Here is a 72089-nt window from a genome sequence, read left to right as displayed (position 1 = left end):
GTGAAGAGAGCCATCAGAACATACCTACACTTCCAATACACATTTTCCGAGAGAGAACCACCTACACTTGTGTTGAGGTCAAGATATTCCATTCCAACCATATGAATCTTGATCTCTAGCCTTCCCCAAGTTGCTTTCCACTCAAATCTTCTTTCCACCAAATCCAAATCCTGTGAGAGAGAGTTGAGTGTTGGGGAGACTATCATTTGAAGCACAAGAGCAAGGAGTTCATCATCAACACACCATTTGTTACTTCTTGGAGAGTGGTGTCTCCTAGATTGGATAGGTGTCACTTGGGAGCCTCCAACAAGATTGTGGAGTTGAACCAAGGAGTTTGTAAGGGCAAGGAGATCGCCTACTTCGTGAAGATCTACCGCTAGTGAGGCAAGTCCTTCGTGGGCGACGGCCGTGATGGAATATACAAGGCTTCTTCTTCGTGGACCCTTCGTGGGTGGAGCCCTCCGTGGACTCGCGCAACCATTACCCTCCGTGGGTTGAAGTCTCCATCAACATGGATGTACGATAGCACCACCTATCGAAACCAGGACAAAAACATCCGTGTCTCAAATTGCGTTTGAATACTCCAAACCCTTCTCTTTACATTCTTGCAAGTTGCATGCTTTACTTTCTGCTGCTTATATACTCATTGCATGCTTGCTTGATATGTATTGTGTTTGTTAAACTTATGCTTAAACTCCAGTTAAACTTAAGAATATTAAAAACTGCAACTTTTGGCACTTAGTGTCTAATCACCCCCCCTCTAGACACCTCTTCTCGATCCTTTCAATTGGTATCAGAGCTTTGGTCTCCATTGCCTTGGTTTAAACACCATTGGAGGAAGATGGATGTGTCTACTTTGGGGAGTCTTAGACATAGAGTGCCTATTCTTGATGGAGAATATTTTCATGAGTGGAAAAATGAAATGCTTGAGATTTTCAATGAATATCATTTGAACAAGTACATTACTAGCCCTTGTGCACCGCATGTTGATCCTTCGCACCCTACCCTAGATGAACATATTGACATGATTTGCAATCTTAGAACTGTTGATCTTATCACTAGAGGCTTGCCTAGAAACGTGATTAGATGTTTGCCTACCCTCAAGTGTGCCTACACCATATGGAAATTTCTTGAGGAACTCTTTCCTAATTACTCCTTGAAAGATCTAGATGAAATCCTCCATAAGTCTATTGCTTTGATTAAGATGAGTTCCAATGATCCCAAATTTGGTGACTGCTTATTTGAGCTTACTAATCTTACGAGTGCCAAAGGAGATGTTGGAATCATTAGCAATATCATTTCCAGAGCTATTAGAATTCATAAAGATAACTATAGAAATGATCATTTATCTAATGAATTGCCCTCTCTAGGAATTGATCAATCACAAGATGATGTTGAACATGAATACTCGGATGAGGATGAGGATGATGATGATAGTGACTATGATCTCGATGATGCGATGAGGACACTTTGGTCTTATGGCAAATCTTCACGGCTACATGGCTGGAGGAAAGGAATGGGTCCTTGATAGTGGATGTACTGATCATATGACCGGAGATAAAGATATGTTCCGTGAGCTTGCTGAAAACGACGGCCCTCAAAATATGTCACTTTTGGTGATAATTCAAAGGGTAAGGTGGTTGGCCTTGGTAAGGTGGCCATCTCACATGATAGCTCCATACAAAATGTCATGCTCGTTGAATCCCTTGGATACAATTTACTTTCAGTTCTAGACTTGCGGATTTCGGTTTCAATGTCTTATTCACTGAAGTAGATTGCCAAGTGTTTCGTAGAGACAATCATAAAATGGTCTTTACCGGTATACGTAGAGGAGATCTTTACATTGTTGATTTCACTAAAAAGGCTCAACCTAAAACTTGTTTAATTATCAAATCTTCTACAGACTGGTTGTGGCATAGAAGACTAGGTCATGTTGGTATGCGAAATCTTGATAAGCTTATTAAAGGTGATCATATCCTTGGAATAAAAGATGTCATATTTGACAAGGATAGACTTTGTAGTGCTTGTCAAGCAGGGAAACAAGTTGGAGGAAGTCACCGCGCGAAGAACATCATGACCACAAGAAGACCACTCGAGCTACTTCACATGGATCTCTTTGGTCCAAATGCCTACAAGAGTCTCGGTGGTAACTCATTTGGTCTAGTCATAGTTGATGATATTTCAAGATTTACGTGGGTGTTCTTTCTTGATGACAAATCGCAGGTCCAAAAGATCTTCAAAAACTTCGCTAGGAAGGCCCAAAATCAGTTTGACGTGAAGATCAAGAAGGTTCGGAGCGACAACGGAACAGAGTTCAAGAACGCAAATGTGGACACCTTTCTTGACGAAGAAGGGATTTCACACGAGTTCTCGGCTACGTACACACCTCAACAAAATGGAGTTGTTGAAAGGAAGAACCGGACTCTTATCGAGATGGCAAGAACGATGCTTGATGAGTACAAAACGCCAAAGCACTTTTGGGCGGAAGCGGTTGAGACAGCTTATCATGCAACAAATCGCTTGTATCTTCACAAGCTACTCGGCAAGACGGCATACGAGCTCCTCACCGGTAACAAACCCCAAGTTGGATACTTTCGAGTATTCGGCTCAAAGTGCTACATTCTTGATAAGCATCGTCGTTCTAAATTTGCTCCTAAATCTCATGAAGGTTTCCTACTTGGTTATGGCTCAAACTCTCACACTTACCGTGTCTACAACAATTTCACCCGAAAGGTTGAAGAGACGGTAGATGTGAAGTTTGATGAATCTAACGGCTCGCAAGTAGAGCAATTACCAAATGATGTAGGAGACAAAGAACCTTCGGAAGCAATTCAAGACTTGTCCATTGGCAAGATTCGTCCAACGGAAGTGAAGGAGAGTACCTCGTCCGTCCAAGTGGAAGCTTCTACCTCACGACAAGGTGAACCAAGAGTTGATACGGAAGCATCCACAAGTGGGACACGCCAAGATGAAGAAAACGAGGAAGCACACCAAGATGAACATCAACAACCTCCTTCTCCACCATGACAAGAGAACGACAATGTCAACAATGAAGAAGGCCAAGAAGAAGGCCAAGAAGAAGCACAAGATGAAGAGGATGTTCCACCCCGACCCAAGCAAAAGCTTTCATGAGTTCGAGCAAGAATTGCTAAGGATCATCCCGTCGAGCAAATCTACAATGATATCCAAACCGGGAGAATCACTCGCTCTAAAACTCGTTTAGCTAACTTTTGTGAACATTACTCATTCATCTCTAGCATTGAACCTATGAAGGTTGAAGAAGCATTGGAGGATCCGGACTGGATAAATGCTATGCATGAAGAGCTACACAACTTTGAGAGAAATCAAGTGTGGACATTGGTCGAGAAGCCCGGCAACAACCACAACATCATTGGTACCAAATGGGTGTTTCGCAACAAGCAAGATGAAGATGGACAAGTGGTTCGCAACAAAGCACGTCTCGTCGCCCAAGGCTACACACAAGTTGAAGGTATGGACTATGGTGAGACATATGCTCCCGTTGCTAGACTTGAGTCCATTCGCATCTTACTTGCTTATGCTAATCACCATGATATCACCTTGTACCAAATGGACATTAAAAGTGCTTTTCTAAATGGCAAAATTGAGGAATAAGTTTATGTTAAGCAACCTCCCGGCTTCGTCAATCCTAAGAAACCTAATCATGTTTACAAACTTCACAAAGCCCTTTATGGTCTTAAACAAGCTCCTAGAGCATGGTATAAATGCTTGACCAAGTTCCTTATTGAAAAAGGCTTTGAAATTGGTAAAATTGATTCTACTCTTTTTACTAAAAGAGTTAATGGAGAACTATTTGTGTGCCAAATTTATGTTGATGATATCATATTTGGTTCAACTAACCCTCATTTTAGTGAGAAGTTTGGAAAGCTAATGTCGAAGAAGTTTGAGATGTCTATGATGAGTGAACTCAAATTCTTTCTCGGTTTGCAAATCAAGCAAACTAAGGAAGGTACCTTTGTCTCTCAAACGAAGTACACCAAGGACTTATTCAAGAAGTTCAATATGCAAGAATGCAAAGGTATGACTACACCCATGCCTACTAGTGGACATCTTGATTTGACCAAAGATGGTGAACCGGTTGATCAAAAGGTTTATCGCTCTATGATTGGTTCATTGTTATATATATATGCCTCTTGTCCCGATATTATGCTAAGTGTGTGCATGTGTGCACAATATCAAGCTGCTCCTAAAGAGTGTCATCTTAAGGCTGTGAAAAGGATAGTGATATACCTAATCCATACACCAAATTTTGGCATTTGGTATCCTAAGAGGTCCTCTTTTGATCTTGTTGGCTACTCCGATTCGGACTATGCTGGAGACAAGGTTGATAGAAAATCCACTTCGGGTACTTGTCAATTCCTTGGTAGATCTCTTGTGTCTTGGTCTTCCAAGAAACAAAACTCGATATCCTTATCCACCGCCGAAGCGGAATACATTGCCACTGGTTCATGTTGTGCTCAATTACTTTGGATGACCCAAACTCTTAAAGATTATGGGATATATGTGAAACATGTTCCATTGCTATGTGACAATGAAAGTGCTATTAAGATTGCTCACAATCCCGTGCAACATTCTCAAACTAAGAATATTGAAGTTCGTCATCATTTCATTCGAGATCATGTTGCAAAAGGGGACATTAACCTTAAGCATGTTCGCACCGATAAGCAATTGGCGGATATATTCACTAAACCACTTGATGAGAAAGTGTTTTGCAGGTTGAGAGGTGAATTGAACATCATTGATCCTTCAAACTTGGAGTAGGAACTCCATTTGATACATGCGGGGCATGAGCCTATGACTAATCCTCGATATTTCTCTTATGATGCTATTCGTATGTCTTGGATATATTTGTACCTTGCATGTTATCTAACCCGTGTAGGTACTTGGTTGAATCTAAATCTATGAGATTGCAACTCACTCACATCTTGAGCAATCTCTACATCACCAAGTCTCTACACAATGGTGGTTGAAGACAAGGAAGCACGAGACCATTCAAACATATCCTTTGGCAAATTCTATGTTGAGTCTCATGATTGTCATTTTGAATACACAAGTTCTCTTCCTTGCAAAGCTAACCCATGTAGGTAGATGAACTCAAACTCCAAGTGGTGCTCCCAACTCTTGATGAACTACATCAACCTTGAGCAACCCACACAAGTTCAACTACATGATCAAGATCAACACCACCACCCAAGGTATCTTATTCCATCTTAGAGAAGCTTTACTCCAAGTCATGAGTCAAAGCAACTCGACAAGATGTGAATACATCAAAAGGCTTAAACGAAAAATGGTAACCCCATTTTGAACTTAAACGATGAGTATGACCTATGAACAAGTGCTCTCACTTGACTCCTAAGTCAATATACTCTAATATAGGTGACTTTGTCACCGACCATTTCTAGATGAAGTTCTCTAGTGTTTCTCCGTGTTTTTGCATTTGCATATTTCTTTTCCCTTCCAAAAAAAACTTCATCTAGAACTTTTAGTTTCTTTTCTTTCCTTTTTGTTCTGCATTTTCTGCATCCAATTCATTGCAGATCTTTCAGTAAATTCCTTGCATATCCTTGTGAGATCTTACTTGTCTAGTGAGCTGAGGTGAAAAGTGGTTTCACTATGATGAACTCGGTCACACCGGTATTGTTCTCTTCGGCCCAACCGAAATCTTTTGGTGCAACCGAAGCACACAACTCGGAGTCATCGATTCCATCACAGGAAAACCAACTTGCCACTTATTCCTGATTTCTGTTTGCTCCAGCTCCACTCAATGATTCTTGTCCTCTACCAGCATCATATTAGACATGCTGCTTTGCTCTGTGACTCGAGGACCAACCCATTTGTATCACATGTCCAGAACCCTTCTTGGAAATTGATGTCAAAGGGGGAGAGAGAGAGATCACATCAAAGCTTAATCCTTCCTATAGGGGGAGAAAGAGAGAATACTCAGGGGGAGAGAGTTTCTCAACTAGGAGAAAGTTAAATCATCAAAGACCCCAGATGCTTGGTGTTCAAGAGGAGAGATGTCACATGTCTTTAAGAGGGGAAAGACATGTTTGGTTGCTTGCTTTAGCTCAAGCTCTGTTGTTTCCTTTTTGTTGCTCTGATTTTCTGTTCCCTATCTTCTCCCAATATCCCATGCAGATTCAGGGGGAGCAAGACATCTAAGGGAAGGAAATCTCTGATTTTATTGCATATCTTTACCTTTGGGGACATGTCTATATCCAATGTGGTGCTTAGTACTCACTCTACGTGTCATCCCAGTCTTGGTTCTCTTGTGGTTTCTCTTGCTTGCTCTGGTCAGTAGGTGTATCTGTGTTATTTAACCTTGTTTGCGCAGGTTCATCCCATCCTATGCCAACTCAAGACCACAAGGTAAGTATATGCATCACAGTCATGTGAATGAGAAGTTCTTGCTGATGTACATACTGTTTGCAAGAAGGACTCATGAGCATGAAGGCACATTTCTCACATTCACATCATTTGCTCTGATGCATATAGCCAAGATACATGTAACACATTGCTCACTCTGTCATGTTTACGCATTCACATGCTCCTACATTCAATATTCACATGATTGCATACATGTAGGGGGAGCCTATGCATGTTACATGTCTTTCCAAAGCTTTACTTGCTATTCTCTATATCTTTATCTAAAGCGTTGATGTATGTTGTCATCAATTACCAAAAAGGGGGAGATTGAAAGCACAAGTGCTCCCTGGGTGGTTTTGGTAATTAATGTCAACATATCTCTTGTTGGACTAACACTTTTAACTAGTATGTTTCAGATAAGTTCAAAAATGGAGTGGCATGGCCTAGAGGATGTGGAACCCTTTCAAGATGCTAAGGACAAAGGATTGGCTCAAGCTTCAAGATCAAGACTCTACATTTTCTATTTTAGTGATCCAAGATCACATTGAGTCTATAGGAAAAGCCAATACTATCAAGAGGGGATGAGGTGTTGCTTAATGGCTTGCTTGCTCAAAGTGTTTAGTGATATGCTCCAAAACCCTCAACTACCTTCCCACATCCACATATGACCTAAACCAAAAGTCAAACTCGGCCCCACCGATTCTTTCTATCCGGCGCCACCGAGTTTCAAATGTCATGGCCACTGCCACAAACCCTAGGCAAATCGGTCTCACCGATAGGGATCTCGGTCTCACCGAGATGGGATTGTAATCTCTCTGTTTCCCTTCGTAACGTTTCGGTCTTACTGAGATGAGCGATCGGTCCCATCGAGATTGCAATGTAAACTCTCTGTTTCCCTTTTGTAACATTTCGGTCTCACCGAGATGAGCGAATCGGTCCCACCGAGTTTACCTGACCAACTCTCTGGTTAGCTTATTACCAAAATCGGTCCCATCGAGTTTGTGTAATCGGTCACACCGAGATTACGTTATGCCCTAACCCTAACCATATCGGTCCTACCGAGTTGCATCTCAGTCCCACCGAAAATCCTAACGGTCACTAGGTTTTCTGAATCGGTCTGACCGAGTTTAACCATTCGGTCCCATCGAGTTTGGCAAATTGTGTGTAACGGTTAGATTTTGTGTGGAGGCTATATATACCCCTCCACCCACTGTTCATTCGTGAAGAGAGCCATCAGAACATACCTACACTTCCAATACACATTTTCTGAGAGAGAACCACCTACACTTGTGTTGAGGTCAAGATATTCCATTCCAACCATATGAATCTTGATCTCTAGCCTTCCCCAAGTTGCTTTCCACTCAAATCTTCTTTCCACCAAATCCAAATCCTATGAGAGAGAGTTGAGTGTTGGGGAGACTATCATTTGAAGCACAAGAGCGAGGAGTTCATCATAAACACACCATTTGTTACTTCTTGGAGAGTGGTGTCTCCTAGATTGGCTAGGTGTCACTTGGGAGCCTCCAACAAGATTGTGGAGTTGAACCAAGGAGTTTGTAAGGGCAAGGAGATCGCCTACTTCGTGAAGATCTACCGCTAGTGAGGCAAGTCCTTCGTGGGCGACGGCCGTGATGGAATAGACAAGGTTGCTTCTTCGTGGAACCTTCGTGGGTGGAGCCCTCCGTGGACTCGCGCAACCGTTACCCTCCGTGGGTTGAAGTCTCCATCAACGTGGATGTACGATAGCACCACCTATCGGAACCACGACAAAAACATCCGTGTCTCAAATTGCGTTTGAATACTCCAAACCCTTCTCTTTACATTCTTGCAAGTTGCATGCTTTACTTTCCGCTGCTCATATACTCATTGCATGCTTGCTTGATATGTATTGTGTTTGTTAAACTTGTGCTTAAACTCCACTTAAACTTAAGAATATTAAAAACTGCAACTTTTGGCACTTAGTGTCTAATCACCCCCCCTCTAGACACCTCTTCTTGATCCTTTCAATATGTTGTAACATTGTACCCTACTCATTATATATATGTGATAGGCCACCCCTAGAGGGTTGTGTCGGTTCCCCCAAACCTATTGTCTTACAAATGCACATTTCAACAAATTCCATATCAATAAAGCAATAGAGCATTTGAAAAGCAAATGGTCTATGCTCTCATCTTGTCCACAGACAACACACTGTTTACTACTGATACGTCTCCAATGTATCTATAATTTTTGATTGTTCCATGCTATTATATTATCAACCTTGGATGTTTCATATGCATTTATATGCTATTTTATATGATTTTTGGGACTAACCTATTAACCTAGAGCCCAGTGCCAGTTTCTATTTTTACCTTGTTTTAGAGTATCGCAGAAAAGGAAAATCAAACGGAGTCCAATTGACCTGAAACTTCACGAAACTTATTTTTGGACCAAAAGAAGCCCATGAAGTATCAGAGATGGACTAGGAGAGTCCCGGGCTGCCCACGAGGGTGGGGGGCGCGCCCACCCCCCTGGGTGCACCCCCCTGCCTCGTGGACGGCCCGGAGGTCCACCGACGTATTTCTTCCTCCCATATATACCCATATACCCTAAAAACTTTGGGGAGCACAATAGAACGGGAGTTCCGCCACCAAAAGCCTCCGTAGCCACCGAAAACCAATCTAGACCCGTTCCGGCACCCTGCTAGAGGGGGAAACCCTCACCGGCGGCCATCTTATCATCCCGACGCTCTCCATGACGAGGAGGGAGTAGTTCACCCTCGGGGCTGAGGGTATGTACCAGTAGCTATGTGTTTGATCTCTCTCTCTCTCGTGTTCTTGAGGTGAAACGATCTTGATGTATCGCAAGCTTTGCTATTATAGTTGGATCTTATGATGTTTCTCCCCCTCTACTCTCTTGTAATGGATTGAGTTTTCCCTTTGAAGTTATCTTATAGGATTGAGTCTTTAAGGATTTGAGAACACTTGATGTATGTCTTGCGTGGGATACCCGTGGTTACAATGGGGTATTCTATTGATTCACTTGATGTATGTTTTCGTAATCAACTTGCGGTTTCCGCCCATGAACCTATGCATAGGGGTTGGCACACGTTTTCGTCTTGACTCTCCATTAGAAACTTTGGGGCACTCTTTGAGGTCCTATGTGTTGGTTGAATAGATGAATCTGAGATTGTGTGATGCATACCGTATAATCATACCCACAAATACTTGAGGTGACATTGGAGTATCTAGGTGACATTAGGGTTTTGGTTGATTTGTGTCTTAAGGTGTTATTCTTGTACAAACTCTAGGGCTGTTTGTGACGCTTATAGGAATAGCCCGACAGATTGATTGGAAAGAATAATTTTGAGGTGGTTTTGTACCCTACCATAATCTCTTCGTTTGTTCTCCGCTATTAGTGACTTTGCAGTGACTCTTTGTTGCATGTTGGGGGATAGTTATGTGATCCAATTATGTTATTATTGTTGAGAGGACTTGCACTAGTGAAAGTATGAACCCTAGGTCTTGTTTCAACGCATTGCAATACCGTTTGTGCTCACTTTTATCATTAGTTACCTTGCTGTTTTTATATTTTCGGATTACAAAAACCTTTATCTACTATCCATATTGCACTTGTATCACCATCTCTTCGCCGAACTAGTGCACCTATACAATTTACCATTGTATTGGGTGTGTTGGGGACACAAGAGACTCTTTGTTATTTGGTTGCAGGGTTGCTTGAGAGAGACCATCTTCATCCTACGCCTCCTACAGATTGATAAACCTTAGGCCATCCACTTGAGGGAAATTTGCTACTGTCCTACAAACCTCTGCACTTGGAGGTCCAACAACGTCTACAAAAAGAAAGTTGTGTAGTAGACATCAAGCTCTTTTCTGGCGCCGTTGCCGGGGAGGTTAGCGCTTGAAGGTACATCTTTAGATCTTGCAATCGAATCTTTTTGTTTCTTGTTTAAGCAAAAGTTTAGTTTATAAAAGAAAACTACAAAAAAATGGAATTGAGTTTGCCTCATACGCTTCATCTTTTTAATATCTTTCGTGAGTATGATGGAAAGGAAAATTGTGCCAAGGTATTAGAAGAAGAATGCATTAAAAATTTTGGCACTAAATCTTTGAATGATGAGCATGATTGCAATGTTGTTAATATGAACTCTTTAAATATCCATGGTACTAATGATGATTGCACTAGTTATGATGAAAATGTCTCCTATAAACATGTCAATTTTTGTGGAGTGCATTGGGTTTGCAAGTACACACCAATTAGGGAAGATAGATTTTGGAAGAGGCATAAGTACTTAGAAACTAAATTGTTGCAAGAAAGGCTAGATGTTTGTGCTGAAAATTTAAATTTTCTTGGCCATACTTGTGAGCTTTGCAATGAACGTGGTCATTTAACCATCCGATGCAAATTGTTTCATGATCTAATCATTTCCAAAAATTGTGATGACTTGATTTCTCTTACACATCATAATGAACTTAGTTTGCTTATGGATTACGAAGAAATGAAACGTATAACTAACTATCTTCCAGTATTTGCCTGTGATAAACTTCTTGGCTTTGATCTAGAGTAAATTTATATGTATTGTGCGGTGAATTGTATTGAAAATCCTTATATTGCCAACTACATAAAGAAAAGAAAACAAATAGAAGATGAAGAGAATACTAATGAAAGGGAAGAGACTTCCCAATACCCTCATATTATTTCTGATGATGAATCAGGTAACGAGGAGGAGCCTCCTATTCAACCAATCTCATTAATAAGGAGCTCCAAAAAGAGGATTGAACCCACACATGATGTGGTGAAGAAGAAGAAAAGAAAAAGGAAGAGAGGTAAAAAGATATTTCCCCCAAATAATTCTGCTCCTATTACTATTGTGCCTCATGAAAATATAATTGTGGAAGATAATGATACTTCTTATGATCTTGAAAATCTTTTTGGCACTTGCTTGGAAGAATATGATAATTGCTATACTATTGGTGCTATCCATACTATTAATGATGAGAGTGATTATGCTTATGATATGAAAAGGCCCAAGCTTGGGGATGCTATGTTTGATGAAGATGATGTTTTTGATAATATGTTTGCTGCAATTAATGTTTGTCCCAAGCTTGGGGATGCTACATTTAATGAAGATGATATTTTTAGTCTCCCAAGTTTTGATATGCAAATTTATAATGATGATAGCATGCCTCCTACTTATAATGATTATTGTGATGATACTTATGCTTTAAAAAGTAGTGATTATATTTATAAAACTTGTCATGATTATTGAGGGAGTCCTGGATTAGGGGGTCTCCGGACAGTCGGACTATCTCCATTGGCCGGACTGTTAGACTATGAAGATACAAGATTGAAGACTTCGTCTCGTGTCCGGATGGGACTCTACTTAGCGTGGAAGGCAAGCTAGGCAATACGTATATGGATATATCCTCCTTTGTAACCGACCTTGTGTAACCCTAAACCTCTCCGGTGTCTATATAAACCAAAGGGTTTTAGTCCATAGGACAACAACCATAACATACAATCATACTATAGGCTAGCTTTTAGGGTTTAGCCTCTCTGATCTCGTGGTAGATCTACTCTTGTACTACCCATATCATCAATATTAATCAAGCAGAACGTAGGGTTTTACCTCCATCAAGAGGGCCCGAACCTAGGTAAAACATCGTGTCCCCTGCCTCCTATTACCATCCGGCCTAGACGCACAGTTCGGGACCCCCTACCCGAGATCCGCCGGTTTTGACACCGACATTGGTGCTTTCATTGGGAGTTCCTCTGTGTCGTCGCCGTTAGGATTGATGGCTCCTACTATCATCAATAGCGATGCGGTCCAGGGTGAGACTTTTCTCCCCGGACAGATCTTCGTATTCGGCGACTTTGCACTACGGGCTAATTCGCTTGGCCATCTGGAGCAGATTGAAAGCTACGCCCCTGGCCATCAGGTCAGATTTGGAAGTTTGAACTACACGGCCGACATCCGCGGAGACTTGATCTTCGACGGATTTGAGCCACAGCCGGGCGCGCCGCACTGTCGCGTTGGGTATGACCTAGCTCTGCCGCCGAACAGTACCCCAGAGGCCGCGCCCGCATCAGCTCCGACCCTTAGTTCGGAGCCAACTACACCAATCGAGGACGGGTGGATAGACACCGCCTCAGGGGCTGCAGTCTCAACAGTGATCGAGCCGAACACCTGCCTAACCCTCTGCGCAGCCCGTGGCTCCAAGGTGCCGGACTCTTCCCCGGACTCCGAACCATCCGCGCCTCTGCCAATCGAATCCGATTGGGCGCCGATCATGGAATTCACCGCCGCGGATATCTTTCAGCACTCGCCCTTCGGCGACATTCTGAATTCACTAAGGCCTCTCTCTTTGTCAGGAGAGCCCTGGCCGGATTATGGCCAACAGGATTGGGATGCGGACGACGAAGAAATTCGACGCCCACCCACCACCCACTTAATAGGCACTGTCGATGACTCAACCGACATGCTCGACTTCGACTCCGAAGACATCGACGGTATGGACGACGATGCGGGAGGCGAAGAGGAACCACCACCCACAGGGCGCTGGACGTCCACTTCATCATATGACGTATACATGGTGGACACACCAAAAGAAGACGACGACGAGGAACGGAAGGACGCACCGAAGGCTTGTTCCCTCGAGAAGCAGTCAAAGTGGCAGCGCAAGCGCCGCCCCAAATCCCGCCTCGGCAGAAATAACGATCATACAGACCCAGCGTTGGAGCAGGGCGAACCACTGCCAGACCACGGCAATACGGGGAATCAAACCGAACAAACCAATTCTGTCAAAGATAATAGTCCAGACGACATAACACCGGACAGGCACCCGGAGCAGCAGAATGCCCGTCAAAGGCTTGTTGCCACCACGAGGAGTCTGAAAAGCAGAAGCAAAGGCTCAAGGCTGCGCAGGACACACTCCAAATCAGATGGAGTAAAGTACTCAACACAACAGCGAAGTACGGCTACAATCGCCCCACCAAGAGCTACCCAACGCGGAAGTTGCTACCTGAATTCGATGAGGAAGCCTCAGACCCCCCACAACCAAAAATCAAAACAGCCACCTGGCCGGATAGATGACCTCACAGCCAACATAGAGTGACAAACAATGCCACTCACAAGACAATACGCGATCCACGCGAGGGCTCGCACCAAAAGGACGGCGCAACCAGATCCATCTATGGACCACGCAAGCACGCCCCAGCATACAATGTAACACAACGAACATCCGAACAACGCGGTACACCCAGATACAGGGGTGCCGCACACCCCCTATGTTTCACCGATGAGGTGCTGGACCATGAATTTCCAGAGGGATTCAAACCCGTAAACATAGAGGCATACGACGGAACAACATACCCTGGGGTCTGGATTGAGGACTATATCCTCCATATCCATATGGCTCGAGGAGATGATCTCCACGCCATCAATTACTTACCCCTCAAGCTCAAAGGGCCAGCTCGTCACTGGCTCAAAAGCCTCCCCGAAAACTCCATTGGAAGCTGGGAAGAGCTCGAAGACGCGTTTCGGGCAAATTTTCAAGGGACTTATGTCCGACCTCCGGACGCGGACGATTTGAGTCATATAACTCAACAGCCTGGAGAGTCAGCCCGAAAACTTTGGAACATGTTTCTTACTAAAAAGAACCAAATTGTCGACTGTCCGGACGCCGAAGCCTTGGCAGCTTTTAAGCATAGCGTCCGTGACAAATGGCTTGCCAGACACCTCGGCCAAGAAAAGCCGAGAACAATGGCAGCATTAACAAGCCTCATGACCTGCTTTTGCGCGGATGAGGACAGATGGCTAGCCAGATGTAGCACCAGCGACCCCAACACATCTGAAGTTAGAGATGGAAATGGAAAATCACAACGCAACAGCAATAACAAACGCCGAAATAAAGAAGACAGCACGAAGAGCACGACAGTAAACGCCGGATTCAAAAGCTCTCGGCCAGGTCAGCAAAAGCCGCCCTCTAAAGGCGCCAGAGACGAACTGTCCAGCCTAAACAAAATTCTGGACCAAATAGGTCAGATCCATAGCACCCCTGGTAAACCTGCTAATCATACCCACAGTGAATGTTGGGTTTTCAAACAGTCCGGTAAGCTCAACGCCGTACACAAGGGGGAGGATACACCAAGCGAAGACGAGGATGAGCCTCTCAAGCAAGACACTGGGGAACAAAAGAAATTTCCACCAGAAGTCAAAACAGTAAACGTGTTACACGTGATCAAGGAAAGAAACAAAACGGCACTCCCAGAAAAATATGCCTAAGGGCCTATCACCGCGGAGTCCTGCCACTAGTCGTCTCAACCGATCAGTTTCGACCATCGTGATTACTCAGCAAGTATCCGGCGTGCAGGATGGGCTGCCCTGGTATTAGACCCAATAATTGACGGATACCACTTCACACGAGTCCTGATGGACGGTGGCAGCAGTCTAAACCTGATATATCAGGATACAATCCGCGAAATGGGGATAGACCCAACAAAAATTTGCCATAGCAATACTATCTTTAAAGGAGTAACGCCAGGCCCAGGGGCTCATTGCACGGGCTCCCTGCTACTAAAAGTTATATTCGGCTCTCCCGATAACTTCCGTACCGAACATTTAACCTTCCACATCGCTTCGTTCCAAAGTGGCTATCAAGCACTACTCGGATGCGAAGCTTTAGCTCGCTTTAATGCAATACCGCACTACACTTCCCTCACACTCAAGATGCCCGACCTACGTGGCATCATTACAGTAAACGGAAGTATTAAGCGATCTTTGCGCGCCGAAGAGAGTGCGGCTGCCTTGGCAGCCGCACACTAAAAACAGCCTCACCAACTAAAGCATTTAACAGGTCGTCAAGACCTCGGACACGGTTAGTCGAGTCCGGCGCCGCTATATGTAATTTATACCGGATCAATGGTCACACCCCTATTACAAATACAAGGGCCTCAACGCACGCAGACAAGTGGCAATTTTTACTCATCTTGAATTATATATGGTTTCTTTAAAAACTATCTTTTCGCACGACAATTTTTTCACCTAAGTTCCTCTCTTTTACAGATGATCATCGTGCTACACCCGTCCAGGATACGGCACAACAGAGACACAGGCGCAGACGTGCAGCAGGGACCCGCTCCAAGGATTCTTTTTAGATTAAGACCCTGCGTAAACCTTTTTTATTGTCTCTTGTTGATACATATCCACCAAATTCTCAGCACAGTTGAGAAGGATGCTGACGTCTTGGCATGTGGCCATGTCAGAATAATGCACGTACCTGGACACAAGGGGCTTCTTACGAAGGGCACTATTTAGGCCCGGTCAAAGACCGAATACCTTAGGGAGTGTTCGGCGTCACGAGTTTGGCCTTATATGCATCAGCTCCGAATCATTGTCTTTGGTCAAATGTTGGGTTTGCCCGGCTCCTGTGTTTTGGTGCCTTACATTCCTCTTTACCGGCTAAGGTAGCACCAGGAGAACTACTGCGATTGTGCCCTGGTTCATCCGGACGAGCACCTTAGTAGAGAAAGCCGAAAACTGACTGTCATGATATATTGTGAGACTGGTCAACCACTCGATGACCTATCGGAATATTAGTATTCCTCCGCCTTAACGAAGGGCCGTTTTCCGGCCAGGCATGTACGCACCCAGCGACCGGGAGAGTGCGGAGCCACCAGGGGCTATCTAGTAGCCCCACTGTCAAACTCCTATGGCTAAGTGAAAGTGTTAAAGCATTATAGTCCGGTTGCCTCGCTCGCTACGCTATCACCTCCTTAATAGGACCAAGACGTTGGGTTAAGTGTGAACATGCGTTTTTTGTGAGCACCTCCGCATTATATGCGTGGGGGTTGAAGCCGACGGCTGCAATCTTTCAGGTTAGACACATGTACACATAAACGGCCGCCCAGGAGGCATCATACTACTTTCAAGCAAAAGTATAAACATAGCCTTATAAAAACTTCATAAAAGCATTGTGTTTACAACGAGAATACATATCACTCAAACATAATACTCTTCGAGCACTGGGCCTCTATCAAACAAGCACCCTCGAGAACCTCCTCGAAATAATGCTCGGCAGCCACTCGGCCTATGGCCGAACCCTGCGCCGCAACAGTGGTAGCGTCCATCTCCGCCTAGTATGCTTTAACACGGGCAAGGGCCATCCGCGAGCCTTCTATGCACGCCGACCTCTTCATCGCATTAATGCCCGACACCACACCAAGGAACTGCTGCACTAAGCTGAAATAGATGTTCGGCTTTGGCTTTTCCGCCATAGCTGATCTACAATAGACCTCATGGCGAGTCCGGACAACCTATTCAGTTCGGCCCATTCGGCTAGCTGGTCAGTCAATGAAAGTGGACGCTCTGGAACGTGGAATTGCGACCAGAACAGCTTGTCCACTTCATGACCTGTCTGACCTTGGAAGTACTTGGCCGCATCGGCAGCGCTCGCCGCCAAATCCATATATGCATCTGCCGAACTCCACAGCCGATCCTGAGGGGCATATCGTGGATCCCCGAACTTCCTCCGTAACATGAAGGGTTTCCCAGCCACAATATCCCCGGCTTCCCGCAGCTCCTCCTTCTTCGCTCTCATAGCAGAACGGGTGTCTTTGTCCGCCGCCGTGGACTTCTCAAGGTCCGTTACCTTCGCCCGGTTTTCTTTTTCAAGGACCCGGCAACGGTTGGCAGTGTCTTTTAATTCTACGGCCATCTTGGCCATCTTCTCTTGGCTCTCGCAATGTGCGGCCTTCTCGGCTTTCAACTCTTCGGCCGCCTTCAAAGCAGCGGCATTACTAATCCTTGCTTGTTCCTTGGCTCGGGCAAGTTCTGCCCGCAAGGTTTCCACGGTGGCAGATCCATCCGCAGTCACAACATATTAAAGATACTAGCATCATGCTGCTCTTACTATGTGGCGTTCACCAGATAATAACACTTACCCTGTGCCTCGTCAAGCCTCTTGTTAACAAGCTCGATGTTGGTGTCTGCCGCATCCAGTTGTCGTTTTAATTTGGCAAACTCACTAGTCCAGCTAGCCACCGGAGCTTCCACCACCTGCACATAGGGGCAGTCTGGTTATTGCCTGGGAATATGATCCTCTGTTCGCCGCCGTTCTCGATGACAACCAGAGTCTCAGGGGCTACTATCTACACAGGGCACACCTAACATGTGCAGTACTATCATATATTATCTCACGTACCTCAAAGCCTGTCAGTAGACTCATAAAGGCTTCATGTAATCTGCTTTCAGCGGATGAGATTCTCTCCATCACCGTACCCATCAGCATACGGTGTTCTTCTGAGATGGCCGCTCGCCCCACCAACTCCCCCAGAACGTCCGACCGCACACCAGACGGTGTCAGACTCTTTTGTCTGCCCTCTTCGGGAGCCGGACGCTCGGGACTTCGGGGGTCTATGGGATTATCTTCTGGCCTCACCGGATCCGGAGAGGCCCTCCGCGACGACACTTCGGGGTTGCCCGCTTCTTGAGCGGAGGAGTCCGGGGGAGGCGTTTCGCTCTCCATCATCTCTGGAAGAAGATCCCCCGAAGACGAGCTCATCTGAGAGGGGCTAAGGCCCGAACTGCAAGATATATGCGGTGGTTATTTTCTCAGAAAAAAGATAGCATACCTTTACTATTAAAGTATTTTGGATCACTTACGACTCATTGGAGGGATGATCCCCCCGGAGACTTTGTGCGGCAAAAGCACCCCCCGAGGCAGGACCCTCTGTGGGAGACTTCTTCTCCCGTTTGGAGGCTTCGGCTTCTGGATCCTCGGAAGCAGTCCTTTTCCTCCCCCAGTTGTCCTCCTTCGTGGAGACGCTCATTCCCTCGGTTGGAACGGGCAGTGATGGGGGCCCGCGTCCGCCTGTACTATCCCCGGGTATCTTCCTTTGAGGGCTCCGGGCAAGGTGCGACCTCGAGCATCTTTTCCAATACCGGATTTTCCAAACCCTCAGGGAGGGGGGCCAAACACCGAATCATCTTCGCCTTTGTTAACCAGTCCTGGTCAAAAAGCAAACTCTCAGAAATAACTTCGTGACGAATAAAAGACGGTGTGTTCGGCCAGAGGGTTTCTTACTTGTTCGGCGACGCGGTTACTGCTCAGGCCCACGTCCTCGGTAATATCCGGACACTCTACTTGAGGTCCAAAGAATGACTTGTACATCTCCTCATGCGTCAGGCCGAGGAAACTTTGAATGGCACGCGGTCCCTCTGGGTTGAACTCCCACAAGCGAAGGGGCCGGAGTTTGCAAGGCTGGACTTGACGAACCAGCATAACTTGTATTACCATAGCCAAATTAAAATCTCCCTCGAAGAGATCTCGGATGCGGCTTTGCAGTATAGGCACGTCCTTGGCTGGACCCCAGCTCAGACCTCTGCTAATCCATGACATCAGTTGTGGTGGGGGGCCTGAGTGGAAAGCGGGGGCAGCCGCCCACTTGGCACTTTTGGGAGCCGTGACGTAAAACCACTCCCGTTGCCATAATTCGGACACCTCTGGAAAGGAACCTTTCGGCCATGGAGCTCCTGCCATCTTGCCTATTGATGCACCTCCGCACGCTGCATGTTGCCCCTCGATCATCTTTGGTTTTACTTCAAAGGTCTTGAGCCACAGGCCGAAGTGAGGGGTAACGCGGAGGAAGGCCTCACACATGACAATAAATGTCGAGATGTGGAGAAAGGAGTCCGGAGCTAGATCGTGGAAATCTAGCCCGTAATAGAACATCAAACCCCTGACGAAGGGATCCAGAGTGAGGCCTAGACCTCGGAGGAAGTGGGAGACGAACACCGACGTTCTCGTTGGGTTCGGGAGTAGGGATGATCTGCCCTTGAGCAGGCAGCCGATGCGAAACCTCGACGGTCAGATATCTGGCCTCCCTTAACTTCTTGATGTCCTCTTCCGTAATGGAGGAGGGCATCCATCGGCCTTGAAGGCTGGATCCGGACATGATTGAAGAATCGGAGCACCTAACCTGGGCTTTGGGTGCTAGAACTCGAGGCGGGGGAAGGGTTCGATTGAGCACGAGAGGGAAAAAGTGAAAACCTTGTCCCCTTATAAAGAGGGTGAATATCAAGCGTCCTCTCCGTAGCCGTTTGGGACTTGCATATAATCTAGGAGTCCTAGACACGGTTGGGTTACCCATGATGGCATTAATGAGAATCCCTTAATTGGGGGAACACGATCTTCGCTTCGACAAGACGTGTCAAGAAACCGCCTCGTGTTATGTGTGGAGCTGGTTAAAAGAAACGGTTCGAATAATCACCGGGCCATGACATAACGTCGTGCTGCCAAAACAAGCCAGCAAATTAGATATGCGAAAATATTATTCTCTCTGCGGTGGAATGTGGAACTTATTTTGTAGGGTCGGACACTATCCTCGTATTCAAATTCTTCTGTGATGTATTCGGATAAGGAACCCGCCTTGCAATGCCGAAGACAATACTGCGCGCCGGACTCATCGTCATTAAAGCCTAGTTTAGGGGCTACTGAGGGAGTCCTGGATTAGGGGGTCTCCGGACAGCCGGACGATCTCCATTGGCCGGACTGTTAGACTATGAAGATACAAGATTGAAGACTTCGTCTCGTGTCCGGATGGGACTCTACTTGGCGTGGAAGGCAAGCTAGGCAATACGTATTTGGATATCTCCTCCTTTGTAACCGACCTTGTGTAACCCTAACCCTCTCCGGTGTCTATATAAACCGAAGGGTTTTAGTCCGTAGGACAACAACCATAACATACAATCATACCATAGGCTAGCTTCTAGGGTTTAGCCTCTCTGATCTCATGGTAGATCTACTCTTGTACTACCCATATCATCAATATTAATCAAGGAGGACATAGGGTTTTACCTCCATCAAGAGGGCCCGGACCTGGGTAAAACATCGTGTCCCCTGCCTCCTGTTACCATCCGGCCTAGACGCACAGTTCGGGACCCCCTACCCGAGATCCGCCGGTTTTGACACTGAGAATTATGATTACCCCTTTTCTGAACATTACTCTTTTAATGTGGAAACAATTTATACTATTCGAGTCTCTTATGATACTCCCACTATTCCGAATGAGAAGAATTTTGCCTATGTGGAGAGTAATAAAAATTCTATGCTTATGCATCATGAAAATAATGCTTTATGTGCTGGTTATATTGTTGAATTCACTCATGATGCAAATGAAAATTATTATGAGTAAGGAATATATGCTTGTAGGAATTGCAATAATATCAACTTTCCTCTCTATGTGCTTAAAGTTTTAAAGTTATGCTTGCTTTACCTTCCTATGCAAGTTGATTCTTGTTCCCATAAGTTGTTTGCTCACAAAATCTCTATGCATAGGAAGTGGGTTAGGCTTAAATGTGCTAGTCATATTCTTCATGATGCCCTCTTTATGTTTCAATTCTTATCTTCTATATGAGCATCATTGAAATCATCATGCCTAGCTAGGGGCGTTCAACGATAGCGCTTGTTGGGAGGCAAACCAACTTTATTTTTGTTCCTTACTTTTTGCTCCTGTTTAGTAATAAATAATTTATCTAGCCTCTATTATGATTGAGGTTTTATGCTTTTAATTAGTGTTTGTGCCAAGTAGAACCGTTGGGAAGACTTGGGGAAAGTCTTGTTGATCTTACTGTAAAAATCAGAAACTTTAGTGCTCACGAGAATTGCCGCCATTTTTATTGGAGAGTTCTATTTAGTTAATTCTTTTTGAATATGATTAATAGATAAATTCCTCACGTCCAGAAATTTATTTTAGAATTTTTGGGGTTCCAGATGTTAGCGTTAGTTACATATTACTACAAACCATTCTGTTTTTGACAGATACTGTTTTTCATGTGTTGTTTACTTATTTTGATGAGTCTATGGCTAGTAAAAGAGTTTATAAACCATAGAGAAGTTGGAATACAGTAGGTTTAACACCAATATAAATAAAGAATGAGTTCATTACAGTACATTGAAGTGGTGTTTTGCTTTCTTTCGCTAACGGAGCTCACGAGTTTTCTGTTAAGTTTTGTGTTGTGAAGTTTTCAATTTTTGGGTAAAGATTCTATGGACTATGGAATAAGGAGTGGCAAGAGCCTAAGCTTGGGGATGCCCCGGAAGGCATCCCCTCTTTCGTCTTCGTTCATCGCTAACTTTACTTGGAGCTATATTTTTATTTACCACATGATATGTGTTTTTCTTGGAGCGTCGATTTATTTTGTTAGGATTTGCTTGCTGTTTGAATAAAATACCAAGATATGAAATTCTTTAATGTTAGAGAGTCTTCATATAGTTGCATAATTATTCGACTACTCATTGATCTTCACTTATATCTTTCGGAGTAGTTTGTTGTTGCTCTAGTGCTTCACTTATATCTTTTTAGAGCACAGTAGTGGTTTTATTTTGAAGAACTAGATGAACTCTCATGCTTCACATATATCATTTTGAGAGTCACTAAACAGCATGGTAATTTGCTTTGGTTATGAATTTAGTCCAATACAATGGGCATCCAAGAGGGATATAATTAAAACTTTCATATAAAGTGCTTTGAATACTATGAGAAGTTTGATACTTGATAATTGTTTTGAGATACGAAGATGGTGATATTAGAGTCATGCTAGTTGAGTAGTTGTGAATTTGAGAGATACTTGTGTTGAAGTTTGTGATTCTCGTAGCATGCACATATGGTGAACCGTTATGTGACGAAGTCGGAGCATGATTTATTTATTGATTGTCTTCCTTATGAGTGGCGGTCGGGGACGAGCGATGGTCTTTTCCTACCAATATATCCCCCTAGGAGCATGCGTGTAGTACTTTGTTTCGATAACTAATAGATTTTTGCAATAAGTATGTCAGTTCTTTATGACTAATGTTGAGTCCATGGATTATACGCACTCTCACCCTTCCACCATTGCTAGCCTCTCTAATACCGCGCACCTTTTGCCAGTATCATATACCCACCATATACCTTCCTCAAAACAGCCACCATACCCACCTATTATGGCATTCCCATAGCCATTCTGAGATATATTGCCATGCAACTTTCCACCGTTCCATTTATTATGACACGTTTCATCATTGTCATATTGCTTTGCATGATCATGTAGTTGACATTGTATTTGTGGCAAAGCCACCGTTCATAATTCTTTCATACATGTCACTCTTGATTCATTGCACATCCCGGTACACCGCCAGAGGCATTCATATAGAGTCATACTTTGTTCTAGTATCGAGTTGTAATCTTTGAGTTGTAAATAAATAGATGTGTGATGATCATCATTAATAGAGCATTGTCCAAAAAAGGGGGGAAGGCCAAAAAAGAAAAGAAAGGCAAAATAAAAAATAAAAAATAAAAAGGGGCAATGCTACTATCCTTTTACCACACTTGTGCTTCAAAGTAGCACCATGATCTTCATGATAGAGATTCTCTTATGTTATCACTTTCATATACTAGTGAGAATTTTTCATTATAGAACTTGTCTTGTATATTCCAACAATGGGCTTCCTCAAATGCCCTAGGTCTTTGTGAGCAAGCAAGTTGGATGCACACCCACTTAGTTTCTTTTGTTGAGCTTTCATGCATTTATAGCTCTAGTGCATCCGTTGCATAGCAATCCCTACTCACTCACATTGATATCTATTAATGGGCATCTCCATAGCCCGTTGATACGCCTAGTTGATGTGAGACTATCTTCTCCTTTTTGTCTTCTCCATAACCACCATTCTATTCCACCTATAGTGCTATGTCCATGGCTCACGCTCATGTATTGCATAAAGATTGAAAAAGTTTGAGAACATCAAAAGTATGAAACAATTGCTTGGCTTGTCATCGGGGTTGTGCATGATTTAAATATTTTGTGTGGTGAAGATAGAGCATAGCCAGACTATATGATTTTGTAGGGATAGCTTTCTTTGGCCATGTTATTTTGAGAAGACATGATTACTTGGTTAGTATGCTTGAAGTATTATTATTTTTATGTCAATATTAAACTTTTGTCTTGAATCTTATGGATCTGAATATTCTTGCCACAATAAAGAGAACTACATGGATAAATATGTTAGGTAGCATTCCACATCAAAAATTCTATTTTTATCATTCACCTACTCGAGGATGAGCAGGAATTAAGCTTGGGGATGCTGATACGTCTCCAACGTATCTATAATTGTTTATTGTTCCATGCTATTATATTATCAACCTTGGATGTTTTATATGCATTTATATGCTATTTTATATGATTTTGGGACTAACCTATTAACCTAGAGCCCAGTGCCAGTTTCTGTTTTTTCCTTGTTTTAGAGTATCGCAGAAAAGGAAAATCAAACGGAGTCCAATTGACCTGAAACTTCATGGAACTTATTTTTCGACCAGAAGAAGCCCACGGAATATCGGAGATCGACCAGGAGAGTCCCGGGATGCCCACGAGGGTGGGGGCGCGCCCCCTGCCTCGTGGACAGCCCGGAGGTCCACCGATGTACTTCTTCCTCCCATATATACCCATATACCCTAAAAACTTCGGGGAGCACAATAGATCGAGAGTTCCGCCGCCAGAAGCCTCCGTAGCCACCGAAAACCAATCTAGACCTGTTTCGGCACCCTGCCGGAGGGGGAAACCCTCACCGGTGGCCATCTTCATCATCCTGGCGCTCTCCATGACGAGGAGGGAGTAGTTCACCCTCGGGGTTGAGCATATGTACCAGTAGCTATGTGTTTGATCTCTCTCTCTCTCTCTCTCTCTCTCTCTCTCTCGTGTTTTTGAGGTAAAACGATCTTGATGTATTGCGAGCTTTGCTATTATAGTTGGATCTTATGATGTTTCTCCCCCTCTACTCTCTTGTAATGGATTGAGTTTTCCCTTTGAAGTTATCTTATCGGATTGAGTCTTTAAGGATTTGAGAACACTTGATGTATGTCTTGCGTGGGATACCCGTGGTGACAATGGGGCAATCTATTGATCCACTTGATGTATGTTTTGGTGATCAACTTGCGGGTTCCGCCCATGAACCTATGCATAGGGGTTGGCACACGTTTTCGTCTTGACTCTCCAGTAAAAACTTTGGGGCACTCTTTGAGGTCCTATGTGTTGGTCGAATAGATGAATCTGAGATTGTGTGATGCATATCGTATAATAATACCCATGGATACCTGAGGTGACATTGGAGTATCTAGGTGACATTAGGGTTTTTGTTGATTTGTGCCTTAAGGTGTTATTCTAGTACGGACTCTAGGGCTGTTTGTGACGCTTATAGGAATATCCCAACGCATTGACTAGAAAGAATAACTTTGAGGTGGTTCCGTACCCTACCATAATCTCTTCGTTTGTTCTCCGCTATTAGCGACTTTGGAGTGACTCTTTGTTGCATGTTGAGGGATAGTTATGTGATCCAACTATGTTATTATTGTTGAGAGGACTTGCACTAGTGAAAGTATGAACCCTAGGCCTTCTTTCAACGCATTGCAATACCGTTTGTGCTCACTTTTATCATTAGTTACCTTGCTGTTTTTATATTTCCAGATTACAAAAACCTTTATCTACTATCCATATTGCACTTGTATCACCATCTCTTCGCCGAACTACTGCACCTATTCAATTTACCATTGTATTGGGTGTGTTAGGGACACAAGAGACTCTTTGTTATTTGGTTGCAGGGTTGCTTGAGAGAGACCATCTTCATCCCATGCCTCCTACGGATTGATAAACCTTAGGTCATCCACTTGAGGGAAATTTGCTACTGTCCTACAAACCTCTGCACTTGGAGGTCCAACAATGTCTACAAGAAGAAGGTTGTGTAGTAGACATCAAGCTCTTTTCTGGCGCCGTTGCCGGGGAGGTTAGCACTTGAAGGTATATCTTTAGATCTTGCAATCGAATCTTTTTGTTTCTTGTTTAAGCACTAGTTTAGTTTATAAAAAGAAAACTACAAAAAAATGGAATTGAGTTTGCCTCATACGCTTCATCTTTTTAATATCTTTCGTGAGTATGATGGAAAGGAAAATTATGCCAAAGTATTAGAAGAAGAATGCATTAAAATGTTTGGCACTAAATCTTTGAATGATGAGCATGATTGCAATGTTGTTAATATGAACTCTTTAAATATCCATGGTACTAATGATGATTGCACTAGTTATGATGAAAATGTCTGCTATAAACATGTCAATTTTTGTGGAGTGCATTGGGTTTGCAAGTACACACCAATTAGGGAAGATAAATTTTGCAAGAGGCATAAGTACTTAAAAACTAAGTTGTGTAGTAGACATCAACTACCCTTCGAGCCCCTCTTGAGTAAATTATCTTTTGTTAAACCAAAGAAGCACTTTGATTTTAGCCGGGACCTTGACCTTCCACAAGATTCTTTTTAGGAAAGTTGCAATCATTTTCTATCATCTTCCTATATAAAGATTTTACACAGAATTGTTTATCAGTTGTCAGGACCCATTCTACTTGATCTTTGTCAGTCCCCATTCCTACCTTTCACATCTCATCCTAAGATTATCCACAAATCCAAGGTTTCTCCATGCAAGGTTCTACGAAATTTGAAACCTTGCTAACCTTTTATAAGTGCCTCAACAACAAGAATGTTATGATCAAAACTAAGTAGATAAATTCTGGGGTAGGCATCTTTCAAGGGTTTATCATCTACCCACGCGTCCTCCAAAAATCTAGTATTCTTGCCATTTCCCAATTTCTTTTTACAAAATTTGTAAAATATTTCTTCAACTTTCAGAATACTGGTCCAAAGCTGAGATTCACAAACTTTAGGTTTAGCTCTAGACAAACATCCATCTATCACATACTTATTAAAAAACCATTTCCATAGTCCTTTCTCATTTTCTAGCTTCCAAAACCATTTGGCTAACAAAGCAGTATTCATAATTTGTAAATTCAAAATCCCCAACACCCCTAGATCTCTAGGTTTGTAGCAGGTTTTCCAGATGACTAAATGGTTTTTTTTCTTATCCACATCTTCTTGCCATACCAGTCTAGCCCTATAGAAATAAGACTTTTTAAGCACACCAACATGAATAGGGTAAAAAGACATCATGAAAAGGGGGATATTAGTAAAACAAGACTCCACAAGAGTGTTTCTCCTAGCAACTGATCCCATGAGTTTTCCTTATTCAAACTCATAACTATTACATGTATATTGATTTAATCTAAAATCCAAGAAAAGACAAAGTAATATGTATGACTAAGGTTTACATCCAATAGAGCACCCTAAAATGGTAGAGAGAGATTTCACCTCAATATCACAAACATCGATTGAGATCAAGTTGGACTTCTGGTAATTCACCTACAACCCAGAAGCCCTATACAATTTGTAAGTGAGGACTTTGAGCTGAGCTAGCTAGGCAGAACAAGCTGGAACAATGATCAAAGTGTCATCAACATATTGCATAATAGAAAAGGTAGGGTTGAGTTAAATTTGATGGATGGCTCAATACAATCCCTTTCTATGGCATCATTCAAAATAGTTTGCAAAGCTCAGCCACCAGGAAAAACAAAAGGGGTGAAAGAGCATCTCTCTATCTAACACCTCTTATGCATTTGAAATTGGACCCAAATACATTGTTTTAAAGGACAACATAAGTAGCCGAAGATAAGATTTGAGATATCTAGGAACGACACTTAACCCCCAAACATTTATGTTTTAAAATTGTTAATATCATTCCATTCTCAATTCTGTCAAAATCCTTTTCAATGTCTATCTTTGAAGCCACAGTGGGTTTTCTCCTCTTGTGAGATTGGAAGAGATACTCGTAAGCCCAAACTATGCAATCATGAGTGGTTCTGGATCTGGATTTCCTAAAGTCATATTGGTTAATATGCATTAGTTCCAGGATGATGGACAATAGTCTATTAGCGAACAATTTGGTGAGAAGCTTGATGTTTCAACTCAGTAGAGATATGAGCCTATAGCCATTCAAATGAGAAGCACCAACCTTTTTAGGAATCAGAGTGATGAGATAATTATGGATACTCTGCAAACATAAATCTCCTTTGTAAAATTGATCACACAAGTCATAGATTTTTTTACAAATGATAGGCCAACACTTCTTAATGAAGTTTGTGTTTAAACCATCTGGTCCAGGTGATTTATTTGTGAGAAGGTCTTTGATGATAGTGCCAATTTACTCCTCAAAAAATTGCTCTTCCAAAATACCAGCATGTGGTTCCAAAATATTCAACAAATTAAATCTGGTGGAATATCAAAAGCCTTAGTCTGACCCAGTCTTTCCATAAATGCAGAGTGTAGTTGAGTGATTTTTTCATCATGTTTAGTAACAATGCTTTCATTTGCCTTTACCAAAGAGGCAATACTATTATTCCTCTTGTGGACTGTTGTCATAGATTGGAAAACTTTGGACTTCTCACTTGCCAAAGTAACCCATTTGATTTTGTCTCTTTGCTGTTAATAGGGCTTGTGTTGTTCTAATAGTGATGTCAGGTGCTTTTTGATATGTATTCTCAATGCAGATTATGTACTACTCGGAGGCTTGAAATTTTCAAGTGCACTCAACATAGAAAAGAGTATTGTATCATGAAACAAGATTTCTATGAGATCTAATAGCCGTAGTAAAAAACGAACATGTGCATCAACAACACATTTGTATAGTCTGTTCCATCCAACATGATCAGGTACTCTCAAGAGATCATAAGAGAAAATTAAATTGAAATCGTGCACAAAAGACTTGTATGTGCATATGAAGTTGATTGATGTATAATAATCCCGATGAAACCTAGTTCGTCTATCAGCTTAGGTATAGCATGTTTCGGCAATTTCTTTTACAGAAAAGAACTGTAAGAACGTAACAATTATATATGTTGTAAGAGAATTATGTTGAAAACATAAAATTGAATAGAAACCTTACCAGGAGTATGTTCTTAATGTTGGACTTCGTAAAAGTGTGCAGGAGTGGCGCGTATGAATGATCACTCGATCCAATTTTGTAATTCTCCAACAACTAGTCAATACGATTAATAAAGTTAATTTCACGGACAATGTCATCCTATTTTTTGTTGCGCCATATGTAGTACCAATGCTCCTCACATTTCGTTTGTGCGTATTATTTAGTTTGAAATAAGCTACTATGATAATGTATATAGGGAAAATTAGTTACAAGTAGGGCCAAGTTGCAAGTTGAGAGGAACTAGTAATGAATGTCAAATTAGTACAAGTGGTAAGTAATACTTATATTATGTGAACATGGATGTAATATCAGCAATGATTATATAAAGTTCTGTTTTAAAAAAGCATACATGGATGAGTGACTGGATCATTGGCAGTTGCACAGAGATGGCACGACTATGGTTTCTAGCTAAAGTGAGGAGTAATTCGCAGGCCGTACGGTTTGATGAATTGGGTCCAATTATTGCTGGTGAAAGAGGTTCACTTCTTGTATGTCCTGACAATGACGCCGAAAAAAGGCTTCTTTTGTCTCAAGGAAAGTTGTAACTTCAATATTGTCAGATTTTGTAATGCCAACCTTCTCTAAGAAATCAATTTTGCAAAGCAAGGGATGACTTAACCAAAATGGAAGCAAATAAAGAAGTGTTCTTACAAAGTAATACAACCTCATTGTTTTTACAGCAGGTATACTGGTCTATCAGTGGGATTACGATCTTTACAAAGTATGTTTGAGATTATGGTCTTTAGAATTTGGTAGATATGATTACGTAATTGGTATGAAGAATATGCCTTATGTATCATTAGGTACTGATGTAACAACATGTAAACCATGGGTTGTGGGGTGTAGGTTGAAATCTATATGAAATGAGTATATATTGAAAGATGTTCAATGTGACAAAGCAGTACATTGAGCATATCGATTAATGAGTAGTTTACAAAAGAAAGACTAATGAGAATATTCTGTAGTCAAGAGGAAATAATCAAAAGCACTTGAGTGAATGCTTCACGTGAACTGAATTTCACATAAGTTGGATCCACATCTTATTTGGTGAATAAGGGACCACACAATTACGAAAAAACTATAATGAACTAACAAGCAAATTAGACATCTCATGATCAAGATTCGAATTATTATTTGAAACTTGTCATTCTTTCTCTGTAGTGTTCTGGAAGGAAGAAGGAGAAGCACTTGTTCTTCACAATGTTCTGATTGCCGCAGAAGCCTCTGAGATTGTAACAAATTGCATAGTAAAAATTACCAATAGTCCATTTAGTACAAAAGAAGCATTCAACCCTGATTTGAGGGAGACATGATAATTTACCTCCATTTCATGCACTGCATTAAGCTGCATTGTGGTTTTCTCGCTCAGGACGAGTTGAGATGGCAATAGAAGAAGAACACCGGCAGTAGCTGCGGAGGGCGCCAACAGTTTTAGACGCCGACTTTCAGTGACCGACAGCGACAATGTTCGGTAGTAGTGAGAACAAAATAGATCTGGATGGTGACACTGAAAAGGAAGAAGATGAGGTAAAAAGAGCAGGGACAATGAAGTTGATGCGTCAGCGGATTAGGCACCGCAAAAATAATGTTTGGTAACTTGGTGTAACGACATCTGTTGGATACGCGCAGAAAAATGAAAATTAGGAATTTAAGTACAGAACAACAAAACTGACGGAGAAGAACTATGGTAGTAAGTTTCACAGAGGAAATTTGGTGTGTACATATGTTTGTGTAACGCAAGTTCTGACATACAGAACTTACGGTGACAGGCCTAAGTTAAAAGAGAACCAACAAGGAAGCTTCGTAGAACATAACTTGAGAGAACAAGATCCACGAGGTTAGGAGTAACAATAAATCAAATAGCAGAAGAATCATCCCGCTTGGAAGAATGAAATTGTTATGGTATCTGTGAAGAAAAAACATGAACCAAGGAAGGAATATGTCGAACGCGACATAATGTGTTGTACAAAAATAATTACTTTGCATAAAAATGCATACATTTGTGATGGGAAGAAGGATGACATGAACTTGCGATGCGATAGAACAGGATGAACTAATCAATTGACATTTTTCCTTTCAAAAAGAGTGATCAATTGACCTGAGCAAAAGGAAAATAGTTCCATAGACGTAAAATGAACAGAGAAACAACACGATCAAATGATTGAAAAGAAGAACACACATGATGCGAAAGACAATACAAAATTTTCCTTTGTAGGAAAAATCATCAATAACTACAATACTAATAATATAATATGAAAATATATTTTATAGTGCATCTAGTAATATTAATTTGATACTGAAATTCTTGATAGTTTTTCCTTTAAACTCGGTCAACTTTGATATAAACTTAATCAACTTTGGATCATTTCACTTGCAAAAAAAAATTGGATCATTTAATTTCGTACAAAATTTACAGGCCTTCTTTTGAGAGGCGAAGGGAGTATTACGTTTCCATTTCCAACACAGCTTGGAGAAGGGAACGACAAGTCAAAATGTTATGCACGATGGAGCAAGGATAAGCACTGCGAAATGGCCCTTGACCTAATACGTACAATTAGTCTCCGTGTTTTCTCGGAGTGATAGCTCCATATCCGTACATAGGAACGGAAAATTTCAGTAAAAAAGTGTCACTTGTTGGCACATGGGTCGTATAGCCGATTGTGACCAACGTCACAAGCATTACATTAATAATGCTACACCTACTACTGATTTAATCCAATCAAAAATTGCCCCCTTACCCCTTACGTTAATAACCTAGGATTCCCTACGTAAGTGTAGCATCTCTCTTTTGACAAGGGGTTTGGGTGGATTTGTGGGTGCGTGCGCGTGCCCGGGGTGACGTGGTGGGCAGTGACTGTGAATAACTATTTTGAAATCACTGCTCGTCCACGGTGGATCTAGTGATGGCCTTGCTTGTGGGTGCAGCAGGGAGGAAGGGTGTGGCGGGTCATGGGGCGGCCCGGAGCGCGAGGGATTTGGGCACCGATGCCCAAATCTGACGGTCGCATTGGCGGTCAGTTGTGCTCGTAGGGACGGTAGCCGGCCATTGTGGCGGTGGGCACTCGCCGAGCCCGGAATTGGGGTGGCAGCTCCGACGGGTGGTCTCGTGGCGCGTTGGCCTTTAGGCGGCTTGGCATTTGGTGGATCTAGGCCTCGACATCTAGCTCTTTTGATGTCATTGGTGTTTGCCGGAAGCATGGTGCTGGCAGGTTTCAGGCGAGCTATTGTGGCGGTAGTTGGTAGGGTGTGGCCAGTGGGTGTTGGGCTGGGTATGGGGTGGCTACCAATGAAAGACTGGCTAGACATTGGTCGGCCCTGGTGACGGTAACGATCACAAGCACCATCACCTTCCTGAAGGTGTCAACAAGGGAAATTCTAAATTCCCTCTCGGATGCTCAAAGGGGGGGGGGGGCCTTGGTCCGTTTGCTACCGAATCGGATGATGGCCGACACTCTGTGTCATGTGCCTCTTGAGATCCTTGTCTTGTAGCAGGATCGAATGGTGGGGATTAGAAGATTTGGCGGTGGCGTGGCTGCTCTGCTTCTTCTATGTTGGTGTTATCCTTGATATGGTTTGGATGTACCGGAGTTTTCCTTCTGCATGCGGTCATGGTGTGCATGGTAAAGCAATCTAGGTGTGGACTATGGCTACTTGATGCCCTTTGATTTGTCCTGTCATGCCGCTGTTGTGTCGTAGCGTCTGATGCTTGTGGCTCTTGCCGTTGTGGACTCAGCTACCCATTGCCCTTTGGTTTGCCAATACTTTCGAAGCATCATGGTTTGGTCTCAGCTGATTGGAGCACTTCGTCTATAGTGGCGGTGTTCTAGTGCAACCTCTCATTGATGAGGACAATGAAAGAGGATGGCCCTCCTCTTTCCTTCTTCTTTCTTGCCATGTTGTTGTCTCAACACAACTCCTCTCATGCTGTGATACATGACTAATCCCATGTTCATGTATTCTCTACTCTCATTAATGAAATGAATAACGGTGTTGTTGTCTTTCATCAATCTAACACTATTGAGAACAGATTGACTAGACAATTACAAAAGGATAGAAATTTTTGATTTTGGGAGGCTATGGATAGTTGACTGAAAAATAGTCACCTATTTCACCTATTTTTCGTGAAAAAGGCATTTTTATGTGAAGTGTTTGTGTGTTCTGTCTTCCACTATTTTACACTCACTATAAGCAAAATTAGGGGTTTGTGGTTAACCTCGCCTACCATGCTAGTCTTTGGACGATGTGTCATTTGGCACGGTAATGGGTTCCAACGAGTCATCCTATTCATAGTCATGAACATATCCAAAACCCATACACACTTTGACCACAACCTAGTTGTGGTGATAGCACTAGGGGTATATCTTGATCTTTCGATGAAAATTTCTCCGTTGGTTTGGGTGAAGACAACTTTGACGATCTAAGTACGCTGTGCACTTATGATGCATCTTAGCAACCACTAAACTAACTCCAAGAAGTCATAGATCACGTCGGAACACGATCAACTTGACTATGAAGATCTAATTCCTACATGCAATGGAGAACAAGCAAGAACTACGAAAATCACAATTTGTACGATACCGATAATTATGATGTAATAATGAAAAAATGTGCTCCGAAAGCAACTGTGGCTTGGTCGTTCCATACAAAAAAAAAGTACACGAGTTCTAGCTATGAAGCGTAAAGTCATGTCTAAGTAACATTTGAGTGGTTATATTTAAGGAGGAAAGGAGATTTCGTCCAAGCAAGGGAGGGGCGACCAAATTTATCTCTTGGCCAGTTTCTCCCCTAAATATCAACTCAAAAAATTGTCTCGTTGTTTTAGCCCGATATTACATGTCCTATGGGTTTACCCAATAATAAGGTTCCGTGGCACCTATAGATAGCATCTACATATAGATATGGAGCCACCTACGATTTAGTCCATATCTTGATGCATCGCTATACGGTTGTTTCAAAGTCTTGAAATCTTTGGTTTAGGCTACGTCTTCATTTCTTGTGTGCTTGCTTCCATCTTTATGTTTGAGCACGCTTCATTGTTTGTATCTCTTGTCCGTGCTAGATAGACAACATCATATTCTCACAAGCATTAAAAATAGTTTCTACAAATAATACTATCTAATATAATTGAGTTGACGTGTACAAGTTCTAGTGACTAGTCTCTATGATTCTCGATCTTGAACATATTATCTAGGAGAGGAATACTAGGATGTTTAACAGGGATTTGTCCAAAATAGTTGTAAAGCCTAGAAACACTCATTAATGGGGATTAGATAACTACATTGATTGATGAAGGAAATCAAAAGGACCATGACTAACATGGTTGCCCAATAGTCCGGACCAAAGAAACTAAGAAAGATGATCAAAGTAGAATCGACACCAGTGCATCACCTAGCTAGTCGTCTGGAAAGTCCGGTGGGCAGGATCTTTTTATGATGGCATCTACCCAGTTGAAGTTTACGGCCAGGAATATTTTCTTCCATCATTGATAGCGGTGTAACATTTGAATAAGAACTCCATCTTAGGCTCGCTTTGTTTTTCTATTTTGTGTAGAAAGATGTCACTCTATTTGCTCATTGCGGTTGTATCAACTCCATATAACGAATGAATGAAAATATCCTTTATTGAGAAAAAAAAGTTGGTCGACTGTGAGTGCGCCAGCAACTAGTAGCAGGGAATTCCATCACAACGACCTCAAGGCGTTCACTCCCCACCATCATACGCACCCTCCTCGTATTCCAGCTTCTGCAAGTTACCAGTGGATCCATGCTGCAAACTAAAACCCAAAAAAGAACCATTATCTTTGTCAAGTTCTTCCACCGAAAATGGTGCACGTATGAATTTCCACAATGGATATTACGCACGTGGTCACCCTGTATAAACAAACAGTTAGTGGGGCTGTGAGAAATAATCAGCCGATCATACGTAAGCTAGCAATGTTAGTAGCAGTATCGTGGATGCCTACTCAAACTACACGGTGATATTAGTGACCGATTATAATTGTTGCTAGTGTACCATGTTGTTGGTAGAGCATGCAGCTAGCCCACTACTCCCCGGCCACCTTTATGCCTGTATAAATAGGCACCCCGATACGTGCTTCCAGCGTACAATTACCAAGCTCAACACACTAGCTTAATTACCCTGACAGACATTGTTAGGTCTTGTCAGGGAAGCTAGCTAGGTAAGAAAAACCATGGCGGCTTCCCGTGCCTTGGCTGCACTGCTTGCTGTGGTGGTACTCGTGGTCTGCTCTCCGGCGCCTCGTGTTCTCGCCACTGACCCCACCCAGCTCCAGGACTTCTGCGTTGCTGATATAATGAATCCTGGTATATAGATATATTCATCTTCTGATTGATTACATGCTTAATTACTTTCATGCATGCAGCATGTTTGCATGCCTACATATGCATGTGCAAACACGTGGGACGTCTAAGTATTGGTTATAGTTTAGAGCATATTTATTCCTAAATTTAATCTCAGTAAAAAGTACTTTTAAATTGATTGGAAAAGTCTTATGTTTAAGTCACCAATCACAAGCGTCAATCATTAGAACTCGTCATAAGTTGTAGTTTTATATTTTATATATTTGATATTGTAAATATAAATATTTTTTTATAAACTTGGTCAGAGTATGTAAAGTTTGACTTTAAAGAAAATATACACACTACATTATGAAATATATCAACTTAGTAGTAAATAGTAATATGCAACATGGTAAGATTTAACTTTGGATGTGCAACTGTGTATACATGCAGTGGTTGTGAATGGGTTCGTGTGCAAGAACATGAAGATGGTGACGGCAAACGACTTCTTCTTGCCCGGGCTTAACAAGCCGGGCATGTTGAACGCTCAGGGCTCGGCGGTGACACCGGTGACGGTGAAGCAGCTAGTGGGGCTGAACACACTGGGCATCTCAATGGCGCGCATCGACTTCGGTCCCAACGGCGGGCAGAACCCGCCGCACACACACCCCCGCGGCACCGAGATCCTCACCGTGATCATGGGGCAGCTGCTGGTGGGGTTCGTCACCTCCAACCAGCAGGACGGGAAGAACCTGCTCTTCACGAAGCAGCTAGTGGAGGGCGACGTGTTCGTGTTCCCACAGGGGCTCATCCACTTCCAGGTGAACAACGGCAAGGTGCCCGCCGTGGCCATCGCGGCGCTCAGCAGCCAGGACGCCGGTGTGATCACCATCGCCAACGCCGTCTTTGGGTCCACGCCGCCAATCAGCGACCTCATCCTCGCCAAGGCCTTCATGACCGAGAAGGACACCGTCGACTGGATCCAGGCCAAGTTCGCGCCGGCCATGAGCGGCAACAGCAGCATGGGAGGAGGTGGGTACGACATGCCACCCGGCGGCGGCGAGGGCGAAGGCGGCAACAGCACCGGCGGCGGTGGCGGGTACTACCCTGGCATGCGCAAGCGGAAGCCCTAAGCACGGACAGGACGGCCGGCCATCCACGCGCTTATGCTAATAATTAATGAATAATTTAAGTACAAGTAAACAAAGAAAACATGCATCAAACCAGTACTTAGTACTTAGTACTTAATACTGGCTTAATTTACGATGTGGTGTAGTTACTAGTAAGTCGTGCACTACCAGCAAGTGTGTTTGTGGATCGAGGAGGAGTACGTGCTAGCTCCCGGCCGGTCGTGTAGAATAAACGGTGGCCAAAGTGCATATCAATGTATTAGCTAAAAAGAATGCTGCTAAACTTCAATATGAAATAATAAAGTCCAAGGTTCAATTCCTGTTTTCTTTAGCCATCTGTGTTTTAATCTTGTATATTTTCCGAGTGTTTCTCTCTGCGCATCATGGCGTCGATCGACTAGCATGCAGCCATGATCACCAAACACAATTAAAGCAGATATATACGGGGGAAATACCCAATGGTCTATGGGACATCTGTCCCTTGAATCTCACCGTTCATTTCCCGATTGATCAGCACCCCGCTATATGTATCATGTCTTTTCTGCTATACGGGGGAAATACCCAATGGTCTATGGGACATCTGTCCCTTGTATATACACTTTAAATGAACAACTTTTGAATATTTGAATATATATACAAGTTACTATTCATACTTTTTTGTCCTTGAATTTTGTTTCGCTGAACTCAATGGTTGTTTTTCCTTCTTGAAACTATGTATACGAGTATGAAAGAAAGTCGAGATTATTTCAAAAAGTTTCAGTTTTTCTTTGTACTTTTTTGGTAATCACTAAATAGACAACTGCTAACCGTGCCACTAAAAAATATAGATAAGTAACATTGTTGGCAAGAAATATTAATAAAAATCACACCAACAACTAACAATTTTGATATAGCTTTACGACCGAAAATGATTTAATTGAGCTTTAAAAGTTTGTTTGGTCTTTACTACCGTTCAAAATTCCGAAGGGACACGCCCCTGACAGTAGCCACCTTAGAACAGGACGAGGCGTGTGTCAGTAGAGCAGCATTTATGCATCGATATAGTAATAGATTACTACGTGAAAACACTGTACCAGATGCTGTCCAAGCCTGTCCTTCTGACAGTATAGCACTTTGGCAGCTGTGTATAACGCGTTTTCGCACAGCAGGAGCCTCCCGTATCTCCTAATTCACTACTTTAGCAACGGGATCGCAACACACTTACACACGATGTGGATTCCAGGGACATATATCCCCATAGACCAAACGTCCGCCTCCATATATACGGCAGCAAAATAGACCTCGACAAACAAAAGATGACACACAAAAACCAGACATCCTAAAGCGTACTATTAGTCTATTACTTCCTCTATAAACTGATATAAGAGTGTTTACGGAGGGACTACTACATATACCCTAATGACGAGTTGACGACGAACACACCCCTAGTGAGCGCTCTCTGCAAGTCCTATAAATCCCCTACTCATCCGGCAAATCTATTCTGTAGGCTCCCCGAACCGCACCGAAGTGAACCAGAGACCCCTGGTCTCACGGCTCTACCTGCCCGCTCGTCGTCGCCCCCCTGCTCCATGGCAAGTTGGTGATTCCAGCGGCGCAAGAATGTTGCGGCCGGTAAGCACATGGAATGTTGCCCGTGCCCAAGAGGCTGCCGAGATGTCCGCCGGCGTACCCATCCTGCTCCACCGCGTAATGCGCAGCATGTAGGTAGCTGTTAGCCGGCTGATACATCATGTTGTTGTAGCTGTATCCTACTCCTGCAACATGAGGCGCCACCTCATACTCCAGCGGCAGCGGCAGCGGCGGCGGCGGCATGTACTCATCATCCCAGATGTATTGGATACCATTGTAGTCATAGTCGTCTACCATCATTGTCTCTGAGCGCGGCGGTTCATGCTGCTCAATCTGTGGTCTCTTCTTGGGGCAACCTGTCTGCTCCAGGTCGTCGAACACGTACGCCTCATCAACTTTCTCCGGCCACGCAATCTCCGGCACCTCGGCGCTCTGAATCTGGACTAGATCGGCGCCGTTCCGTGCCTTGCCCTTCCTTTTCTTGCCGCCTGCCTTGCTTTTAGCCTTGCCGCCTGCCTCTTTCTTCTGGTCGCAGCGCTGACTCTTCTGTATCGTGCACAAGACCCACTCACCAAGCTGCGATGCAAAGATATGAATCATATGATCATCGTCGGCCTGTCAGACACGCACGCACACACGGACACGCGATGGAGAGAAGAGGAAACAAAATAGATCAACGGAAACACCCCATTAAGATGAATCACCTTGTCGACGTTCTTGTCATTGGCCTCTGCCTCGGACGTGCGGTTCTCGTACTCGTACATGGTCCAGTGGGTCGGCTTCTCCGGCCCGGTGTAGAACACCAGCGTCCTCGCGCGCCCGACCAGCTTGCCGCCGGGGCAGATGGGGATTTCCCTCACGGGGCCCGTGGCCTTCCAGAAGCCATTGCCCGGCGTGGTCCGGTCCGGCCGGCTGCCCGTCGCGTACTTGCGGGTCCGCTTGGTGAAGAAGTACCACCGAGCCCCCTCCCCGAAGTCTCTGAACTCATCTGCAACATCAAATCATGCTTTAGCTTGCATTCCAAATCAATCAACCCAACGCTACTCATGGTGTGATGATGGGAGAGACCGAGTGCGTACCTGTGATCTGCTCCGGGCGGTAGTCGATGATGGGCGTCACGTCGTTGAAGATGGGCAGGTGCGGCGGGAGGCCGTCCAGCTTCCGGCGAAGGTAGTGGACGATGAGCTCGTCTCCCGACGGGGCGAAGTGGTAGCCCGGAGGCAGGTTCAGCGGAAAAACGTAGTTTCCCATCCATGATTTGCACGTACGGCCGGCCGGCCGCCCGCCTGCACCTGGCCCACCTCGATCGACGGCGAGCCGCGGTTTTAGGTCGAGATGCGGAGTCGCATCCGATTCCTCTTGGGACAGAGACGATTCCGTACCCGGGTAGTAATCCGACGATTTATATACCGCCCGGACCGCCAGCGAAGCGCACGGCGTCGTGGTGCCCGTGGACTCCCCCGTTACGGATAAGGTCGTGTTTGGAAGCCAAATACAGTACAGCTCATCAAGATTTGCTTGTGGATCAATCATCAATGTAATAAAATAACCTAAATGATAAGTGTTATATGCATGTGGCACGAAGCAATTACGTCATGACGTATTTTCTGCCGTCAGATATCTTAGCGCGGTGGCACAGAGCTAATGACACGTCATGCTCGGTAATCGTTCGGGCTGGGCGTCTCATGGAGGGTGTTAAGAATAGAATAGTTGCTTATTAATTAAGCTAATTAGGATTAAGTTAATTGTTAGATAGGTTGCTTGGTTCTCAAGCAACCATGTACTTCCTTGGTTCTCAAGGCAACTATGTAATTCCTTGGCTCTCAAGTAACTATGTTTTTACTTGACCGCCAAGCACCATGTGTACTTTCGCCTGGGTATAAATACCCCACTTCTATCATCAATAAAGACTGATGGATCATCTTTCATTAAACTCTCTCGTTCTTTACTTTTCACTCAGAACACGTTATCATGCACTTTGCTCTCCTATCGAGCGATTTGGCCGGACAAGAGAAGAGCAGAACATCATTGCAGAGGATGAAGAACAGATCTTGTTGATCCCCAACGATCCAAGGATTAAAGGCCTTGATCAGGAAAACTAATAGTGTTTCCCTATTTTAATCTTTGCCTATTAGATCATGTTTTCTTGTGGTCAAACAGTGATCTAACAATGGATTGTTCACCCTGTATGTATATATGCGCTCACACGAATCTCACGAAGAATTGATCATTCTTGAACTACAAACAAAAAGAGCAGAACAAGAAAAGGCTCACATCCGCGCAGATCGACGGCGCGGAGGATATGGCCATGGCCGACCACCCTCTGCAGCGACACCCTCCGGCCGGCACGCGCACAGAGTCTCATCGTTGCAGCCCGCTGCGGGACAGGAGGCAGTGGCGCGCATCGGCGCAACGACGCTCCCCTCGGCCTGGCTCCTCTCGGCACGAACGCCTAAAACAGCCATAAGAGAAATCGATCAGGAAACACTAATTCCATTTAGTAATTAAGTATTTGTTTTCTTCCAGTGATCTCGAAATTAACTGCATTTTCTGCACCACATAGTGCATCGCTTCATCCGAGCATGTGAGCATGGCGAGATGAATAGGTGGCTGAAGCATCAACCGGAAGAAATCCTTGATCAGGAAGAGAAAGCTTCAATCAAGAACGTATCATCCAGTCATGCAAAGGGAAGAAGAAGGTACCATGTCTTTTTCTAATTTCTTGAACTGGAACTAGCGGCCACTGCTGCTCGCCGTCTCGCCGTCTCGCCATCACTGTAGCGGCAACAACCTCGTCGAGGACGGTCGCAGAAGCATCAGTCCTCCGGGCGCGGCGGACACCACAGCCACGACACGCCGCTCCTCCGAGCGGGCCTCGGCCCGGCTCTCCACAGAGCAGCCGCATCACGCGGTGGAGGTGGCCCGCGCTCAAGTCCGAGCAACGGCGGCGTCCTCGCGTACGAGGTTTGGTGGCGCCTGGATCCTCTCCCTGGCCCGGCGAGCCCTCGTGTCCGCCGCCGACGGCGGTAATTTTCCCCTCAGGAACCGCACGAGAAGAAGATTGGGGCAACCTTATCCATTCTGGCGATTTTCGGTTTGGTTCTCCAACTTCCTAGTATTCACATATTAGTATCTATAGTACATCTTCAGGCCACAGACTATACTGTACTTTACGTCTGTGCAACTGGGATTTCTGAAATAATTTTTCAGGCCGTAACAACTACAGATTACCCAACAGACTTTCTTCTTGGATCCTCAGATCTAATTATTATGGAGTTCAATCTATGTATCGTATTTACTATATGTAAATGATTATTCTAGACAAATTTTCTAGAATCTGTTACATGTTAAATCTGTTTGTTTTTCAAGCAATCCATATAACATGTTTATTTTAGTGAAACAATTATGTTTTGCAATTGAATTTGTTTCTCTCTCTTGCAAATCTTGGCGTAAATCCGAAACAAGGATTACGAGGTGTCATACTTAATATGACTACATAAAAAAATGTGAATCACAAGGTATTGATGGTATCTACTGCACAATTTGCAGATTATCCATCACTACTGTGAGGTCTACGTCTTGTCATTTTGATAAGATGACTACCTTCGATGTGCTCTTCGAAATATAAATGTGACCAGCCCAAATTTTATTTGTGAATCACAAGGTATTGGTGGCATCTACTGCACCACTTGCAGATTATCCACCACCACTTTGAGGTCTACATCTTGTCTTTTTAACAAGATGACTACCTCCTAGGGCTCTTCCAAATATTAATATTATATGTGACTACCTCAAGATATCATAAGGTAATACTGGCATCTACTGCAAATTTTGCAGACTATCCACTATTACTACAGGGTGTACATCATGTCACTTTGATAGATGATTACCTTCAAAGTGATTTCATACATTCTGCATAACATAAGGTAATAGAATTATGAACATCTACTGACAAAAGTCAGGCTATGTTTCTATTACTGCGAGATCTACACCGCATCCGGTGATTATCTTCAAAGTGTTATTCTATATAAATTGAGGTCTACACATATGAGTGTATAGCATTAGCTATTATAAAATTTGCTCCTTTGAAGCAATTATTGTTGTTCACTAAAATTATTTACTATCATAGTAAAATAATAATAATATTGATCTTACATGTTAAAATGGCATTTTTCTTCCGGTATCAATTATTTAAGCATCATTTTGCTTGAATAAGTTGTGGAAAATTACACAAATATTACTATTTGTGATGATATTGTGGTCCATACATCAAGGTGGAGACCATAATTTATAGCAAAGATTGAGTGTCTGAAGCACTATCACAAGATCCACATCATTTTTTTTGGTTGTTATTTTGTAGTGACTAACCCCCTGTTCTAAAAATGCCATGGCTATTCTCTTGATAGCTAAATATGTACATATTCATTTTATATGTCGCAAACTTCACTTAGATCTCAAACTAAGTACATTATGGATGAGTATTTATTCACTTTGAATATTTTCCTTAAGAGAAACACGCTGCCATGAGCACATCACGAATGATCACCCATTCGTTTTTCAAGACCCCAAGTCTATTGCATCTCACAACTCTGTCACTTAATCAACTTCAAGTTGAGATCTGTGATCAAATATTTTCCTATATAAAGATCTAGTTGAAAAGCCCTTAATGCACTTTACATCCTCTTAAGATGGTACTACCATTTTTATGATCAAGAAACATGGAATTTCTTAAAATCATCAGATTCACCCAACGAGTGCTATACCATTATTTGAAATTCTTGCTAGAACCGAGAATACTATGCAAGTTAGTGGTAACAAAAGAGAACCATGAGGAATTCAAAGTAAAGTGGAGGATAATAGACAACCAAAGATAGAATTATCTCTTAATAGGAATCGTTCATTTTCAAATGATCAAAAGACAACTCTCAAGTTTGTCAAATGTGTGGTTATATAAATATTGTACCTATGATTACCAAACCCTCAAACATATGGTCGAACCACACCACAAATTTATTAAAAGGCCAATAAGTTCAATGGGATAAATTTGAAAATTTGCAAATAACAACCAGATTCTGGTAAAGGATTGTTCTCAGAATCTTCATCAGAAGGAGGACCACAATCTAATGTAGAAAATGGAGTATAAACTCATTTGCACATATCAGAGACCTCGGGTGATCTCCTAATTATCCCAACATATTATTAGCATATACTTGTACTACTACATATAGTAAAATGTCCAATATCATATCCATTGGATACAATATTCGATAATTTTGTATGTATGTTTCAAGTTGTACTCAATATTGTTGCGTACACAATGATTTTCTAAGTATTAATGAATTAAATATTAGGCTTGATAGCCTTAGCCATCCTGGTTTGGGGATGATTAGAAAATTATTTGACAATTCTGTTGGTCACAACTTATCAAGTTACATATTTTCCCAAATCATCAGATTTTATGTGCACCGCATGTGCCATAGGGGAAATAAGTTTTAAGGCACTCTCACCTTAAAATTCTAAGCATGCCACTTAATTATTCTCCCTTGAACACATTCAAAAGATATATGCGGATTGCTTAACCATTATCTGGGGTAATTTAGATACTTCATGGTACTCATATAGACATTCACAAAATGTCTTCAAGTGTGTCTCTTATCACACACAACCATGATCTTACCCAATAAATTGCTTGACTCATCAAAGTAGGAGCAAATTCTCCTGAAATAAGAATAAACCCATTCGAATGGACAATGTCGGGGAACTCATTTCATGACTATTTTGTAATTGCATTCAGTACTCTATATACATACCCAGAATGATTTAACTAAATTTCTTATCAAAGATAATCAAATGACTTACATGACCACTCTTAAAGAATTGTAAATTTATCAGCCTCTTGTTGGACACATATGGCCTTACACACCGTAAGTATGATCTAAATCATAACAACTGCATATCATACTATTTTCCCCTTGTAGTAACTACGTGGAAATCAACAAAGTATTTCCCATCTGCGATAATTCGGTTACATACTGATATCACCACTCCAGCATACATCAAAGGGCACTCACAGAAAATTAGGGATCTATGTGAGGAATAACAATTTATCCGTCACCCAAAAATTATCCATAGCCCGTATGCTGATTGCATCAGCAATAAGGATATTTTCGGCATTAGGGGGAGATAAGTACCACAAAGAATGCCGAGAAATAAATTAGAAATGTTATTGACATTCAATCCTTATAACCATGTACTCAAAGAATCTGAACTAGAAGTTTAGAGAATCATATATTTGCAACACATTGCAAATCTGCCACATACATTTACTGATAACAAGGTGTCACTGAATTCTATATTCCTGCAGTAAAGTGTCAGAAAGAGTGGAGGTACCTGATAAACCACTCTTCTCCCCAAATGAGAGCAAGAGGGGGAGAAAATCTGACAACACGAGATATAACTTCTCATATGCTTCCGCGGAAACAGAGGAAATCAAATCATCAACCAGTAAATGTAATTCAACATCAAGTTGAAAGACACCTCACTGGATGCTCATAATCCAAAGCCCGACATAAATGTGCACAAATGTTTTGGTGCCGGGACATCGAAACACCTTGACTCCACTTGTTGTAGGAAATCACAAGGAGTTAAAAAGGAACAAATATATTATCCACAAACTTCAATGATTCCATCAGAATCATATAAACTAAAGACTACATTTGTCGACATATATTTCTTCTCAAATTGCTAAAACCTTTTGGGCCCTGAACCAAAATCCATGGTAGAGTGCCTCTTGCACTCATATTGGTTCACATAAAAGGAAGCAAGTAATGAAGAATAGCACTCGCTCTGCAAACGAGTGGTATTTACCGCAGTAATACCTACTCCTCATAAGTATCTTCCACATGGAATACAAAAAACTTCTCATTCATAGATAAAGTCAATGAGGTGGTGAGAAAGCGAGGCTTGTAGCAAAAGGGTTCACGCAGAGACCCGACATCAATTACGATGTAACATACCCTCTTGGTATGAGTGGAATTATGTTTCGATACTAAATATCATTGGCAATAAAAATAATAATATTATCCATGCAGTTGATGGATGAAGTGGCTACATACTCATATGAGTCACTTATTTTGGAAGTCCCTATTGAAGTCTCTGAAGGGCTTATACTTCCAAATCCAAAAGCAAATCGCAACAAAGTTTTGTGTAAAACTTCATAAGTCACTCTATGACTTGAAATAGTCGAAAATCATATGGTACTACCGACTAAATGAGTTCCTTCTTCAAAAGGATTACTCGAATAATGATGATTGTTTATGTGTTTAATAAAGGAATCCCAAATTTGATATCCTTTCATCACCTCAGTGTATATTGATGACCTCATCATCAATGTCTATACAAGACCTAAACATACACATAATCATCTCTAGACGGGAAATTTGGATTTAACCAAATTTAGCTTACAACTTGAGCATTCTCTCAAGAATACATACCAGTCTACATATATCCAAGACATGTACGAGAAGTTCAATGTGGATATATCATACCAATAAAAGACATGTAATATGGTCATAGTACCCCTGATAGGGTACAAATCCATTCATACCTAGGGGTGATAATGAAGTGATATCAGGACCTGAAGTTCTATATCTCACTAATGTCAATGCACTCATATCATTGCAAACTTCGTCAGGCCTGACACTATATTTGCTATCTTTGTTCAGAGTGCAACCCCTAACAAAAGGTATATGGTTGATATAAGAAATATTAGCTTATATCTCAAACTCACAATAAATCTTGGACAATTCTATCAGGAAAATAAAAATATGACCGTAATATGATGTAATGATATTGGCTCCTTATTTGATCCCAACAATGCCATACCAATGACTAAATTCACTATAATAGTCTTCTCATGAAAGTCATCTAAATATACTTTAACGACTATTTCCACTTATCATTCTTTAAAAGCATTGCAAAATATGCATGGTTCAGTAGAATGATTAACCACACTCGAAATCATGTGGTTGAAATTCATCAGAATCACATAACTTGATTTTATCAAGATTCTACCACTTGTGTTACTCAATACCTACAGGTTATATGAAGAGCAATATCATAAAGCACATTGCTTGAAATCACTTATCCTTACGAATTACAGAAAGTGAGGAAACAATTTGCAAACAAAATATTGTGAAAATCCTACAGATTATTCACAATGCCATGGTCATGTCAATGCAATTGGTATGACACATCCCCTAGATTTGCAAACTTCAGGGGGAGTAATCTCCAAAACTATAACCTGTTAACAATTGTAAGATTGCATATGTTGTACTCTTTTTCCCTTCATGAGTTTTTCCCTAATGGTTTCTCATAAAAGGTTTTTAACGAGACAATATAAACACAAGTGCCCTTATATGTCATAAACTTTCTCCTTATATTTTTCCCACTGGGTTTTAAAGGAGTTTTCAATGGCATATCATATCGCACTCTTTTCTCTTATGAGTTTTCTATCAAAGTTTCTCATAATGGTTTTTAATGAGGCAATATCTTATCAAAGATAATACGTCATACTTTCTATTTTCCCTATCGGGGTTTTTAAAGGAAGTCCTCAAGACATATTAATTGTTCTCTAAACTCATCAATGATTTTTCTCCTTCTTCAAAGGTTTTTCTCATATGAGTTAACAAGAGACAATAATCATTATATGTTGCATCATTTTCTCCTTATTATTTTTTCCCACTGGGTTTAAAGGAGTTTTAGCAACATATCTGCACTATTCTCCTCATATTTTTCCCACAGGGTTTTTGGAGGAGACATTCAAGATTATTCAAAGAATTTGTCAAGATGATGGATGCACCAAAGAAGAGGCGTTGTACAAGGGGGAGTGTTAAGAATAGAATAGTTGCTTATTAATTAAGCTAATTAGGATTAAGTTAATTGTTAGATAGGTTGCTTGGTTCTCAAGCAACCATGTACTTCCTTGGTTCTCAAGGCAACTATGTAATTCCTTGGCTCTCAAGTAACTATGTTTTTACTTGACCGCCAAGCACCATGTGTACTTCCGCCTGGGTATAAATACCCCACTTCTATCATCAATAAAGACTGATGGATCATCTTTCATTAAACTCTCTTGTTCTTTACTTTTCACTCAGAACAGAGGGAACGTTTCCAGGTCCTTTATCCCCATCGCCACGCAATCCTCTCCCCCGTCGCCCACTCTCCCCACTCGCTTCGCACCTTATCCAAACACCGTCGCACTTCAACCACTCTGCAGGCCGTCGTTCACACCGCGCCACCGCACCACCGCCGCAGACGCGCCACCGCACCACCCACCCACGACGCACCCCCTCCAACTCGGTGACGCGCCTCCTTGAGGTGGGTGGTGGCGGCCTCGAGCGCACTCCCGGCGCTGCGCCCTGACGACACTACCTACACCACCCCATGCGACGCGCCCCCCTCCAACTCCGCGACACGCGCCCTCATGGTGGGCAATGACGGGCTCGAGCGCATTCCTGGCACCGCCCATGGCGACGCTGCCAACAACCACCCCATCGGACGCATCCTCCCCCAAACAGGCTATGCGCTCTTCGAGGTGGGTGAGGGAGTCCTGAATTAGGGGGTCCCCGGGCGTCCGGGCTATGTGACGTGGGCCGGACTGATGGACCATGAAGATATAAGATAGAAGGCTTTCCCCCGTGTCCGGAGAGGACTCTCCTTGGCATGGAAGGCAAGCTTGGCGTTCGGATATGAAGATTCCTTTCTCCATAAACCGACTCTGTACAACCCTAGCCCCCCTCCGGTGTCTCTATAAACCGGAGGGTTTAGTCCCAATCACAATCATACAGGCTAGACACCTAGGGTTTAGCCATTACGATCTCGAGGTAGATCAACTCTTGTAACCCCTATAATCATCAAAGTCAATCAAGCAGGAAGTAGGGTATTACCTCCGTCAAGAGGGCCCGAACCTGGGTAAACATCGTGTCCCCTCCCTCCTGTTACCTTCGATCCTTAGACGCATAGTTCGGGACCCCCTACCCGAGATCTGCCGGTTTTGACACCGACATTGGTGCTTTCATTGAGAGTTCCTCTGTGTTGTCAGCAGAAGGTTCGATGGCCCCGTCAATCATCTACAACAATGCCACCATGAAGGAGACTTTTCTCCCTGGCCATATTTTTGTATTTGGCGGCTTCGCGCTATGTGCCAACTCGATTGGCCACCTCGAGAAGATCGACATCTACGCCCTTGGTCATCATATCAGTTTTGGGAACCTAAACTATGTCGCCGATATCCGAGTGGACTTGATCTTCGAGGGGTTCGCGGCCCCAGTTGTCGCTCCGGCCTTAGATCCAGAGCGGGTTGTCGGGTCCGAGAACGGGAGTTTAGAGCCCTCAGGACTCTCTGCAACTATGGAATTTGCTAACGGAGATCCGGAGGGGACGGCGTCAGTGGCAAACCCAAAGATGAACCGAACTCCCCTTAACGCTCAAGCGTCGGACACTCCGCCGGACTTTAAGTCCGAACTCTCAGGGTCCGTGTTAAGTAGGCGTGTGATAACCCACAAGTATAGGGGATCGCAACAATTTTCGAGGGTAGAGTATTCAACCCAAATTTATTGATTCGACACAAGGGGAGCCAAAGAATATTCTCAAGTATTAGGAGCTGAGTTGTCAATTCAACCACACCTGGAAACTTAATATCTGCAGCAAAGTATTTAGTAGCAAAGTAATATGATAGTAGTGGTAACGGTAACAAAAGGTAACAGTAGTGAAAGTAATGTTTTTGGTATTTTGTAGTGATGATAGCAATAGCAACGGGAAAGTAAATAAGCGAAGAACAATATATGAAAAGCTCGTAGGCAATGGATCGGTAATGGAGAATTATGCCGGATGCGGTTCATCATGCAACAGTCATAACCTAGGGTGACACAGAACTAGCTCCAGTTCATCAATATAATGTAGACATGTATTCCGAATATAGTCACACTAGTGCAGAACCGGGCAATAGCACCGGTTCGTAAGGCCCTTTAGTGCCGATTTGATAACGGCGCTAAAGTGTAGGCACTAAAGCACCCCCCCCCCCCCCCCTTTATTACCGGTTCAGCACGAACCGGTGCTAAAGGGCAACCACGTGGCACGAGCTAGCTTTGGGGGCAGGGAGCCCTTTAGTACCGGTTGGTGTCACCAACCGGTATTAAAAGATTGGGGGGTTTTGGGTTTATGATTTCTTTTTCATTTAATTTTGTGTTTTCCATTTAATTCTTTTTCGTTTGCTGTTATTTTACGATACTACATATTGTACACGTTATGCATATATATAAATAGAATTTCTAGTAGAACCGATTATAATATATATATATAGGATAACACTATTCTAATCCCAGGATTAGAATAGTTATTTGGATCACAATCAGTCCTATATAGGAGGCGACGGATGCTCCCGAAGTCCCGAATCGCTACAGTGGACGAAAAAAAGGAAAAAAACAATCTCGACCCACCCCTGACCACTAACCCCACAATCCCCTCTCCTCCCCTCCCCGATCCCATCTCCCCTCTCCTACAATCTGCACCACGCCGCCACCATCGCCTCCCTCCTTGGCCGGCTCAGCCACCGCCGCCTCCCTCCCTTGCTGGCGCGGCCACCGCCTTACTCCCCCCCCCCCCCCCCCCCCCCCCCGCGTAGCCACCGCCGCCTCCCTCCCCGGCCCGCGAAGCCACCACCGCCTCCCTCCCCGGCCACCCCCGCATGCCCCGCACCCAGCCACCTCCCCAGATCCCCGATTCCCACGCCGGCGCACGCCCTCCACAGAGAACCCCGCCGCTGCGCCCCCATCCTCACCTCCAAGCGCCTCCCATGGCCTGCCCCACCTCAAATCACCTGATCCCGTCGTCGTGGCCCTGCCCCCCAACTGGCGTATCCCGCCGCCGCGGCCGTGCGCCAAACCGCTGGATCCCGCCACCGCGGCCGTGCCATGACACCGATGAGTGCCACCTCGCGCCGCCCGCACCTTCTCCATGCGCCCGCCGCGCCAAGCATTTGCGCTCCATGATTCAACCCCCGCGCGCCATGATCCCTACAGTCGCAGCCCGGGATCCCGACGACGACAGCACCCGGCGACGCGCGCTGCCGTTCGTGGCCTTCCCTCCCCTCCGCCTCTGTGTGAGAGAGGTTCACCACTGTGGTGCGACCTTCACTTCGCTCCGGCGTGGTCTGCCCTCCCCTCTGGTGCGACCTGCCCTCTGCTATGACGCGCCCTCCTCCAGCACGCATGCACTTTGCTCTGTTAGCGCATCGACCGAGCACGCATGCACATGTTCTGAAGTTCAGTTGTATGTGTAGGTGAAAAAATGGTGTTTTAGTCCGTTGATTTTAGTTTCACAGGTTTATTTCCAAAAATGCATCAATGCCGTAGAGTGTTAATTGTTCTTGTGTATCAAGCCTTGTGTTTTATGAAGAGAGATAGAGACATTTGTGGCCGACGAGAGCACTAATCAGGTTTTCTTGAAGATTTCGCCTCTGATCAAGACTCTCTGTGTGGTGACAGTAGAAATTTTATTATACAAAGAATGCAAAAAAGGTTCAAAAATACCAATGATAGAAGTTCATTTATATGAAGGTTGATGCTTCGTGTGTTGCGCGTATACACGGGAGCGCACAAGAAATGATTTTGTGCCATCATGTAGTAGCAGTTCAACAAAAAACCTGTAGCAGTTCAACTAGTATAATTCCATCAGGAAAAAAAATCAAGTTATGCTACTTGATGTTGACAATGACAAAAAAACGCATTTTTTGCGGCAAAAATTATGCAAAAATTTACAGTGGAACAATGTGCTCACAAAAAGTGTTAGTGGTGTCCATAAGAACGCAACATTTTTTTTCTATTTTTCTTTCCTTTTTTATATATACGAATGCATAAAACTTGAGCCGGTGGGGGACCTATCATCGAAAAGTTCATGTATAAATGGACTTGTTAACTCTGAACGTTCAAAATTAAGAAAAATGGAGAGGTCAAAGAAAATGACAAACAAAAAAGTTCAAACAATTCACATGGATTTCATTGGATCTTCTCTAATTTATAAAGAAAGCCAAAAGTTCAACTTAAAATTGATGAGCGGTCCTATGTTTATTATAAACCTAGAATTTTTTTTCCATTACTAAAAAGAAATAAAATGAAGAAGTTCAAATTTAAAAAATGGAGCAGTTTGATATTATATTTGAAACCTCGATTTTTTCGGTTATTATAGAAAAAAACCAATACTTTCAATCCAAAATAACGAAGAAGTTCAATTGGAAAAAGCATAGCAGTTTGATATTTATTTAAGAAATTCGGATTTTCAATTACTAAAGAATAAAACCAATAAGTTCAATTGAAAATAACGAAGAAGTTCGATGTTTCTAACAAAACTCCAATTTTCATATTTCTAAAAAGTACACAAAGATATTCAAATAAAAAGGTTAGAGAGGTTCGATGTATATAAAAAACTCAAACCTTTTCTGTTACTAAAGCAAAATAGAGAGAAGTTCGGTTTCATAATTACCAGAAGTTCATGTACTGCATGGTGTGCATTTCATATGAGAAAAAAAGAATAAAAAGGCAAAGTCTAAAAATTTTGTTGAGAGAAGTTCAAGTGCTCGGCCAAGAAAAGTTCAAAAATTCTTGTGAGAGAGGTTGACCAAAAATGCATGACAGAATTTCAAGGTGAAAACATCGGGAAGTTCAACTACTACACGGAATGCATTTGACGTAAGAATACATGAATAGAAAACAAAGAGCTTAAAGGTTTGTTGGAAGAAGTTCATGTGATCCTCCATAGTTAAAATTTTATGTGCGAGACGTCTGTCGTTCATTTACATGTTGAAAAAAGCAAAAAAAAAAACATCATTGTTTTTCCATTTTAAAAACCGCTCTCAAACGGCAACAAATTTGTAACACCTGTCTACACGAAAAACTTGCTGCGATTCAGATGCTTTCCATCGGGTATATTGTGTGCCACATTTTGATGAACGGTTTAAAATTTTCATGTATATCATTTAAAACACGTTTTGATGTATTCGAAAAATTCTTACCTGTTGAAAGAAGTTCATAATGAAAACAACAAGAAGTTCGAGTACGGCAAGGAATGCATTTCAGGTGAGAATAAAAGTATAGAAAAATAAAAAGCTTAAAATATTTGTTTAAAGAAGTTCAAGTGCTCTGTCCGGGAGGTTCAAAATCCTTGCGAGAGAGGTTCACCTTGTATTTCCATGCTCGATTTTTTCGTATAAAAATTGAATACAATTCTTTAATCAAAATATAAAAAGGTGAAGTTCAAATTGAAAAAAACACAGAAGTTCGGAGTTTATTAAAACCTAGGATTTACCTGTTCAAAAAATAAAAACACAACGCCATTTTTTGCACTTTTAAAAACAACTCATAAACGGAAAAAATGGTTGCTAGAAGTTCAAGTGCTCGGCGAGGAAAAGTTCAAAAAATTCTTGTGAGAGAGGTTCACCATGTATTTAGATGTCCAAAATACATAAAAATGTATTTTTTTGTGTTTTAAAATAATTCTCTCAAACGAGAGAGAAGTTCAAAAGTGATAACAAACCGGAAGTTCTCGTAGTACACGGTGTGTATTTCATAAAAGAAAAATACAATAAAGTGAAACAGAGTGAAGTTCAAACAGACATGTCCCAGAAGTTCAACTACTTCACGCAGTGCAAAAAATAGCACGTCAAAAACAGAGTGAAGTTCAAACAGACATGCCCCAAAAGTTCAACTACTTCACGCAGTGCATTTCATGATCTCACCATTTTCTAATTTACCTCAAAACTACAGGAATATCATTTGTGTAAGTTTCAAGTCATCGGTCGGAGAAAGTTAAAAAAAATTATTGTGAGAGACGTTTTTACAAAATGAATATTATTTGTGTAACACTGACGAAATGGATGAGAAAATTACAAACAAAAATACGTCACAGAAGTTTAACGTGAAAATAGCAGGAAGTTCAACTACTACGCTGAATGAATTTTAGGTGAAAAACTTTTAAAATCATCGCGGGTATGAAAACATGATCAACACAGGAAAGTTGCGTGTTTACAGCAGCTTTCCATCGGTATATCACCTACTCAATTCCGGTGAATGGATGGAGAGCTACTAGCAGTGGATGGATAGCTACGTGCAAAAAAATCACGTGAAAAACAGAGTGAAGTTCAGGTAAACACGCCGAGAAGTTTAGGTTCTTCACGCGGTGCATTTTCGAATAATCTGTTTTGCGATAAAGGCAGAACGCATGATCCCGCTGTTTTCGAAATTACTTGAAAACGGCTAGGAATCATAGAAAACCATCAACATGAAAAAGCTTCGCATTTTCCATAGCTTTTCAGCGGTATATTATTTGCCCCATTCTAATAAAGTTTGTAGAAATTACGGCGAAAATACGTTTTTCTCCATTTTCGAAACTGACTTAAAACCGTAAAGAATTGGGAGAAACAATACATACGAAAAAGTTTCGCATTTATTCAAGCTTTCCAATGCCATATCATTTGCTGCATTCGGATGCACGGTTAAAAAATTAGCTCGAAAATACGAACTCGGTAGGACTTGGACCATTTTCTAAATTACTCTTAAACCATTCACAATTAGAAAAAAACTCTCAAGATGAAAAAGTAGCGCATTTTCATAAGCTCTCCAACGCCATATCATATGCCTCCATTGGATTAGCCGTTTAGAAATGACATCGAAAAAACGAACTCAGGTGTTCGGTTTACAAAATTTTACGTTTTTTCAAATCGCTTGCCTCCGCCTGTACCTCCAGTACTACCTCGACTTGTACCGCTACGCACCATAGCTGAGGCGGCTCTCTTCCATGATTGCTGAGGCGGCGAAGACGCTGATGTGGCTGAGTTGGAGGAGGAGTGGCCTGAAGCTGTGCCGGACTTGGAGGAGTGGCCTGGCGCTTTGCCGGACTTGGAGGAGGAGGAGTGGCCTGACGCTTTGCCGGACTTGGAGGAGGAGGAGTGGCCTGAAGCTGTGCCAGACTTGGAGGAGGAGTGGCCTGACACGTTGGTGGACTTGGAGGAGCGGGAGTCTGCTGACTCGGTGGCGGACTTCGACAAGGAGTCGGATGACGCGGTGTCGGTGGCCTTCGAAAGATGATGCAATCATTTCTCCATAGGATGATACGATGGTTGGCCTCTCCTAGTGTGTGCTCATCGTCACCTCCAGGAATGTGAAGCTCTAGCCTCGAATATTGGTCCACCACCTCATCAACCAAGACACGAGCATAGCCCGCTGGAATCGGGTTGCAATGGAAGGTTGCCTCGGGGGGATTTGTAAAAGCAAGGGTGTCTGCCACCTTCATGGATATGTTCTTCATTTTGAAGTGTAGTTCGCAGTTAGTGTTCTCCATGATTCCACTGGGTAGCTATCTAGCAATGCGCCGCCCGGGGCGGAACCCACGCTGCTTCTCGGCATGGATGGGACGGTGCTATCCAATGGTGGATCATCCGCTAGCTGTTGAGACCCCCTTTGCTGGCTAAGTGAGTCGATCTGCTCCTGCTGCCGCTGGAATTTGACTGCCAAGTCCGCGTGCGCTGATTCTAGGCCTTGAAGGCGTTCATAGTCTAGCTTCCTCTGCTCCTCCTCCATCTTCCTCTTCTTCTCCTCCGCAATCTTCTTTCTCGCATGGGTTCTGTAGTCGGCGTTCCAGTTCGAAAACCCCTCATACCATGGCATAGCGCCCATGCCGCGTGTTCTTCTCGGGTGTTCAAGATTTCCCAGGGCACGCGTAAGCTCGTCGTTCTCTCTGTTGGGCTCGAACACCCCCGATCGAGCCTCTTCTATTGCAACAAGTAGCTTATCTTCGGCTCCGTCCAGACATGCCTTCTTCGAAACTTTGCCTGTCTTCGGGTCCAACTCCCCCCCATGCGCATAGAACCAAGTCCTGCACCTGGGGGCCCAGCTCAATGTTTCTGGATTGACACCTGCATCTAGCATCTCTTTCTCAGACTAATCCCACTTAGGCATTCCCACCGCATAGCCACCTGGCCCCAGCTTATGGAACTTATCCTTTTTTGCAGCATTGGCCTTGTTTATTCTCGACCGTTCCTTAGATAATTCCGAATCCTTGAATTTCTAGAAATCATCCCAATGAGCACTTTGCTTCTCTAGTGTTCCCTCGAATACTGGAGTCTTCCTTCCTCCCTTGACGTACTTGACCCATTCACGAATCTTGTGGTTCTTGAATGCAACCGCCATCTTCCTAAGAGCAGCGTCCTTGACTTTCTCCACATCTGCATCTGTGAAATGATCTGGTAGGGTGAAATGTTCCATGAGCATTTCCCAAAGCATAAGTTTTTGTCTGTCATCGACAAAAGTAACTCCTGGACGTGGCTTTGCTGGCTCTCTCCATTCTTGAAGGGAGATCGGGAGTTGGTCCTTCACAAGAACTCCGCACTGACGAATGAACTTGTCCGTAATCTTCTTAGGCGCTAATGGTTCGCCATTAGGTTTGATGGCCTCGATATTGTACTTTATGCCCTCCTTCAACTTTTTGTTTGGGCCTCGTTTCATGTTGCCTGAAGATTTGCTCGATCCGTATGGCTGAAAGAAGAAAGATCAATTCGTTAATATATCTTCAAGTCATTTAAAACATGTGATGATCACCAGACTCCTGCTTATATAAAGATATATACCTCGCCGGTCTTTGTTGTTTCAAGATCAACATTTTCTTCATCATGTTCATAGTTCATGACTTCATCAATTCGGTCGTCGCGATCGAATATCATATCACCCGCCCCGGTGTTGTTTAGATATTCGGAGCCGTCATAATCTTCTTCATTCTGATCATCATCTGGCCCGCGAGGATTGCGTATGATATTGAACAGGGCCTCTTCTCCCTCTCTGCCAGTATTGTCCACCATAGGTTTTGTTTAACTAATCCAAAAGAAATATATTCAAATTAGAATGCATGGATGTAATCAATTAATAAGGAAAAACTGAATCTATCATAGTACATAATAAGCATCATCGAATATAATCTCGAATACGTCGTCTCGAATAATAGATATAATCTCGAATACATCATCTCGAATAATAGATATAATCTCGAATACATCGTCTCGAATAATAGATATAATATCGAATACATCACTAGCTAGCTAGCTAGCAAGCTAATAAAGATCGAATACTACAGAGTAATCTAGGCCACTCGCGGTTCCTGAGGTGCGGGCAGTGGACACCCAAAGAGAAGGAACCATCACTGGATCATAGCTCGGGTGATCTCCCAAAAGAACCTACCAGGTATTGGAGAACCTGACGTCCATAGCAGCCATGTAGCGATGGACGTGCTCGTCCTCCTCCTTGACACGGCGACGTACCACCTCCGGCGGGGCCGGCTCCCTCCGCACCGAAAGTGGCCCACGCGAACGCCACCAAAGGAGATGAGGGTCGACGACGGGACCCGGGGCCGGGTTCCTCACCAAGTGTCGCGCCCCTGAAGGTAGCACCTCCCAGTGCCAGCCCGGTGGAGCCCAGTCCCGGACATGGGTCCTCTGAAGCAGGACGTCGTCGCGAGCGGGTCGATGGCGAGGATGCAGGCCGGGCATCATCGACAACAAATACTATATGCCGCAAAAGTAAAGTAACATTTTTTAAATGATGGATTGTGATTTCATATATGCAAACTCTAAATTTTATAACTAAAACTAACATTTCTAATATTTCTATAACTAAAACTAACATTTCTAATATTTCTATAACTAAAAAACATTTATATATAACTAACATTTCTATATAACTAACATTTCTAATATAACTAACATTTCTATATAACTAACATTTCTAATATTTCTATATAACTAACATTTCTATAACTAAAACTAACATTTCTAATAATTCTATAACTAAAAAACAGAAAGATTGCTAACAATTCTATAACAATGTGTGTGTGTGTGGTTGCGGCCGGGGCAGGAGCTCACCGGCGAGGCGCGACGACGGTGGGCGGCGACGGGGACGGGGACGGAGACGGAGACGGGGCGGCGACGACGGGGACGGGGACGGGCCGGGCGGGGACGACGGGAGGACGGGGCGGGGCGCGGTGACGGGGACGACGGGGACGGCGACGGACGGTGACGGGGACGGCGGCGGACGGCGATGGGGGTGGCGACGAGGGGCGGCGGTGACGGGGTAGAGGAGAAAGAAGCAGGGAGAGATGAGAAACTAATAATTTTTTTTGAAGTGTTTTCTTATATAGAACCCACCTTTAGTACCGGTTGGAGCCACCAACCGGTACTAAAGGTCTGTTTTGGCCAGGCGAAGCGGTGGGAACCGCACCCCCTTTAGTACCGGGTCGTGGCACCAACCGGTACTAAAGGCCCCCACTTTAGTACCGGTTGGAGCCACGACCCGGTACTAAAGGGTGTGCGCTGCCAGGCAAGGGGCGCAAAAGTTTAGTCCCACCTCGCTAGCCGAGGGGCACTCGCACCTGCTTATAAGCCCCACCGTCGCTGCTGTCTCGAGCTCCTCTCTTAAGCAGGCCTTCTGGGCCTACCTCTTCTGCGATGCCCTGTTGGGCCTACTGGGCTAGAGGGCCTGCATCCTGGCCCAACTAGAATTTGGGTTTCTAGTCGTATGCAGGCCGCTGTGGCCTAGTAGGTGGGCTTTTTTTTTATTTTTTTTGTTTTATTTATTTTTGTTTTATTTATTTTAGAGTTGTTTTTTGTTGTATTTAGAGTTTCTTTGTGAATATTTTTGCTTTAGGTACAAAAAATTAAAAACTTTCTGTTAGTACCGGTAGTTTACAAATTTGAATAGTTTAAATTTTGAATTATTTGAAATTTGTGTGAATCACTAGTTTGTGAATAACTTAACTTTGAAAATAGATTTTTCAGTGATTCTTTTTTCTTATGTTTAATATTAGTGTGTTTTATCATTATATTCAATTTGGTAATGCTTAGGTTATTTAAAAATGAAATGCCTTTGTAACGGATGAGTTTTTGTCCGAAACCCTGATACTTCGAAAGAGATTGTCCATTTTGTACACGAAGTGCATCCAGTTTTTGCGGTAACCCTCTCTACTTTTTTGCACATGCTATGTGGGTGAAATTATGATACCATGCCAACTTTCAACCTTTTGTGAGTTCATTTGAAATGCTTTTCAATTTCAAGGTCATTTAGCTGAAAAATCAGTAAATGCATGAAAGAATTTGCTTGCACATAAAATTTCTTCGCGTTTCAAATGCCAAAATACATAACTAGCTACCCTAACTATTACAAAGATTCCCTCTTGGTGTGAAATACAGAAGAAAGTGATGATAGTGAAGCTGATCACATCCCAGATCTTTGGGTGTGAAACTAATGGCCTTAAGTACACATCAATGTCGTTGTCGGGTTGCTTAGGGCCTTGGATGAGCAATGGCATCATAATGAACTTCCACTTCATGCACAACCAAGGAGGAAGGTTATACAAACATAGAGTCACAGGCCAGGTGCTATGCTCCCCAAAAGGATTAATGCCATCTGCGCTTAGACCAAACCATACGTTCCTTGCGTCATCTGCAAACTCCTTCCCGTACTTTCTTTCGATTTTTCTCCACTGCGACCCGTCAGTGGGTACTCTCAACTTTCCGTCTTTCTTACGGTCTTCTCTGTGCCATCGCATCGCCTTGGCATGCTCTTTGTTTTGGAACAAATGTTTCAACCGTGGTATTATAGGAGCATACCACATCACCTTGGCAGGAATCTTCTTCCTGGGGCGCTCGCCCTCGACATCACCAGGGTCATCGCGGCTGATCTTATAGCGCAATGCACCGCATACTGGGCAAGCGTTCAAATCCTCGTACTCACCACGGTAGAGGATGCAATCATTAGGGCATGCATGTATCTTCTGCACCTCTAACCCTAGAGGGCAGATAGCCTTCTTTGCTTCGTACGTACTCTCGGGCAATTCGTTGTCCTTTGGAAGCATATTCTTTATCGTTACCAGCAACTTTCCAAATCCCTTGTCAGATACACCATTCTCTGCCTTCCATTGTAGCAATTCCATTGTAGTTCCCAGCTTTTTCTTGTCACCTATGCAATTCGGGTACAACAATTTTTTGTGATCCTCTAACATGCGCCGCAATTTCTTCTTCTCCAAATCACTTGCGCAGTTTCTCTTTGCATCGGCAATGGCCCGACCTAGATCATCTATGGGCTCATCCGATGCCTCTTCTTCAGCTTCTTCCCGCATTGCCGGCTCAGCTTCTTCCCGCATTACCGACTCAGCTTCTTCCCTCATTGTTGTATCATCGTATTCAGGGAACCCATGGCCAGGATAGCTGTCGTCGTCCTCTTATTCTTCATTGTCTTCCATCATAACCCCTCTTTCTCCATGCTTGGTCCAAACATTATAGTGGGGCATGAAACCGGACTCAAACAGGTGGACGTGAATGTTTCTTGACATAGAGTAATTGTGACCATTCTTACAGCCAGCACATGGACAAGGCATAAAACCATCCGCCCGCTTGTTTGCCTCAGCCGCAAGCAGAAAAGTACGCATGCCATTAATGAACTCGGGAGAGCATCGGTCATCGTACATCCATTGCCGGCTCATCTTCAATACACAGCACCGAAAACACCAAATTAATATAATACATAAATTTCATACATAAAGATCATACAACACTTAAATGCAACAAACAAATAACTCTCTAGCTAAAGAATTTAAATGCAACAACAAATGCAATCAAGATCGCAACTAAGGTAACAATTGATCCAACAACATAATGATACCAAGCCTCACTATGAATGGCAAATTTTCTAATCTTTCTAATCTTCAAGCGCATTTTCTCCATCTTAATCTTGTGATCATCGACGACATCAGCAACATGCAACTCCAATTCCATCTTCTCCCCCTCAATTCTTTTCAATTTTTCCTTCAAATCCTCGTTTTCTCTTTCAACTAAATTTAACCTCTCGACAATAGGGCTGGTTGGAATTTCCGGTTCAAATACCTCCTAATACAAATATCTATGTCAACTTGATGGGCATAATTTGTCATAAACACGAAATGCAATGAATAGTTTTAAAAGAGAATATACCACATCCGAATCATAACCCGGACGAGGGCCGACGGGGACGGATATCAAAACCATGGCACTATGTATAACAAACAACGTATGGGTAAGATAATTATACGAGTAACTATATATCCAAATCACACAAACATCAATTTTTTATATAAAACTTCATGAACAAGAGGCTCACCACAAGGTGGTGCCGGCGATGGGACGTTGCGAGCGATCGACGGTGGTTACGACGGAGATTTAGAAGGTACTAAGTAAACCACACCTACATATGCAAACTAAGTGTTATTTTTGACCTCAAATTGCATATAAATCAAATACTAGCACATATATATAATTCCTCCCAAATTACTAAACTCAAAAATCAATCACTATATAAAGTATTGCACGAGCTAATCTAGCAATGAGAGATGAAAGGACAAAGTTGCTAACCTTTGTGATCATTTGAATGGATGGGGGCCTTCAAATCTTGACAAATTTTTGGCAAAATGTGTGATGAGCTTGAGAGGAAGAGGGAAAAGAACAGAGAGGAGAGGGGAAAGGGGAAGAACAGAGCGAGCTCAGGTGGACGAAGGGTCTATGTAGGACGACCTTTAGTACCGGTTCGTGATACGACCCGGTACTAAAGGTGCTGGAGGGGCCCCGGACTGACAACATCCTGCCACCACTCACTTTAGTACCGGTTCGTGGCACGAACCCGTGCTAAAGGTTCGCCATGAACCGGTACTAATGAGAGCGGCCGACTAGCCGTTGGAACCGGCACTAATGCACACATTAATGCCGGCTCAAATTCAAATCGGCACTAATGTGCTTCACGTTTGACCCTTTTTCTACTAGTGTCATACGTGCTTATGGAAAAGAACTTGCATGACATCTTTTGTCCTACCCTTCCGTGGCAGCGGGGTCCTATTGGAAACTAAGGGATATTAAGGCCTCCTTTTAATAGAGTACCAGACCAAAGCATTAACACATAGTGAATACATGGACTCCTCAAACTACGGTCATCACCGGGAGTGGTCCCGATTATTGTCACTTCGGGGTTGCCGGATCATAACACATAGTAGGTGACTATAAACTTGCAAGATAGGATCAAGAACTCTCATATATTGATGAAAACATAATAGGTTTAGATCTGAAATCATGGCACTCGGGCCCTAGTGACAAGCATTAAGCATAGCAAAGTCATAGCAACATCAATCTCAGAACATAGTGGAAACTAGGGATCAAACCCTAACAAAACTAACTCGATTACATGATAAATCTCATCCAACCCATCATCGTCCAGCAAGACTACGATGGAATTACTCACGCACATCGGTGAGCATCATGAAATTGGTGATGGAGGAAGGTTGATGATGACGATAGCCACGGATTCCCCTCTTCGGAGCCCCGAACGGACTCCAGACCAGCCCTCCCGAGAGAGTTTAAGGCTTGGCGACGGCTCCGTATCGTAAAACGCGATGAATCCTTCTCCCTGGTTTTTTCTCCCCGAAAGTGAATATATGGAGTCAAGGTTGAGATCGATGGAGCGTTAGGGGGCCCACGAGGCAGGGGGCGCGCCCCCACCCTCGTGGACAGGTGGAGGCCCCCCTGACGTGGATTCTTCTTCCAGTATTTTATATATTTTCTAAAATAATTCTCCGTTGATTTTCAGGTCATTTCGAGAACTTTTATTTCTGCACAAAAATAACACCATGGCAATTCTGCTGAAAACAATGTTAGTCTGGGATAGTTCCATTCAAATCATGCAAGTTAGAGTCCAAAACAAGGGCAATTTTTTTTGGAAAAGTAGATAGGACGGAGACGTATCAACTCCCCCAAGCTTAAACATTTGCTTGTCCTCAAGCAATTCAGTTGATAAACTGAAAGTGATAAAGAAAAACTTTTACAAACTCTGTTTGCTCTTATTGTTGTAAATATGTAAAGCCAGCATTCAAGTTTTCAGCAAAGATTATGACTAACCATATTCACAATAACACTTAGATCTCATGTTTACTCATATCAATGGCATAATGAACTAGCGAGCAATAATAATAAATCTCGGATGACAACACTTTCTCAAAACAATCATGATATGATATAAAAAGATGGTATCTCGCTAGCCCTTTCTGAGACCGCAAAATATAAATGCAGAGCACCTTTAAAGATCAAGGACTGAGTAGACATTATAATTCATGGTAAAAGAGATCCAGTCAAGTCATACTCAATGTAAATTAACAGTAATGGATGCAAATGACAGTGGTGCTCTCCAACTAGGAAGTAGGGATTTGTAGAGGTGCCAGAGCTCGGTTTTGAAATAGATACGAATAATATTTTGAGCGGTATACTTTCATTGTCAACATAACAACTGACAGATCTCGATATCTTCTATGCTACAAACATCATAGGCGGTTCCCAAACAGAATGGTAAAGTTTATACTCCCCCTCCACCAACAAGCATCAATCCATGGCTTGCTCGGAACAACGAGTGCCTCCAACTAACAACAATCCCGGGGGAGTTTTGTTTGCAATTATTTTGATTTGATTTGCTTAAACCATGGGACTGGGCATCCCGATGACCAGCAATTTTCTCATGAGTGAGGAGCGGAGTCCACTCCTCTTGAGAATAACCCACCTAGCATGGAACATACAGACAACCCTAGTTGATACATGAGTTGTTCGAGCATACAAAACAGAATGTTTATTTGAAGGTTTAGAGTTTGGCACATACAAATTTACTTGGAACGGCAGGTAGATGCCGTATATAGGTTGGTATGGTGGACTCATATGGAATAACTTTGGGGTTTATGGAGTTGGATGCACAAGCAGTATTCCCGCTTAGTACAGGTGAAAGCTATAAAAAGACTGGGAAGCGACCTGTTAGAGAGCGACAACAGTCATGAACATGCATTAAAATTAATCAACACTGAATGCAAGCATGAGTAGGATATAATGCACCATGAACATAAATATCGTAGAGGCTATGTTGATTTTGTTTCAACAACATGCGTGAACATGTGCCAAGTCAAGCCGCTCGAATCGTTCAAAAGAGGATATCGCCCTATCATACCACATCACAACCATTTTAATAGCATGTTGGCATGCAAGCTAAACCATTATAAACTCCTAGCTAATTAAGCATGGCATAAGAAACTATAATCTCTAATTGTCATTGCAAACATGTTTATTCATAATAGGCTAAATCAGGAACGATTTACTAATCATATTTACAAAACACAAGAGAGGTCGAGTTCATACCAGCTTTTCTCATCTCAATAAGTTCATCATATATCGTCATTATTGCCTTTCACTTGCACGACCGAATAGTGTGGATAATAATAATAATAGTGCACGTGCATCAGACTAAGCTAGAATCAGTAAGCATTCAATTCAAGAGAGAAGACAAGGTAATATGGGCTCTTTTTTAGATCAACAATAATGCATATGAGAGCCACTTTAACATTTTTATTATGGTCTTCTCCTCTCAACCCCCAAAGAACAAGAAAGAAATAAAACTATTTACACGGGAAAGCTCCCAACAAGCAAAAGAAGAACAGGAAATCTTTTTGGGTTTTCTTTTAACTACTACTACAAGCAAGAAAGTAAACTAGCTAAAAGCTACAACTATTTTTTTATTTTTCTTAAGGTTTATCAAACACACAAGAAGAAAGCATAAAAAAGAAATAAACTAGCATGGATGATACAGTGAAAAAGTATGAGCACCGACAACTAGCATGGGTGTGTGAACATAAATGTAATGTCGGTGAGAAATATGTACTCCCCCAAGCTTAGGCTTTTGGCCTAAGTTGGTCTATGGCCACGGCTGGCCTGGCGGATATGCAAAGTTGTAGTTGGGATCATACTGAGATGCAGCGGCAATTGCCTGATGAGCTGCAGCTTGGAGGCGAGCTGTCTCCGCCCTCCTCTCGTACTCGGTCGCCTCCTCACTGGTTATAACATATCTCCCCTTTGCCTGAAAGTCAAAGAAGGTAGGAGCAGGGAGAGCGACGTGATAGGTGCGTCGTCTGTCAAAGATTAGTTGGTACTGGAGGAACTGATCGTTCCTCTCAACAAACTGATGACGAACCATAGCATCATAATCTAAATAAGTAGGAGGCAACTCAATATCATATCCACGCATGGGTATCTCAAGAAAGTTAGCTATACGAGTTGCATAAATTCCACCAAAGAAATCTCCATGAATACGATTATTATGCAACCTACATACAACAATAGCCCCCAAGTTGTATTGTTTATCTCCTAAAACAGCGCTCCTGAGAACGCTGAGATCAAGTACACACATGTGAGATGCTTCATCTTTACCGTTTATGCACCTTCCTATGAAGAGAGCAAAATAATGTATAGCAGGAAAATGAATGCTCCCTATGGTGGCTTGTGTTACATCTCTATTCCCCCACAGTTATACTAGTAAGAAAATATCTAAATTCAAATTTGCGAGGTTCACTAACATCACCCCACTGTGGAAGTTTACAAGCAGTGGTAAAATCTTCTAAGTCCATTGTATAAGATTTATCATAAAGATCAAACATGACAGTGTGAGAATTATGTGAAGATGAAAATTTGAATCTTCTCACAAAGGAATCAGTTAGGTGATAGTATTGGCGGCACTTATCTGCCTCGAAGCTTTCAAGATCAGCATTACACACATATGCTTCAAATTCCTCCTTGATTCCTGCTCGAATCATGAAGTCCTCTGACGGCCATTCACAAGGCCGCACTTGAGCTTCTCTTCGTGGTTCCTCGTCCCATCGCGTATTGCGGGTCTGGGTCCTTGCTTCCTTGAAGAACCACCTTGGTACATTTTCCTAAACATATTTCTTCCTCTGAAAAATTTCTGAAATTTTTAGTAACTCAAAATAAAAGTGAACCAAACTCAACAAAATTGATAGCAACTACTCCTACAAGTGCCTAGAGGATATATCATGCATTAAAACTACTTTTGACCATATAAATTTGACATGCAAGCTCAAGAATAGAGTCACCTAAGCAGCAAAAATTTACAATGAATAAAGCACTAGAACAAAAACTAATTGGACCAATGGAGGAGTCACATACCAAAGAACAATCCCCCAAAGCACTTTTGTGAATGGAGCTTTGAGAAAGGAGATCGAAAATGGCAGCAAAATGAGCTAGAACTCGGGTTTGAGCTGGTTGGTGATTTTTTGGGAGTAATAAGGAGTGTGTGGTGGCTGGAATAAGTGGAGGGGGGCCACCATGGGCCCACGAGGTAGGGGCGCGCCCAGGGGGTGGGCGCACCCTGGACCCTCGTGGCCAAGTGCTTGCTCCCCCTGTTGTGTTCTTAGTGCCAGATATTCTCAAATATTCCAGAAAAAATCATTTTTAAATTTCGGGGCATTTGGAGAACTTTCATTTTCGGGGTATTTTTTATTGCATTGATAATTCAGGAAACAGACAGAAAAATACTATTTTTTTCTTTATTTAATATAAATAACAGAAAGTAAAAAGAGGTTACAGAGAGTTTGTGCTTTCTAACTTCATTCATCTCATGCTCATCAAAAGGAATCCACTAACAAGGTTGATCAGGTCTTGTTAACAAACTCATTTCGAATAACATGGAACTGGAGAAATTTCGAATAACACTAGGTTACCTGAACGGGGATATGCATGTCCCCAGCAATAAGAATATCATATTTCTTCTTAACAGTAGGAAGAGGAAATTCAAAACCTCCAATAGTAATTGTTGAAAATTTTCCAATAGAATTGATACTGTGGACTTGAGGTTGTTTCCTCGGAAAGTGTACCGTATGCTCATTACCATTGACATGAAAAGTGACATTGCCATTGGTGCAATCAATAACAGCCCCTGCAGTATTCAAAAAGGGTCTTCCAAGAATAATAGACATACTATCGTCCTTGGGAATATCAAGAATAACAAAGTCCGTTAAAATAGTAACGTTTGCAACCACAACAGTCACATCCTCACAAATACCAATAGGTATAGCAGCTGATTTATCAGCCATTTGCAAAGATATTTCAGTAGGTGTCAACTTATTGAAATCAAGTCTATGATATAAAGAGAGAGGCATAACACTAACACCGACTCCAAGATCACATAAAACAGTTTTAACATAGTTTCTTTTAATGGAGCATGGTATAGTTGGTACTCCTGGATCTCCATGTTTCCTTGCTATTCCACCCTTAAAAGTATAATTAGCAAGCATGGTGGAAATTTCAGCTTCCGGTATCTTTCTTTTATTAGTAACAATTTCTTTTATTTAGCATAAGGATTCATTTTAAGCATACCAGTCAAACACATACGCAAAAAGATAGGTTAATCATTTTAGCAAAGCGCTCAAAATCCTCATCATCCTTTTTCTTGGATGGTTTAGGAGGAAAAGGCATGGGTTTCTGAACCCATGGTTCTCTTTCCTTACCGTGCTTCCTAGCAACAAAGTCTCTCTTATCATAACGTCGATTCTCTGATTGTGGGTTATCAAGATCAACAGCAGGTTCAATCTCTACATCATTGTCATTGCTAGGTTGATCATCAACATGAACATCATCATTAACATTATCACTAGGTTCATGTTCATTACCAGATTGTGTTTCAGCATCATAAATAGAAATATCATTGGGATTCTCAGGTGTGTCAATAACAGGTTCACTAGAAGCATGCGAAGTCCTATCATTTTTATTTTTCTTCCTCTTAGAAGGACTAGGTGCATCTACATTAGTTCTGAGAATCTTGCTCAATTCTCTTAGGATGGCCTTCAGGATACAAAGGTTCCTGAGTCATTTTACCACCTCTAGTCACAACTCTAACAACATTATTATTTTTCTTACTATTTAATTCATTGAGCAAATCATTCTAAGCTTTAAGTACTTGTTCTACTTGAGTGGTAACCATAGAAGCATGTTTACTAATAAGTTTAAGTTCTCCTTTAACACTAGCCATATAATCACTCAAGTGTTCAATCATATAAGCATTATGTTTCAATTGTCTACCAACATAAGCATTGAAGTCTTCTTGTTTAACCATAAAATTATCAAACTCATCTAAGCATTGGCTAGCAAATTTAGTAGGAGGGATTTCAGCTTTATCATATCTATAGAGAGAATTTACCTTTACTACCTGTGTCGGGTTATCAAGACCATGTGTTTCTTCAACAGGCGGTAAATTAAGACCATGTATTTCTTCAACAGGAGGTAAATTCTTAACATCATTAGCTTTAATACCTTTTTCTTTCATAGATTTCTTTGCCTCTTGCATATCTTTAGGACTGAGAAATAGAATACCCCTTTTCTTCGGAGTTGGCTTAGGAGTTGCTTCAGGAAGTGTCCAATTGTTTTCATTAGTCAACATATTATTCAATAGAATTTTAGCTTGATCAACAGTTCTTTCCCTGAAAACGCAACCAGCACAACTATCCAGGTGGTCTCTGGAAGCATCGGTTAGTCCATTATAAAAGATATCAAGTATTTCATTTATCTTGAGAGGATGATCAGGCAAAGCATTAATTAATTGGAGAAGCCTCCCCAAGCTTGTGGGAGACTCTATTCTTCAATTTGCACAAAATTATATATTTCCCTTAAAGAAGCTTGTTTCTTATGAGCAGGGAAATATTTAGCAGAGAAGTAATAAATCATATCCTGGGAACTACGCACACAACCAGGATCAAGAGAATTAAACCATATCTTAGCATCACCCTTTAATGAGAACGGAAATATTTGAAGGATACAGTAGTAGCAAGTTTTCTCATCATTAGTGAACATGGTGGCTATATCATTTAATTTAGTAAGATGTGCCACAACAGTTTCAGATTCATAGCCATAGAAAGGATCAAATTCAACCAAAGTAATTATATCAGGTCTATAGAGAATTCATAATCCTTATCAGTAACAAAGATAGGGGAAGTAGCATAATCAGGATCATATTTTATTCTAGCATTCAGAGATTTTTGTTTTAGCTTAGCTAATAGTTTCTTAAGATCACTCCTATCGTTGCAAGAAAGAAAGTCTCTAGCAGTTTCTTCATCCATAACATAACCTTCAGGAACAACAGGTAATTCATATCTAGGGGGAGAATCTTCATCATCACTTTCATCAATATTATCAGTTTCAATAATTTCATTCTCTCTAGCCCTAGCAAGTTGTTCATCAAGAAATTCACCAATTGGCACAATAGTATCAAGCATAGAAGTAGTTTCATCATAAGTATCATGCATAGCAGAAGTGGCATCATCAATAACATGCGACATATCAGAATTAATAGCAGAAGTAGGTTTAGGTGTCGCAATTTTACTCAAAACAGAAGGTGAATCAAGTGCAGAGCTAGATGGCAGTTCCTTACCTCCCCTCGTAGTTGAGGGGAAAATCTTGGTTCTTTGATCTTTCAAGTTCTTCATAGTGATAAGCAGATATAAATCCCAAGTGACTCAAAGAATAGAGCTATGCTCCCCAGCAATGGCGCCAAAAAATAGTCTTGATAACCCACAAGTATAGGGGATCGCAACAGTTTTCGAGGGTAGAGTATTCAACCCAAATTTATTGATTCGACACAAGGGGAGCCAAAGAATATTCTCAAGTATTAGGAGCTGAGTTGTCAATTCAACCACACCTGGAACTTAATATCTGCAGCAAAGTATTTAGTAACAGAGTAATATGATAGTAGTGGTAACGATAGCAAAAGGTAACGGTAGCAAAAGTAATATTTTTGGGTTTGTAGTGATTGTAACAGTAGCAACGGAAAAGTAAATAAGCGAAGAACAATATATGGAAAGCTTGTAGGCATTGGATCGGTGATAGAGAATTATGTCGGATGCGATCGATCATGTAACAGTCATCACCTAGGGTGACACAGAACTAGCTCCAGTTTATCAATGTAATGTAGGCATGTATTCCGAATATAGTCATACGTGCTTATGGAAAAGAACTTGCATGACATCTTTTGTCCTACCTCCCGTGGTAGCGGGGTCCTATTGGAAACTAAGGGATATTAAGGCCTACTTTTAATAGAGTACCGGACCAAAGCATTAATAGATAGTGAATACATGAATTCCTCAAACTACGGTCATCATCGGGAGTGGTCCCGACTATTGTCACTTCGGGGTTGCCGGATCATAACACATAGTAGGTGACTATAGACTTGCAAGATAGGATCAAGAACTCTCATATATTGATGAAAACATAATAGGTTCAGATCTGAAATCATGGCACTCGGGCCCTAGTGACAAGCATTAAGCATGCAAAGTCATAGCAACATCAATCTCAGAACATAGTGGATACTAGGGATCAAACCCTAACAAAACTAACTCGATTACATGATAAATCTCATCCAACCCATCACTGTCCAGCAAGCCTATGATGGAATTACTCACGCATAGTGGTGAGCATCATGAAATTGATGATGGAGGAAGGTTGATGATGACGATGGCGACGGATTCCCCTCTCCGGAGCCCCGAACGGACTCCGGATAGGCCCTCCCGAGAGAGTTTAAGGCTTGGCGGCGCCTCTGTATCGTAAAACGCGATGAATCCTTCTCCCTGATTTTTTTTCTCCCCGAAATTGAATATATGGAGTCAAGGTTGAGGTCGGTGGAGCGTCAGGGTGCCCACAAGGCAGGGAGGCGCGCCCAGGGGGGCAGGCGCGCCCCCCATCCTCGTGGACAGGTGGAGGCCCCCCTGACATGGATTCTTCTTCCAGTATTTTTTATATATTCCAAAATAATTCTTTGTTGATTTTCAGGTCATTCCAAGAACTTTTATTTCTGCACAAAAATAACACCATGGCAATTCTGCTGAAAACAACGTCAGTCCGGGTTAGTTCCATTCAAATCATGCAAGTTAGAGTCCAAAACAAGGGCAAAAGTGTTTGGAAAAGTAGATACGAGGGAGACGTATCAGCGCGTCTAGGAGGTTCCAACCCCGGACAACCCCGCGGACTCTCTTTCCTCTGCCCAAGCCTCGCCTTTGAACGAGGCTCTGGACTTAATGTGATCACTCGCCATTACGGAAGGATCACTGCCGAACTATGCCCGGCCCGGACTAGGGGCTGAGAGTAGGGAATTTTACGTCCCACCCACCACCCACTTCATAGCCACTGTTGAAGACCTAACCGAGATGCTGGACTATGCCTCCGAAGACATCATCGGTATGGACGACGATGCCTGAGACGTACAAGGCCAAGACCCTCTGTTTACCGTATGATGGACGGCCACTTCCACATATGATGTATACATGGTGGACACACCCAAGGAGGAGGACGATGGCCAGAAGGATCTGGATGACGACAAGCCTGCCGAAGTCCCTCCAAAGCATCGACGTCAACGGTGCCTCTCAAAATCACGCCGCGACAAAGACAGCAATACCGGCACTGGAGACGATAACACTCCAGAGAATGTTGAAGACACCGAAGCCGCTGTAGAGCCAACATCCGAACATGACGATTGGGAGGAGGGGAAAGTTGACCCTGACGATCCCGTCGATAACGAGGGCTCGGAGGATAGTAATTACCTAGTGATCTCCGAAAAGGATGTGAGCCTCGGCGACGAAGACTTCATCGTGCCAGAGGAACCCCTCGACCAAGAGCGCTTCAAGCGCCGGCTAATCGCCACTGGAAGAAGCCTGAAAAAGAAGAAGCAACAGCTTCAAGCTGATCAGGATTTTCTCAATGAAAGATGGACTAATGTCCTGGCAGTTGAGGAATACGGCCTCGAACGCCTAGCCCAATTCGACGATGAGGCCCTTGAGCCCATACCGCCAAAGCATAAAGCTGCTGACAAGCCCGACCGACCATCACGTGGACGGGACAGACCGGCTACTCACGCCGAACACCAGCCCACGCCACCCCGCCGTAGAGGTAGGGAGGTAACGGCCCCGGGCTATACCTACAACTTACGCAAGGACGTGGACAATAGAGCCAGTCTGACAAGATCAATCTTTGGATCGAGGGGGCGTGCCCCAACGCACGGGGACGACCATCAAACCTGGCGGGACAGGCGCAACCTTGCATGAGCTGAAAACCGTATACGACCATCATCCGAACTATGTCGTGATGTCGCCCGATGCAGAGGCGCCGCGCACCCCCTATGCTTCACTGATGAAGTAATGGAACACCAGTTCCCAGAAGGGTTTAAACCCGTAAACATCGAATCATACGATGGCACAACAGATCCTGTAGTATGGATTGAAGATTTTCTTCTCCACATTCACATGGCCGCGGTGATGACATACATGCCATCAAATACCTCCCCCTAAAACTCAAGGGACCAGCTCGGCACTAGTTAAATAGCCTCCTAGAAAACTCTATTGGAAGCTGGGAAGATTTGGAAGATGCCTTTAGAGACAACTTCCAAGGCACTTATATCCGGCATCCGGATGCCGATGGCCTCAGTCATATAGTCCAGCAGCCAGGAGAGTCGGCTAGGAAATTCTAGACCAGGTTCCTAATTAAAGAGAACCAGATTGTCGACTGTCCAGACGCCGAAGCCTTAGCAGCCTTTAAGCACATCATCCACAACGAATGGCTCGCCCGACACCTCGGCCAAGAAAAGCCGAAGTCCATGGCAGCCCTTACAGCACTAATGACCCACTTTTGCGCGGGCGAAGATAGCTGGCTAGCCCGTAGCAACAACAGTACCAGCGACCCGGGCACTTTCGAAGCCAGAAATGGCAACAGAAGGCCCCGACGCAACAAACATAAGCATCGAAGAAACAATGTTAATACAGAGGATACGACGATCAATGCCGGATTCAGTGGCTCCAAATCCGGTCAATGGAAGAAGCCATTCAAAAGAATCAGAGACAGTTCATCAAGCCTGGACCGAATACTTGATCGACCTTGCCAGATCCACGACACTCCTGGCAAGCCTGCTAACCATACCAACAGAAGTTGTTGGGTTTTCAAACAGGCCGGTAAATTAAATGCCGAACACAAGGAGAAAGGGTCACTCAGCAAGGATGACGATGAGGAACCTCACCCACCGAACACAGGGGGACAGAACAAATTTCCCCCGAGGTCAAAACGGTGAATATGATATACATTACTCACATCCCCAAGCGGGAGCGCAAGCGCGCGTTAAGGGACGTCTACGTGATCGAGCCAGTCGCCCCAAAATTCAACCCATGGTTAGCCTGTCTGATCACTTTCAATCACAGAGACCACCCAAGCAGTATTTGTCATGGAGGCTCGACCGCGCTAGTCCTCGACCCAATTATTGATGGATTCCACCTCACGCGAGTACTCATGGATGGCGGCAGCAGCCTCAACCTGGTCTATCAGGACACAGTCTGCAAAATGGGTATTGATCCTTCAAGAATCAAGCCCACAAAAACCACCTTTAAGGGAGTAATACCTAGTGTAGAGGCCTGCTGCACAGTCTTAATCACACTGGAGGTTGTCTTCGGTTCGCCGGACAACTTCCGAAGCGAAGATTTGATCTTCGACATCGTCCCTTTCCGCAGTGGCTACCATACGCTGCTCGGACGAACCGCATTCGCTTGCTTCAACGTGGTCCCACACTATGCCTATCTGAAACTCAAGATGCCCGGATATCGTGGTGTTATAACAGTCAATGGAAACATGAAACGCTCCTTCCACACTAAGGAGCACACCACGGCCCTGGCAGCGGAAGGACAAAGCAGCCTTATCATACCAAATACTACATCGGCAGTCAAGCCACCGGACACTATCAAACGAGTCCGGACTACCCCGAAGCACGTGAAGGAAATATGCCCTAGAGGCAATAATAAAGTTATTATTTATTTCCTTATATCATGATAAATGTTTATT

The 72089-nt window shown here is 43.0% G+C and overlaps 2 protein-coding genes across 2 annotated transcripts; one reads left to right on the top strand and one right to left on the bottom strand.

The window, feature by feature from the left end:
• Positions 1-34404: 34404 nt before the first annotated feature.
• Positions 34405-36042, top strand: LOC123186091 (germin-like protein 4-1). The gene is made up of 2 exons (XM_044597888.1): positions 34405-34616; positions 35046-36042. The coding sequence occupies exons 1-2, from the start codon at positions 34484-34486 to the stop codon at positions 35723-35725; spliced, it is 813 nt and encodes a 270-aa protein (XP_044453823.1). The 5' UTR covers positions 34405-34483; the 3' UTR covers positions 35726-36042.
• A 996-nt stretch (positions 36043-37038) lies between these two features.
• LOC123190437 (NAC domain-containing protein 67) lies at positions 37039-39519 on the bottom strand. Its single transcript, XM_044603075.1, has 3 exons — positions 38371-39519; positions 37996-38279; positions 37039-37867 (listed from the first exon to the last, which is right to left on the bottom strand). The coding sequence occupies exons 1-3, from the start codon at positions 38822-38824 to the stop codon at positions 37250-37252; spliced, it is 1356 nt and encodes a 451-aa protein (XP_044459010.1). The 5' UTR covers positions 38825-39519; the 3' UTR covers positions 37039-37249.
• Positions 39520-72089: the final 32570 nt, after the last annotated feature.

This window comes from Triticum aestivum, chromosome 2A (genome assembly GCF_018294505.1).
Source record: "Triticum aestivum cultivar Chinese Spring chromosome 2A, IWGSC CS RefSeq v2.1, whole genome shotgun sequence".
Lineage (NCBI taxonomy): Eukaryota > Viridiplantae > Streptophyta > Magnoliopsida > Poales > Poaceae > Triticum > Triticum aestivum.
This window is presented reverse-complemented; position numbering and strand designations above follow the sequence as displayed.

Excerpts from the sequence above, each read along its gene's own strand:
- LOC123186091 (XM_044597888.1), top strand. The coding sequence starts at position 34,484 with ATGGCGGCTTCCCGTGCCTTGGCTGCACTGCTTGCTGTGGTGGTACTC. Across the intron at positions 34,617-35,045 it reads TGCTGATATAATGAATCCTG|TGGTTGTGAATGGGTTCGTG; the intron begins GTATATAGATAT and ends GTATACATGCAG.
- LOC123190437 (XM_044603075.1), bottom strand. The coding sequence starts at position 38,824 with ATGATTGATCCACAAGCAAATCTTGATGAGCTGTACTGTATTTGGCTT. Across the intron at positions 38,280-38,370 it reads CCGCCCGGAGCAGATCACAG|ATGAGTTCAGAGACTTCGGG; the intron begins GTACGCACTCGG and ends TTGATGTTGCAG. Across the intron at positions 37,868-37,995 it reads ATGACAAGAACGTCGACAAG|CTTGGTGAGTGGGTCTTGTG; the intron begins GTGATTCATCTT and ends TTTGCATCGCAG.